The 68,210-nt window shown below is 42.6% G+C and overlaps 1 protein-coding gene across 12 annotated transcripts; it reads right to left on the bottom strand.

The window, feature by feature from the left end:
- Window positions 1-11,788: 11,788 nt before the first annotated feature.
- Window positions 11,789-48,923, bottom strand: LOC120395501 (chondroitin proteoglycan 3-like). Of its 12 annotated transcripts, XM_039519954.1 has the most exons (10): window positions 43,509-43,687; window positions 35,559-35,648; window positions 32,401-32,472; window positions 21,523-21,637; window positions 19,692-20,383; window positions 14,048-14,240; window positions 13,494-13,517; window positions 12,924-13,043; window positions 12,278-12,325; window positions 11,789-11,998 (listed from the first exon to the last, which is right to left on the bottom strand). In XM_039519954.1, the coding sequence occupies exons 6-10, from the start codon at window positions 14,112-14,114 to the stop codon at window positions 11,982-11,984; spliced, it is 276 nt and encodes a 91-aa protein (XP_039375888.1). In that variant the 5' UTR covers window positions 14,115-14,240; window positions 19,692-20,383; window positions 21,523-21,637; window positions 32,401-32,472; window positions 35,559-35,648; window positions 43,509-43,687; the 3' UTR covers window positions 11,789-11,981. The 12 variants fall into 12 exon arrangements, with proteins under 12 accessions (XP_039375888.1, XP_039375891.1, XP_039375887.1 ...); XM_039519957.1 differs by lacking the exon at window positions 21,523-21,637; XM_039519953.1 differs by lacking the exon at window positions 35,559-35,648.
- Between the last annotated feature and the right edge of the window lie 19,287 nt (window positions 48,924-68,210).

Below are 68,210 nucleotides of genomic sequence, written 5' to 3'. Positions count from 1 at the left end.
AGGAGTCTATATACCTTTGAGGATCTGAGGCCTGGAGCCTATTCCTTCCTGTGCATCATCTACACTGTAGTTTGCTACGTTCCTGTGCAAAGTTATAGGCTGTGTCTACACCAGGGAATTTTACTAGGGTTACCATTCTTGCTAATATTGTTTCTAACTTTGACAAAACCTGTATTTCTTGTATGCCTGTTCTCAGGATAAACCATGCATCTCATATCTGGTGGGTAACCAATGTGTAGACACTGCAGGGCAATTTGTATCTGTTTTGCAGGAAGCAGAGTGGGAACACAGAACTTGTTAATCACAGGCACAAAAGTCCCACAATCCTCCTTCAAAGTTTGAAAAAGTTATGTTTGTTTGGGGTTGTCAGGCCAAAACTAGGAGGGAAGGGGGCATAAGTCAATACTTATTATGTCCAAACCACTTACAAAATATTGGACTGGTTTAAACATGAAGGAAGGTGTGGAACTATTTAGGGTGCCAGAAAGGGGCTATAAATAGGAATGAATGGGTTGAATGTGAAAAAAGGGGAACATGTAAGTCTAGATAATCAGGAAACATTTCCTAATAGTGTGGATCTTTTACACTGTGCTCTAATCTCCCAAGGAGAGTGGTGAACACTTGAATCATTTTGATCTGGTCCGGTAAGAGTGTTGAAGAACAGGCTGTAATGAATAAAAGTTGTCCATGTGTATTATACAATTCTATGCTGCAGTGAATAATTTTGAAGAAACAAAAGCTTAATTAACTGAAGATTTATAGTTATAATGATCCACTTTACAGGTGTATTCATTTCATTATTAGAATTTATTTTATTTAAACTGAGAGAGTTACAAAAAAGGCATGTAGAGACACTGACACGAAGAACATCGAGTAGGACCATTCTCATTTAAGTTCACAATATAGAACAACGTATGATACTGCTATGAAATGATCTGTCCAGTCCAAGCCCAATTCCATGTTTGAAACTGACCAAAGGTGGATCTCAGCAATCCTGGATTTACCTAGTTTCAGAAGAGGACAGTAACCAATTCCAGATCTTGGTGACTGTAACCAAGGAGTAACAACCAGTGGCTGCAGGGGAGGGAGATAAAGAGAGAGACACAGCAAGGGGGGGAGGGTCCTCATAAAATATTTCCATTTTCACTTTGCTTTCACTCAGCTGTGTCTTTTGTTATGGCATCCTGGATGTTCTCTGATCACATGGATGCTATGTCCAGTGCACTCTTGCATATACTTGAAGTTTTGTCATCATATTTGGTTTCAGTGCTCTATGCATGTATAGAGGGTGAGATTTTTACTTCTTGCCCTTAGTTGTAGTGGACTGAGAAAAATAGTTTTTCCTGCCTAGAACAATACAAAAGATTCGTTCATCATTGCATTGTCACTCCAGTCTTACTTCCTCTTGGGGAATCTTCTTAAGTAGTGAATTAGTGGCCTGATCCACCAGCCCTTACTAATGTGAGTAGCCCTATTGAAGTCAATGCAGTTACTCATATGGTTAAGAATTGCAGGATTGGGTTCTATGGTTGCAATCATCTTTAGATCCATCTTAAGTATAAACTCAAAGGGTGGCAAATCAGGGTTTCAATACAGATAGGAAGCCATCATCTCCCTGCTCAGATGACATTTAGACACAAGAAATGGTTTTGTATCAGTTGTTTACTCCATGAAATGATTGTTGATAATAACACTTTGCATCTCTCTAGTGTCTTTCTTCAGAGGATGCAAGAACATTACAGACATTTATTATGTTTCACAACACCCTTTATGATGTCACTGTAATATAGTCGTTCTGCAGATGGGCTGAACTGAGACATGGTGCAGTATTGCCAACCCCAAATGTTAAAAAATCATGAGTCAGACTCACTACAAACCATGAGATTGGCTTTAAAATCATGGGATTGTGTAAAAATAATAGATGTGGTGTACTTTTTATCTGCCTTCGGCTTTTTGAGTCTGTAGGGTACACTGGAGTCGCACTTTGACGCTTTCTCCACAGCCATTAGAAACTTACTCTACAGGGCTAGAAACTTACTTTTTCTTTAAGAATGAAGGCTGAAATGATCACATATCCACTTGACTCCAGGAATTGGGACTTTAAGGAAAGTAAGAATTATCATGAGACTCATGACAAAACCATGAGAGTTGGCAACACTGATACCCAACAATTCAGAGGCAAAGCTGGGAATAGGAAAATATGTTGGATTTGATTGCGTTTTGCTCTGCGGTGTATGTGGTGTCCTGGGAAGATCCTTTTTGTACTCCTGGGCAGGTCTTTGGGGCAACTGAAAACAAGCCTGCCTCCACATAATTTACACAGGTTTTACAATGGGCCCAGAGTATACCTCTACAGGACTCTAGGGCCCAGATTTCTGGTCCAGTTGTGCGCAGCATAGGGGCAGGACGGCTGGGGGTGGGGAGCAGGAGTTTCAGCAGCAACGCTGCCTTAATGCCATTTGTTCATTCCTCTGACCCTGGCCCCAGCCTCAGCATAAATAAGACTTGATCTACTGGGAAAATTAGTTGTGTTAGAAAACGTTTTAATTGACACATTGTAATTAATAAGCTAACGTGCTATGTGGTGATTAAAACTGTGCTAATTAAAACATGTTAGACACTAACATATTAAGCAAACATTCTTGTCTTAAACAGTTTAAACAGTGCCATAGTGAGGAACAACCTAGCTACGGTCACTCTGGGCTGTGAAAAATTTCACCCAAACTCTCAGCCAAGCCAGTCATCTGGGAGGATCTTTCTTTATTCAAACCAATTTGCCCAACCCTTCTGAAAACCTGCAGATGGATGAACGACAAACAACTAACAAAGAGCTCCAGCAGGAATTGATACTCCTGGAGGGTAACAGATACCATTCTCACGGAGCATAACATCACAGCTGCAGAGGCCTGAGATAAAAGGCACCACCTGAAGAGCAGACAGTTGAGATGGGGAATTAATGGTTACTTTGTGGGCAATTTACATCAGCAGAAAATAAACCCAACATAAGGGGCCTTCCCCACACATGGATTGCCACTCCCTCATTCCAGTCCTAGACAGTCCCCGCCCATCCCCCTGTAAGGGAGAGTGCTGGGGCAGGCCACAGGAGGGGCATTTTACAGTCTGGCTAATAATCTGTAATGTATTTATCTCACAACACCACCCCTGCAAGGTGGGGAAGTGCTATGTTTTTTTTACAGATGGGGAACTAAGGCCCAGACCATCAGGAATCAAAGCCACTGAACTGAGACCAAGGAAAAAGCAAGGACAATCTAAGCAGTCAGAGGATTCCAGATAAAAGGAAACGTGTGAGAAGCAAAAGAGAGAGAAGTTACTAGAATGCTGTAACACCAGCTTTGACCAGCCTAATTAATTTTAATAACTATTTATTTTGATTTCTAATATACAACGTTTTTTTAGAGACTCTCTCTCCTCTTTGGAGACAATTCCACAGTCTCAACAGATTTGACTCAATACTTTGAATTTCTAAAGCATCTTCCATCCAAAGTTCTGCAGATTTTACAAACATTCATGAATTAATCTTAGCACCCAGTTGAGCATTATTATTTGCATTTTACAGATGGGAAAACCGAGACAAACAACAGATGGGGAACTCAAAGGCATTTAGACTTCCATTTCACTGGCTGTTAGGAGCCTAAATACCTTTGGGTGGGTCTGGGCCTCAGTGACTTGCCCAAAGTCACACAGCAAGTTTGTGGCAACCTGAGTCTGCCAAGTCCCAAGCTAACACCCTAACCACTGGGCCGTGCTTCCTGTCTTTAGCCTTAGGCCTGCTCTAACCAGTGCCAGGAGGCAACCCAACCCCCCCAGCAGCCCCAGGACATGAGGGAAGCAAGCTGCCCCTTCAGCTGTCTTGCCAGGCTCAGCATCAGCAGAGAGATTAATTGAAAGGAGTGTGGGGGCGGGGGGTTAGGTGAGGAGTGCCTATGTGCCAGGCCCAGTGCCAATGTGAACATTGCAAATAACCCTACTGTGCGGTAGCCCAGAAAAGGAAGATCCTAGTGGTCTCAGCAGAATTAAGAAGACAGTATAATACAGAACAACTGAACTGCGGAGGGGGGAATAGGAGCACATGAGTAGGGTGAATCTGTGGACAAGAAGGGAAAATGGGGAGTGGAGAAAAAACAGAATCAACCTTCATTGCCTCTTTCTACTACTTTATTCAGAATCAGTATCACTGGAATTCTCTGTAACAACAATACAGAAGAGTTAAACCCCTGGGATTTATTTTCCCAGCTACAGTTGCACCTATAAATAAGGCTATGACTATACTAGCACTTATGTCAGTATAACTTATGTCACTCAAAGGTGTGAATATTCTACCCCCCTGAGTGACCTATGTTACACTGACATAAGTACTAGTGTGTATAGTGCTATGTCAGTGTAGCTTATGCCACTCATGGGGGTGAAATTTTAAGCCAACGGGAGAGCTCTCTTCTGTCAGCATAGAGCATCTTCACCAGACTCAAGGCAGCGGCACAACTGTATTGGTACAGCTACGGCTCTGCAGCGCTGTATGTGTAGACATGGCCCAATAGGAAACAGCTAGGATATCATGCAAGAGACATGCACAGCTGAGACATTTGTTATACCTAACCACCTAATATCCTGCTTCCCATGTAATCAATGGGAGTCTTGCCATTGGCTTCAATGGATGCAGAATCAGACCCACATAATCTAAATCCATAACAAGGAGTCAGTTAGATTTCAGGGCTGGTCACATACAGTACAGTGAACATTAAGCTGTCACTAAATTAAATCTGAAAAGCTTTTCTTGTCCTGTCTGTTCCTGAGAGTTGAACTGCTCATGCTGTGGGAAGCAGGTCTCTTGGAGCACTGTGGAGCATTCCTTGAGGCTGGACTAGAGACTACTTTATGCATGTCAGACCCCTGCCTTTGCATGAATAACTACAAATGTCCTCTCCACAATAATGGAGCTATAGTAAAGTCCAGACATCTGTTTCTGGACAACAATCACCAATGGCTAAAACCAGAAGCGGAAAAGAGTTTGGGTCCTTCTCATTGATGTATATTGTGCATAGCTATTACAGTGAAAGAAGCAGTAGAAGCATATGTAGTTTGCTGTGTAATCTAATCTAATTTAACATTGAACCAGATTTTCACTACAAGTGGAGACCTTAGTGAAACCAAATTACACTGCACAAGAGTCTTATCTTTGAATTAGAAACCTATCATTTTAGAAGAAACAATGAAATCAGCTCCAAAGAAGGGGCACAAAGTGATCCTACCAGTGTCCATCGGTTTGCAAGGAGAATGAACCTGAACAGAATCCTCCTTGATCTGTTTTCTGTATCTGACCAAGACAGACTTGGAGAGAAATGGGCTCTGGGGGGATTTGTTCAGAACTAGAAATTATAGATATAATGTATGTGTGCACGTACACAGGCATACACCTTTGCCCTCCACTGGATGGAATCAAAACAATACAACTGTATGTCATTGGCCTTATTCTGCAGATACCAGAAAACTTGGGGCAGTAGTAAATAATGAAGAGGACAGGTCACTTGAGACGGAATGATCTGGATCACTTGGTAAGCTGGTCTGAAGCAAACAATATGTGTTTTAACATGGCTAAATGTTAAGGTATAAACCTAGAAACAAAGAATGTAGGCGATATCATCCCCCATGAGCATTCCTGGAGGCTAGACTAGAGACTGCTTTATGCATGTCAGACCCCTGTCTTTGCATGAATGTCCTGAGCCCTGATTTTCCTTATCCCTTTCTATTTCCAGTTCTTACTGTCCCTTGAGGATTGCCATTTCTACTGGAGGTTAGGTGGTTCAGTGATTTTGATCAATGTTCATTAGGGACAAATCCACCCAAAGGGAGAATTGGAACCTAGATCTTCAGAATTATTGTGTGAATCTACTGCTATTAAATCTCATGCTGGGCAGCTGGAAATGTGCCTTTCAGATCAGCATCACCACAAGTAACATCACTGTTATACCCACTATGCTCAAGTGAAAAGGTGAATAAATTCACCTGCAGGATGACACCTAATCTATGGGTGTGATGGCATTGGGCTACCTTCTGTTGGAGCAGCCAGAAGCACAGCCAGCAGAGTGAGAGAATCAGCACCTTCTTTGGCATGGTTGGTAGGGAAAGGTGTCAGGAGAGGAAGAGAAGCAAGGACTGCAGTGTCTGAATGAGTGAAGCTTGAACCATAGTTACATAATACATGCATCCAACAAAGTGGGTATTCACCCATGAAAGCTCATGCTCCAATATATCTGTTAGTCTATAAGGTGCCACAGGACTCTTTGCTGCTTTTACATAGTTAAACAAACTCCCATACAGCTCAGATGCTCAGCAGAGCGAGAAGTATTGTGGCACTTTGAAGTTTTGCATAAGGGGATACACGTGACACTAGGGAATAACTGCTGTGCCTGATCCATGATGTTACTGATGGTCAAAAAGTTACCCTGAGGCTGTTCTGTCTCAACTTCCTCCTGAATCCTTTCTGAGACTGAGGCCCGGTCTACTAAATATTTAGGTCATCATTGATATAGTGCTGAGGGAAGTGAAAAATCCACACACCTGAGCACCGTAGTTATGCTGACCTAAACCCTAGCATAGATGCAGCTAGGTCAATGGACAAGTGCTACTGTCACTCAAGGAGGTGGTGTTTCTACAGTGGCCATGTCTACATATACAGCGCTGCAGTAGCACTGCTATACCAATCAGGGCCGCCCAGAGGGGGGGGGCAAGAGGGGCAATTTGCCCCAGGCCCCGAGCCCCACAGGGGCCCCCACCAGAGTTTTTCAGGGCCCCTGGAGCGGGGTCCTTCACTCGCTCCGGGGGTCCCAGAAAACTCTTGCGGGCCGGGCGCAGGAGCTTCTTCTGCTCCCGGTCTTCACCGGCGGGGGGTCCTTCCGATCTGGGGCGGAAGGACCCCCCGCTAGCGAATTACCGCCGAAGACAGAGCGGGACCCGCCGCCGAACTGCAGCCCGGTCTTCGGCGGTAATTCGGCGGCGGGGGGCCCTTCCGTTCCGGGACCCGCCGCCGAAGTGCCCCGAAGACCCGCAGCGGGGGCCCCCCACCGCCGAATTACCGCCGAAGACCGGCAGCGGGTCCGGCTTCGGCGGTAATTCGGCGGCGGGGTGGGCCCCGCCGCGGGTCTTCGGGGCACTTCGGCGGCGGGTCCCGGAACGGAAGGGCCCCCCGCCGCTGAAGACCCCGGGTCCCCGGAATCCTCTGGGCGGCCCTGATACCAATACATATGCACCACTGCAGCACGTGTGGTGTAACTTATGTTGCTCAGAGGGGTGGAATATTCACACCCCTGAGCGACATAAGTTTTGCCGACATAAGTGGAGGTGTAGACATAGCCAGTGATGGAAAAAGTCCTCTTGTTGCTGTAGGCTGAGGCTATGTCTACACTACCATGTATGGGGATATAACTTATATCGCTCAAGGGTATGATTATTCCACCCCCTTGAGTGACATAAATTACACCGACATAAGCACCGGTGTGAAGTTATTCTAGATTTACCTTAGTGTAAAGGAGTACAGAATTTGGCCCAAAGTTCTCTTACTCATGCAGCCCAGATCTTAAACACTAGGCCTAGGGATAAGAAGTTATGGGGATGACTATAGTGGTTCCAATTCAGATATTTCTTGAGGGGTAGGGCAAATTATAGTCCTTGCCCCCAGCAGGGACCACATTCCGATTCCCCCCACTAAAAAAAAAAAAAATTGAATGGCATTGTAACCCTGTGGCATTGGTGAGGGACATTTGTTTCAGTCAGTGTGGGACCTTGGAACCATGAATTAAAAAGTGAGCAAACCAGAGTTTCCAGCTGTGATGAGAAACTGACAAGCTGACCTCATCCTGCTTGACTGGTTCTGTTACATAGCTGTTAATGGCCCCAGGGATAAGACAATGGGAGAAAGGAGAGGAAATTTTGTTCCTCTTGCAGTGAAAAGGGATGGGAATGGAGAATTGTGCAAGCACTACAGGGTAGATTCTCACTAAACTAGTGTATGTCTGCCCAGTGTGGCTATGGCTGGGCTACCTGAGATAGCTTGAATCCAGCTAGTGCAGGTACAAATAGCAGTGAATATAGTGCAGTGTAGGCTTCAGAGTGGGCTAGCGAGCTGAGTATGTACTCAGGGTGTCGCATGCTTATACTACCTGTGCTGAAGCCTGCACTGCACTGTCTTCACAGCTATTGGTACCTGCACTAGCTGGATTCAAGCAGGCTCAGGTAGGCTATCTCATGCACAGCTTTTGCTGTGTAGATATGTCCTAATCACTTTCCTGAACTTGCACTCAGCTGCCCTCTCTGCCTGCTGAATGCCTCACTTCAATCCTCCCATTGCCCTTGCTGGTGCCCTGGGGTCACCCTCTTTGTATTGTTCTGTCTCCCTGCTAATGGCTCCATATTATCCCATGTTGCCATGTCCCCCTGCTGACTGGCAGTGTTACACTCCAGTTGCCCTCTCCCATTTGCTGACTGCCTGGTGTTGTGTGCTTCTCTCATGGTGTCACATTTTCTCATTGGGTAAATCCCATTTCTTGAAGCGAGCAGGAATGCTATAAGGCTGAAATAAAAGGAGGGTAAATAACAGAATCCATGAGCCTTGTGACGGACTTCCTTCTCCACAACCCAGAAAGATCAGGCAGACTGAGGTTGCTTCTCTTAGCCCCACAAACTATTACTTCTATTTATATAGATTTGGTAATTGTAACTTATGGATGGATTCCTCACCCCATCCTATTCTTATCCCCTGACTGTCTGCAGGTCTGGAGAGAAAAGCACCCCATTGCCTCATTTCTCCCCCAGTCACAAGTTCTTGCCCTGCAGATCATAAGGTTTCTGGGGTAGAAAGAAGTGCCATCTCTAAGAGTGAAAGAACTAAAAGGTACTTTTGTTAGCTGCTGGTGCCACTCTGTGGGCCTTACCTGCATCACATTTCATGCAGCTTCACAATATTTGTTCACCTCCTGTGTTGCTGTTTAAATGTCTTATCCCCCAATAACCATGAATTAAAACAGGCAAGGCGATGGTGAGAGGAGTTAAGAAAGGGATCTTACTGACTGCAAATAGCTTCAATGCTTGAGTCCCGGTGCACATGTGGTGCCCAGCACAAGGCTTTTCCTTGTGTTATCCTTTGGACATTTTTCCAGTGTTATTTACTGAGGCAAATGCATTTGCTGAAGAGTGAAATGGTGGCAAATAAGAGGAAGTTCAAAGGAGAGACTGTGGAGCTAGATATCTGGGGGGTTAGATTAGATGACCCCTGCAGTCCCTTCTAATACTCATCTTCTGAGTCTGGAGCTGAAATCTACCAGTTATTCAGGGTTTGTCTGACCTACAGCAAAGGCTTACCAGAGCAGTGAGTTCAATCCTTGAGGGGGCCACTTAGGGATCTGGGGCAAAAATTGGTCCTGCTCGTGAAGGCAGGGGGCTGGACTTGATGATCTTTCAAGGTCCCTTCCAGTTCTAGGAGATTGGTATATCTCCTATTATTATTTGTTCCCTAACAATCGTGCAGTATATTTATAAGGGACACTGAGTTTTGAATATTCATAGATACACAATTTTGTTAAGATCGCACAGATATAAACAGATATTGTCCATCACCATGACTTGAAAATGAAAAATGAACGAACAAAAGTAAAGCCTTCCTGAGCGAGCCCTGTGTGTGTGTGTGTGTGTGTGTGTGTGTGAGTGTGTGAGTGAGAAAGAGCGAATTGCTGCCTCTCTCTACAGACAGCAGAGTTCTTAGGGATTTAAAGGCACATTACACAGAAAACAAAGGTATAACAGTCACGTAGCCAAATGAACCACAGTTGTAAATACATCTCAATTAATTTAAATCAGTATTATTGGAAAGTTGCCATTACCAAACCTTGTGGAAGAAAAGAAAAAGAAATAGACAATTTAAACTGAAATTGGACTAATTTGAATTTAGTATTTTGAAAAGGGTAAAGAACTTGAATGCCAAGTATTGTTGAAAGATTAATGGAGAATTCTTCTTAAGCTGTGTGAATGTTTAAAAACGTACAATCTGAGTGCTAGGTATTAGGCCATGATTTCTTATGGTATCATTTAATTTCTCAGTGTCTGTGCTTTGTTATTTGAAATTATGATTTACCATTTAAACTCCACTTGACAAACACTGGGCCTGATCCTGCACCATTAAAGCCAATAATCGTTTACTAATGGGAACAGGATCCAGGCTGTGAAGCAGCTTGTCCATTGCTATGATAAAATAAGAATTGGGAATCCAGAACTAATTCCCCAGTTGAATGTATCATGGAGATGTGTTTGATTAGGCTGATTGGTGTAAGACCTATAGGTAGGAGTTCAATAAAAAAAGGACATTAAAATGTTTCAGGACCGTGTTTAATTTTTAAAAATAGATTCATAGATCTGTAGATTCATAGAATTTAAGGCCAGAAGGGGTCCTTAGATGATCAAGTCTGACTTCCTGTATAACACAGGCCATTAAATTTTACCTAGTGACCAGTTTTCATTGAAGTATATAAATAAAAACCATTTGAAAGGCAGGAAATGTGGACTCAAAATTCCACAAACATCTTTAGCGCTGACTCTGGATCAGCTCCAACGGTGATATTGGTATAACGTGTATTACCTATGAACACATATATGCCTAAATCTAAGGCCTGGTCTAGCTCAGCCTCGACCTGAAGTATGGACAGTGGGTGGGATGACAGAGAACTGTGTGACCCCGCAGTTGCAGAGGGTTTTGGGAGCTCAGGATGTAGAAGGAAGGCAGGACAAGTTCCCAGCAGCAGAAGTTAATGGGCTGGAGGGACTGTCTTATGAAATAAGGATAAAAAGCCATTTTAGGTTGGCCGTCTGGAAAAGCTTCCTGATGGTGAGATGTATTAGGCTGTGGTATGGACTCCCAAGGCAAGTGGATCAAGAAAATTGTTCACCAATCATTAATAGGGTTGACTAGCATCACATGTACATTACTTGTGTCCCAACTATGAGCTTTATTTGTTGTTAGATTGTAATATGCAGTACTGTTGCTAGTGTGTAAGATCATGAAGTGAAAGAGTTTAAAAAACATTATGCAGGCAAGGAGAGGATGTGATCTGCTGCTGCAATAGAGAGCCACACTATCAGCATTTTAATATCATTTTTTATTTACAGTGATTGTTATATTAGCAAGGGATAGATCTTAGTTGAGAGAATGGCAGAATGTTTACCTGCTTGAAGAATTCTCAGAGGTCACAGTTTAATTATTGCACATCACCTCTCAACAGATCCCTCCAATTCATCACAGCTTGGAGGATGGTCATATTTTGAAAAGTGGCTGTATAAATGGCATTGTGGGGCTCCATGCATATAATCTTTCTGGGACTCCAGATCAAATTAATAAAAATAAAAATGTTTTTTTCTAGCTGCTGACTCTGCAAACTCAGCCTGAGCTCCAAGAATCAAGCAGGGTTCTTTTTTCCCCATACATCTCCACCAATAATAAAAGCACTCCAGGACAAATTCTGCCCTCGGTAACACTTGTGCAGTCCCATTCCCATCAATGGCTTTGCACAGGTGTAACCAGACTTCAGTAAATAAGTCTGTGGATGATGCAGAAGAAGGCTTAGACTCCAGCTTCTGAATTGTGATGGCTCTTCAGAATGAACACACATAAAAAACATATTTTAGTCACTAAAGTCAGTCACTAAAGTCAGTCATAGCACACATTGATACATGCACACAGAAGAGCTACTGAATGAAAAGTCACCATTTTTACAGTCACTTTTCAGAATATAATGCACCCTAAATAGTTTATTAAGAGAATAATCACAAATATTAGAAATTTAACAGACTCATCAGCACTCTTGCTAATGCTCTACACACTCATTTCTCAAGGGTGATGTTGTGCTTCTCATTTTGAGGCTTGAATTTTCCTTCAATGCAGCTGATGATGTGAAGGGAGCAGGGGGGACGTTTCATCCACCTCAATCTATTTCATATGCTAAAAGGAAAGAAAGGGTATGATGCATGGGTAAAAATTGAATTGAATTCTTTGGTCTGGAGCCAGCATGCCTTCACCATCCAAAACAGAGATAGGTTGGATAGAGACCTACAATATGGAACACCTCAGTGACAATTCATTCTGGATTCTTTAGCCTTCAAGGCCACCACTGATTAACACGGAAGAGAGGAGTCAAATGGTGCATGCAGAAATGGCAGGACTGTGATCTTTTTGGAGAAGGGGAATGACAACAGAATAGACAGAGCAAAATCCACTTACAGGGGTCAAATCCACTTCCACTGCTTTCCTCGGGGAGGCTGGATTGACCTACAATGAACAAAAATCAGAGGCTTATTCCTGGAAACTCTACATAGTTAGAATAATTAAGTGCTTTGAGAGCTACTGATGAAAAGTGCTACATCAGAGCTAGGCATTATCATTATTATGTTAGTCAGAACTAAACCTGCAGTGGTGTAACCCACTGGTCAGTGAGTGTTATATGTCTCTTTCTCAGCCCGACCCACAGAGAATGTGAGTCTGCTTGCACTCTGAGCCTGTCTTTTTAGTTCAATCTGTAATGACTCATGTTTAGCTGTGGAGGTCCCTGGTTCAATCCCTGGTGTTGGCCCAGATGACACTCATTACAGTGGGAAGTCCCTTTAATCCATGGATATCAGGATAGATCATATACACCTGAGGAGAGCATTTATATGGCACTGGACCCAGCCTGTCCTTTCCTGAGGGCCAAATCAGGGAGCTGCTTAGGTTGTGGGTGCGTAGGAGGCTAAAATTCAGTGCATTGTGGAGGATTCAGGTGCAAGGAGTGGACTAGGGGCTTCTTTCACCTTGTCAGTCTCTCTTGGCAGATAAGTAGAGAAATGTAAAAGCAGTAACAAAGTAACAGAAAGAAACAGAATTAACTTACCCATAGATTGCCCACTGGGCTCCCAGCCTAGCTCTCCACTGACTTGTCCACTAGGTTCACCACTTGCTTCTCCGCTAAGCTCCTCACTTGCTTGCCCAGATTCAAAGGCATCAGATTCCTCTTGGAGAAACAAAAGAGAATAATATATAAATATGTATCACAATTAGGTAACAACTCTCCCTCAGTAATGTTATCCTTATGCTTTGGGCTCTAGTCCCATGGGATCAGGGAACAAAATATACACAGTGTATGATGCTCTCATTTGCTTCTATTTTTTGCCTCCCTTCCAATAGGGCCTGGGGTGCTTTATTATACACCTTTACCTCGATATAACACTGTCCTTGAGAGCCAAAAAATCTTACCGCGTTATAGGTGAAACCGTGTTATATCGAACTTGCTTTGATCCACCGGAGTGCTCAGCCCCGCCCCCACAGAGCACTGCTTTACCACGTTATATCAGAATTTGTGTTATATTGGGTCGCGTTATATCGGGGTAGAGGTGTAATTAGGCTGATTGCTTAGGAGGTAAATCAAATGGACCAGAATATAGTAAAGGATGGATACACTTACCAGATTTGTCCCCACTTAGATCCTCTGTAAAAATAAAAGAGAAGTTCATCAGAATAGACAAGAACTTGTCCAGCTCAGAAACATTCCCACATATTCAGGGCTCATTTCCCATCCTGATCACATGCATCTGAGTGTGTGTACAGGTCAAACACAAGGAGAAGGTTACTGAGGTTAACCAGAATGTGCAGGAAACAGAACAGACCTAGACATGTTTGGAGACTTGCCAAAGAGGAGGTTTAAATGCCAGTAATTTAAACCAGCAGATCATTCCAAAAGAAATCAAAACAAAAATTGTCCTACACCAAAATCTTGATCTGCAGACAGCCCATATTTAGGGGAATAGCGACTAACTGTGCCTTTTTCTCCAATTCTTGTACAGCAGTGAGCACATTGTCAGAGGGGTAACAAATAATAACAATATTGAAATAACTGGATTTATTGGATAAGAAGCACAGAAGAGAGGATTGTGAGAGCCTTAAGCTGGAGAAAGAAAGAGAATGGATCAAATCCATCCCTGTGTGACGCCAGGGATGTTCATAATGTGTTCAGGTTACCTTGTGCTTGTATGAGAGGAGGCATAAGCAAAACAAGCAGCGCTGGGAGGATCAAGATCTTCGGCATAGTTGGTATCTTGTGTGAAGCCTGAGTGGCAGGTGAAGAAATAAAATGAAGGTTTCAGTGTCCAGCTGAAAGGAGCTAGGGGTGTATGTAAAGCAAATCCCCAGTCCTGCCCTCTCCACAATCTACCTGAGAACAAGAGGTTCAAGTTACACACATGTAGGATAATAAAAATAAGTTTAGTTAAGGAAATATATATATGTGTTGTAAATAAAGGCCTTGAAAATAATGAGTTATAATGTCAAAAGGAATGAAGTAGAGATTTCCAGACATCCAAATATCATAGAATCATAGAAGTGTAGGACTGGAAGGGACCTCAATAGGTCATCTAGTCCAGTCCCCTGCAATCAAGATAGTAATAGGCATTTCCCACATCTAACTTCTGTGATCTGGTTCCAGGCATATTATCAGGAACACTGCTCTGTTTCTTTCCCAATAAACAGACTTTGTTACACTTTATCCCAGGAATTGCCTTCCCAGGAAATGCTGAAGATTGCTAGGGATCTTGAATACTGAGTTTTCTGCTAATTGACAGAATTCATTCTCATAGGACAAGGTGTGAAATGTCACAAACTCCCATCTCTGCAGAATTAACCCTGACCTATATTAGACAACTTTACCCCGTTCCCTGATAAACTGTCTGTAAAGCAGCCTGTAGGAACAATGCACCCAATTCCCCCAAAAAAGGGTTTAAAATTTTCCATATTAAGAGATTTCAGATACTTGTCTAACACTTTACTAGTTACCTTTCTCAAGTCACTAAAATGTCTGTTTTAGGCTGTGTCTGCTGAACAAGGTCACTCCATCATGCTTGCATTCTTTTAATTATCTTGTTCAACCCTCACAGAGCTAATACTATGTGGATAATATGTCAAGGGAGGCAGCACTTATCAGGAAAGGCTAAGGGAGTGGGTAAAAGGGCAGAGAGAAACCCTGAGACAGAACCATCAGGAATCATAGCCACTGAACTGAGACCAAGGAAAAAGCAAGGACAATCTAAGCAGTCAGAGGATTCCAGATAAAAGGAAACGTGTGAGAAGCAAAAGAGAGAGAAGTTACTAGAATGCTGTAACACCAGCTTTGACCAGCCTAATTAATTTTAATAACTATTTATTTTGATTTCTAATATACAACGTTTTTTTAGAGACTCTCTCTCCTCTTTGGAGACAATTCCACAGTCTCAACAGATTTGACTCAATACTTTGAATTTCTAAAGCATCTTCCATCCAAAGTTCTGCAGATTTTACAAACATTCATGAATTAATCTTAACACCCAGTTGAGCATTATTATTTGCATTTTACAGATGGGAAAACCGAGACAAACAACAGAGGTGAAGTGACTTGCCACATTCAACTAGGAAGTCTATGGCAAAGCCAAGAACAGAGCCCAGGTTTCCTGATGCCGAGGTCTGTGATTTAACCATATGGCCATTTCCTCTTCTCAAATGTTTCTCAAATAGGCAACCTATTTTTCCTTCACTAAGTTTTTTTCCTATTTTCTTCTATTTATACCCTCATTGATCACTTACACAGTTCCTCCCCTCCTTGGCATTTCAACCCTTATTATTCAATCTTCTTCAGAAAGGTGACTTCCAAGTCTTCTCTAAAGTTTTATAATTAAGAAAGCCTGGACAGCCTAGCTTTAACACTTCAGAAAAAGAGATTGCCATATATCTCATCAGAGAGGAAAATGTCCTGAGTCAAAGGCTTTATATGTTTGTGTGTATGTGTGCGTGCGTGCATGTATGGGTAAGAGAGAGAGATTTTGTTTGCCAACTGCTGAAGGGCCAGAGATTCCATTATCCTGATGTGGAGCCTAAGAAGCCATGGTCCGTGAAGCAAGCTGTACCTGAGAATCACCAGACTGATGAATTAAAGACCTGATCAGCTGATCTTGCCACAACATCCAAAATGAAACCAGAGCTGAGCAGGTAATCAAAAGAACCCGCTAAACACCTGCCCATCTGTCATCCATTGATTTTTGTCTGCCAGCAACCATCAACATCCAGATATTTCTGGACAGAACCTAAGAAACACTAAGTAGAAACCAAACACTGACAACTGAAAACCACAAACTCAGCTAACAGTCCCACACATACAGTAATATCTTTCCTCTGCTGAGAATGAGAGAGAGATTAAACTTCTCAACTGAAGAGGTCTAAAACATTGTAATGGGCTGTGTGCCAAAGCCACATGGCAGCAGACAGGATATGGGAGCTCTGTATGCCAGTTTTGCAGTAACCAACCAAGATGACACCTTAAATCTTTTTAATTCACAATTCTCTTTTTTAGTCAAAAGATTATCCCCCCTTCAGTTTTAGTGAGCTACACACACACACACACACAGCTCTCTGCAGCATCATTCATAGTTACCTTTCGGAAGATTGACCTCTCCACTGAAGATCCTTCTGCAGCAACCTGACACCTGGTTATCTGCTTACATGTCTGTCTGGCTTACAGTCAGCGATGATTTCTAATTGGTTTGAAAATTGTTTCTCATCTCCATATTTGCATATATGCAATTTACTCTGGAGCTGCCCATTTCTGAACTGGTGACTTACTGTAAGGGCTAGGAGTTTATGTGGCTGGTATTGCAGGAGCTAACAATGAGATTTCCCAGTACATAGTTCTCCTACTGATTTTTACTTCTGGTTTCTGCTGTTTTATTGGACAAATGACCTAAAACCCCATATAGTTTTAGAATCAATAGATTCATGGCCTTCTCTTACTTTTAATGAAGGGACTAATTAATTCAGATTGGAGATATAATTTGTTAGTGTAAGGTTATTTGAGGTCCATAGGTTAAAGACAGGTATTACTAAAGAGACAACCTCAATTTGAAATCTAGTCAATTTATTATATATATTGCCAGTAGTCATTTCAGGTTCTTTAGCTGTCTACGAGGCCTCCTGCCAATTCTTATGGTTGTACAACTACATTTCCCTAATTAAAAAAAAATGTTTCTCTCTTCTGTTGCTGTGTCAGGTTATACTAGGCATGATTTTGGCCCAGTGCATGTATCTGCGGTGTGCAAAATGAAGTAGTAAGCATGCTATGCTCAGTACAAAAAATTAATATCTTTGCCTTATCAGTACTATTTTTTTCCAATCTCACTTCCATTTCCCTTAAGGGCAGCTACCAGCATGACAAGCTCAAGCTGTTTTTTAATAAAACTCTTTATTTTTTACAATAGGCTCATCAGAAATCAATACAGTACATTGAAAACAATAACATAAATGCAAATAGAGCTAAATGCCCAAATACAGGGGCCCAATCCTGCATGTGCTTTTCTTGCCGGACTTGCACTATAGGAGTGGGGCCTGTAAATTTTAGCCTACACAGAGAAGGTGGAAGCTCCACACTTCAGAACTGGTAGAACATAGGAAATCTTTTATTGGACCAACTTCTGTTTGTAAGCGAGACAAGCTTTCTTGTAATTTAATTAGGATGTAATTTAAGAACAAACACTAAGTAAAATTAAATACATCAGAATCTGAGCCTGATGAGCTCAGTTCATGCTGAGGATAGTGATTTCACTGAAGCTGCAGAAGTTGGACGATTAACACAAAGTAAAGCGTTGCAGTAAGATAGATGGACCAGGATGAGATACTTACCTGGACAAGTAGTAAGGAACAATTCAGGTTGAACTACGGGTAGCCTAAACAATGAGATGAACCTGAATAAGTCCCCACCCCACCCTAACCCTTTCCAAAGTTTGGAGAGGGGTTAGAAATTCAGGACCAGATCAGAAGTTGGCAGCTGGCTTTCATCTATAATTGTGGCAACTGGAGTAGCTTATTCCACAATAGCTTTTGTGACAAAATCAGGCTGGATAGCTGTCAGAGAGTGGTGGAAGGTGGTATAGCCTTGGAATAATAAAGGCCCTTTTCCGTATAAGCTGAGAAGGGTCAACTAGAGACATGTGAGTCCAGTTAGGGGATGTCTGAGACATTTAAAAATCCCTCCTCTGGTGAGGGAGGAGGAGGAGAAGAGAGAAGCTGCTGCCGAGCTAGTGGCAGCAGAGCAAGAGAGGCTTCTCCAGACTGGGTGAGAGGCTGATCTCCTCCCTACAGGGGAAACAACCAAACTCACTGCCTGTTTAGGGGAAGGACTGGCACTGCAGGGCCAGTAACAGGACAATACCCCACAGACAGGGGGCATGAATAGGTATCCCCCTTTATTTTGTGTTAGTGAATTTGTTTCTTTCGTTTAGTGAAGGAGCACTCCTTGGGCCTGCCCGGAGGCCTACCTTGAAAATAGTACTAAATAAACAAAGTGGGAAGACAAACACTGTCCAGTGTGAGGCTGATTTACCCCAAATCCCACCACTGCCAGAAGGGGAAGCACTAAGCCATGTGAGAGGGAGGAGATGCCTTTCCGCACTATGTCAAGCCAGTTCTCTGTGTAGACAAGCTCTAACTCCAGGTTTGAATTTTGCATCTTATCATTTGATAATTGCTGGCATTATGGAAATAAGCAATAAATTCAAATGGTTCAGTTTTCAAAGAAACTACATGGATGAGACGCAACTGCAGTGTGATTGTGATGTTCCCCTGGTGTTATCTGGACCGTTGATCTGCTAGGTCACTCCAATCCTCGAATCTGGGAGCCAGCCTTACCCTGCTCTGCTGTGAGACCCCACACTCCTGGGCTATTCACGCACAGCCTCTAGCATGTAAGCTGCTCCCAGCTACTTGGGTGAGCATTTTTGGCCAGCCACTGCTTGGATTGTGCAAACCAAAGGGGACACTAGCCAATATCTCCAGTCCCAGACACAACCCTGGGAACCTCCATCTTGCAGTGTCCAGTTATGCCCTCTGGACACTGCAAGCTTATATGAATTTGTCAATTTAACAAAGAAATTGATATGCACCAGGCTTGTTATCCCAAGGGGAGGATGTGACGAAGTGGGAATATTCTTACTGTTTTCTCAGAGTGCTGTGTGGGTGCCTCAGTTTCCCCTATGCATTTCTCGAGTGTCTAGGGGTGTGTGATTGTTGCAGAGCCATAGGGAGGCAGTGAGAATGGCCAACACCCTGTCTCCTGGCAACTGATGGCCTGGACCCCTCCTCTGTGAAGGGGACAAAGAGATCAGGTGACCTCCTGACCCGGGAAAGAGACAAAGGTGAGAGAGTTTTCAGTTTAGAGCTGGCTGGGAAGAGGGAGAGGAGCCCAGACAGGGCTCTGGCCTCCCTGCCCCCATCTCCCCCCCACAAGATGGACCTAACTGAGGGGGTCCTGTTGTCTGTACCTGCAAGACCTGTCTTGGACTGTGTTCCCGTCGTCTAAATAAACCTTCTGTTTTACTGGCTGGCTGAGAGTCATCGTGAATCACAGGAAGCCAGGGGTGCAGGCCTTTGTCTCCCCCAACTCCGTGACAGAATCTCTGACACACTTCAAACCAAATGCTCTGTTTCAGGTAGAATAAACAAACGAATTTATTCACTACAAAAGATAGATTTTAAGTGATTATAAGTCAAAACACAAGAAGTCAGAGTTGGTCAAATTAAATAAAAGCAAAACACATTCTGAGCTGATCTTAACACTTTCAATGCCCTTACAAACTTAGATGCTTCTCACCACAGGCTGGCTGGTTGCCCTTCATCAAGGCTCTCTCCTTTGATCAGTGCTTCAGTCGCTTGGTGGTGGTTTCTGTAGTTGGAGTTAGAAGAGAGAGCGCATTGCAAATGTCTCTCCTTTTTATTATGTTCTTTCTTCCCTCTTGGCTTTGTGCCCCACCCCTTCAGAGTCAGCTGAGCATTACCTCAATGTAGTCCCAAACTGACCAAGGAAAGGGGGGTGACTCACTCGAGAGTCCAACAGATCTTTTGTTGCTGCCTAGGCCGGTGTACTTTGTTCCTGTGAGGCTGGGCTGGGTTTGTCCCATACATGCCCTGACGAGGTGTGAACTGCCTCTCTGCTCTTGGAGAGTTTTGCCTGGGCTTGTTTTAAGCCATGGGGACATATTTTCAGCCTCACAACTATATACATGAAATTACAACCTATAATATTACTATAACAACAATACTCAGTGCATCATGAGCCTTCCAAAGACACCCAACATGACAAACGTTGCATTGGATACCACACAATCATATTATAAGGATGAACATGGGGGTGCAAGGTGTTCCCCCGAGGTACAGAGTGTCACAGTGATCAAACTGAAAGCCTATCTTTTATCAAAGTCATTTAAAAGAAAGAGCAATTTATGAGCACTTTCAACCAGCATTTGATGATCTTTCATTGAAGAGAGACTTGCTGAGTTGAGTTATCTGGAAAAGATTGAGACAAAAGGTATTAATTACAGACTTTTCTTTTGAATGCATAACCAGACTAGAGTACCCTCTCTTGGGCAGTAGGAGAGGAGTTGTGTCATTTTGGCCTTTGTCATAAATTTAAGCACCAAGAACTGGTGATCGTGAATATGAAGGGGGAGCCATTGCCACAACATGCCCTCTTTAGGCCTATTGCTTGTACCAGGTTCCTCCACCTTTCCCCATTCCCATGATACCCACACCACAACTGCCACAGAAGCTGCTGTTTTGTCTTCACTCTAACAATTTCCTGGGAGAACAGTCATGAGAGAGAATAAACACATTCTGCAGGTCTGTGGGAAATTATTCAGCTCCTGTCAGTAGTAGGGCTGCTTTCTATGCTCCATTCTTTGCAAAAGCCCAGTGTTCCAATGTCACTCCCATCCCCAGCATGATGTGCCCTCTGTCTGGACAGACACTGATCCCCACAAGACTTTTTTCCTATCTCCACAACTGGCTAAATGTCCCCATATGCCTGATATTGACAGCTGCAGTACTTTTCTGAAATTGCACCCTGCAATCCAGTGTGGCCCTGCTGTCATTACTATGAGGATTTTTTATTTGAAGCTCCTGGCAGAGTCTATTCTTCTTTGGGGTACACTAGGTCCAAGACTAACACACCTTGTGCTGGGGTGGCAGCACACAGGGTCTCCCTTAGTCCTGGCCTTGACTCAGCAGTTATGGAAGCAACTACAGGCTACACTAACAGTATGATGGTTAAGGTATATGGTGTATTTGTGGGGTTATCTCACATCCAACTTGAAAAATCTAAAATTAAGTTACCACTTCTAAAATGTGGCCTCAAATAAAAGGAGCAGAATCCTCGTAGTTAGCCTGATTGGTAATTCCACCAAAACGTGGATTGTGTCAGAATTTGCTTAGTAAAGTATAAAATGGCCCATTATACACAAAACCAGCAGGGGGAGCTAGATATTATCTGAGTGCAGCTGTGAAGTGGCTGGACAAGAGAATTGTAATGGGGATGTAGCTGAAGGGGGTCCTTCCACATCCTGGTCTGATGCCTGAGCATATTTTCATTAAAACAAATTATTGGATAAAAGTGACTTACTCTGTGTCAATTGGTCTGCAGCACTTACCATTACACGTTTACACAGCGCAGAGCTAAGAGGATCACAGTAACTAGCAGAATCAGTGTAATAATCCCAAGGACTGCAATAATATACAACCAGCCTGAGCACTGAGAGGTGGGACCTGCCCATAAGAAAAGGAAGAGGTGGTTTGCAATGGAATGAAGCTGCTGATGTTTAGCACTGTGTTGCCTGTTTTGCCTCCCAGAGAAATACCTTTTCCATCACTGGAGAAAACTCATACCCATAGTCTGACCAGCTCTAATTTCTAGCCTGAACATGTGAACTTCAAAGGCTGAAAACCCAGACAGCAAATAAAAAGAACCCCAAATGTACTATCTTTAAGGTCTCCAAATTGTTAAGCCAATCTCTAGATTTTGGAGGCCTGACCCATAACGTTGAATGCTTGTGGTTCTACTTTATAGAAGTGGTAAATAACCTGAGCCTTATGAAGAGATGGAAAGCAGGTGGGGCTTGAGAGTGAATCTCCAACACAATGGGAGAGAAGCAAAGGGGAGGACAAGGAAATGGTTTGATACAAAGAAGACAAAGAGCTGCTTATTGCCATTCCTTAGTGCTTATGCATAGCTCTGCCAATGCCCCTCAGTCCTGCCCTGCAGCCCCCTGCTATTCCTGTGCTGTAGTCTCCCTTGAGGAGAAACCTGCCATTCATGCCAACCTATGCTATTCTGGGGGGACCGTACCAAGATTTACAAGAGGACCACCAAACTCCTCTTAAGTTTTGAAGTAATCGGGATTTTAACACAAGCTTTCAGAGGTAAAAGGCAGTTTCTCTAATCTATTCTTCTGGATAGACCATCTATTGTATTTACATTTATGATGTAGGGGAAAAAAGTTTAATCCATTAATCCCCACCTCCATCATTTCTGCTCCCACTCATAATGTTTGTCTTAACATCCATTCATTTCTTCTTCCCATCTCCATTCCTCTACACTTACATTGTTTTCTTAGTGAAATTCCCTGTCTGTTGCTGGAGCTAGGCTGCTGCCTCCTGTGGTTTTTTAAAGGTATTTAAATAAGGAGAGGGAAGTGGTTGAGATCCTTTATGAGGCATTTCAGCCTGGAGGGTATTAGAACAAAACGTTAAAAACCTGAAACAGCTAGGTGTTTACAATGGAAAAGGCAATAAACACTTAGCAGGGCTAAGGAGGACACAGCCCTAGTAATATGTCAACACACCAGAGTCACAAACAAGATTTGTTAGGCCAGAGGCTAATCCCAGTTACATTGGTGTAAAATTAGGAGGAACTTCACTGAAGTCAACCAAGTTTTTCTATATTTACACCGTTGTAATTGAGATCAGATTCTGACCCACTCTGTCTTCAGATTGTCCACCACGCTTTACCAAGAAACACATACTGAGACATTTGGTCTGTCTTTTATTTGTGGTAAGAAATGCAGATTAATGGAAAAACATCCTGTGTGCTCGTTTAGCATTTTTCTGTGGTTAGCATTGCCTCTAAAAATATCTTAAAGGCTCCTGTTGTTTTCCGTTCATTCATGAAGTGTTTACTGGTGTTATTTAGAACATGCTTTATATTATCAGTAATGCTGAAAATTAAAAGGCACAAACAGAGTATTTATAGGGTGAATAAATAGCTCAGATTCATCCCTGGTACACTTCCTCTGATTTCAGTGGAGTATCACAAGGGATTAATTTGCTTTCTGGCTTAACCCTCTAGTTACTCTATAATAACTTTTCTTTCAGTGTCTCAATCTCATCTTTATTACTCTTCTTCTTCTTCTTCCTCGGTTTTCATTTAACATAGATAAGTAAGATTTAAAATGAACATCTTCACTACAATCATATTCACTTTTTAAAACTGTGTTTACTTTCAGAGCTGGTTTCAAAAATGGAAAAAAACATAATATATTTTAAGATAATTTCCCCTCAAAATAACTTTTTAAAAATTTATTAGAATTTACTAAAAATGTAATCAAATTTTATTACCCTTTTTTGTTTATCATTTATCATTTCCACAATAGGAAATTTTCTAAAATGTTTCTAAATTTTGAAAGTTTTTAAAATCTCACCGTGTGAGTAAGCTGACCAAGATATTTTAAAAGCATTTAGAAAATCCCCAAAATGAAGGATTTTGATAAAAATATCAATTATATTTAAAAACCTATAACCCCCAATGAAATATAATTTATTTGTAAAATTCTTTGCATTTTTAAATTGTTAGACTAGCTATGCTTACTTTCTATTTTCCCCTAAATAACAAAAACAATCTACAACTGTAATGGTGGGATTTTAAAATACGTTCATTGTTGTCCTAACTGCTTCAACTGAAGTCATTGAGTTCAGTGCAAATAGGGTTAAGCCAGTGCTGAGCACTCTTGAAAATTCCAGTCAAAATGTTTTTTTCTTAGAGTTTTTTATTTACTGTTTGGTCATAGAGTGAAGTTTCTTTAGCCTTTTCTAATTTGCACTTTCTGAAAAGATGTATGTTATTGTATGTTGTTATATTTATGATAAACTACATACAACTTTTTCAACAGTAATGTGAATATATGTAAATATATCTGTGTACAGATACATAAAGAGAATGTGGTGATAGTTGTGATGGATGTAGCTACAAAACTGGTAAGTTTTCTGTATTCTACAATTACATTTCTATACTCCAATCCTGCAAATACACACATGCTTAACTTTATTATTGGGAACCTTACTATCAGACAGCTGACTCCCATTTAAACCAAATGAGAGTTAGGCTTCTAAGCAGGTTAGGCATCTATCTGCATCTTTAGTTATCTAAATACCTTTGAAAATATGGCCTAAATCACTTAGCCTGGTCTACACTACAGGGTTGGGTCGAATTTAGCTATGTTAGGTCGATTTAAAAATGACTGTGTTCCGTCGACCTAAAGGGCTCTTAAAATTGACTTCTGTACTCCCCCCGACAAGGGGAGTAGCGCTAAAATTGACCTTGCTGAGTTGAATTTGGGGTAGTGCAGACGCAAATCGATGGTATTGGCCTCCAGGACCTATCCCAGAGTGCTCCATTGTGACCACTCTGGACAGCACTTTGAAGTCCAATGCACTAGCCAGATACACAGGAAAAGCCCCTGGAACTTTTAAATTTCATTTCCTGTTTGGTCAGCATGGCGAACTCAGCAGCACTCAGCAGCACAGGTGACCATGCAGTCCCCCCAGAATCGTAGACAGTAGAATGTTTCTATGCTCCCCCATCATCTCCGTCCCTGAGGTTATCGCAGATTAGAAGGCGAAAAAAACTCACGATGACATGTTTTCCGAGCTCATGCAGTCCTCCCACACTGATAGGGCACAGCTTAATGCATGGAAGCATTCAGTGGCAGAGGCCAGGAAAGAATTAAGTAAGCACGAAGAGCAGAGGCAGGACACGATGCTTAGGCTAATGGGGGAGCAAACGGACATGATGAAGCGCCTGTTGGAGCTGCAGGAAAGCCAACGAGAGTACAGACCCCCGCTGCATCCACTGTATAACCGCCTACCCTCCTCCCCATATTCCATAGCCTCCTCACCCAGACTCCCAAGAATGCGGGGGGGGGGGGGGAAGGGGAAGGCTCCGGGCACCCAGCCACTCCACTCCAGAGGATGGCCCAAGCAACAGAAAGCTGTAATTCAAACAGTTAGATTTTTATTGTGGCTACAATAAGCAATGTGGCCTTGTCCTTCCCTCCTCCTCCATCCCACTCGGGCTACCATTATCTCTTTTTTTTTAATTAATAAAGAAAAAATGCATGTTTTCAAAACAATAGTTACATTATTTCAAAGGGAGAGGGTGGTTGGATTACAGGGAATTAAAATCAACAAAGGGGGTGGGTTTGCATTAAGGAGAAACACACACAAATGTCACATCGAAGCCTGACCAGTCATGAAGCTGGTTTTCAAAGGCTCTCTGATGCGCAGTGCGCCTTGCTGTGCTCTTCTAATCACTCTGGTGTCTGGTTGCTCAAAACTGGATGCCTGTCTATTTGCCTCAACCTCCCACCCCACCATAAATGTCTCCTCCTTACTCTCACAGATATTATGCAGCACACAGCAAGCAGGATGGGAATTTTGGTTGCAGTGAGGTCTGACCAACAGCGCCAGCAAGCTTTTAAACATCAAAAGGCACATTCTACCACCATTCTGCACTTGCTCGGCCTATAGTTGAACTGCTCCTTACTACTGTCCAGGCTTCATGAGCCATGGAAGCAAGGGGTAGGCTGGAGTAGGTGCGACCACACAGTGCTGCCAGCTGGGAGAGCAGCCTGAGGAAGAAATCTTCAGCTCACATGATAGAATCATAGAATCACGGAATCATAGACTTTAAGGTCAGAAGGGACTATTATGATCAGCTAGTCTGACCTCCTGCACAATGCAGGCCACAGAATCTCACCCTGTATCAAACCTGTGTCTGAGCAATTGAAGTCCTCAAATCATGGTTTAAAGACTTCAAGGTGCAGAAAATCTTCCAGCAAGTGACCCGTACCCCACGCTGCAGAGGAAGGTGAAAAACCCCCAGGGCTTCTGCCAATCTGCTCTGGAGGAAAATTTCTTCGCGACCCTAAATATGGCGATCAGCTAAACCCTGAGCATGTGGACAAGACTCACCAGCCAGACACTCAGGAAAGAATTCTCTGTAGTAACTCAGATCCCATCGTATCTAACATCCCATCACAGACCAGTGGGCATATTTACCACTAGTAGTCAAAGACGAATTAATTGCCAAAATTAGGCTATCCCACTATACCATCCCCTGCATAAACTTATCAAGCTTAGTCTTGAAGCCAGATATGTCTTTTGTCCCCACTACTCCCCTTGGAAGGCTGTTCCAGAACTTCACTCCTCTGATGGTTAGAAACCTTCATCTAATTTCAAGTCTAAACTTCCTGATAGCCAGTTTATATCCATTTGTTCTTGTGTCCACATTGGTACTGAGCTGAAATAATTCCTCTCCCTCCCTGGTATTTATTCCTCTGATATATTTATAGAGAGCAATCATATCCCCCCTCAACCTTCTTTTGGTTAGGCTAAACAAACCAAGTTCTTTCAGTCTCCTTTCATAAGACAGGTTTTCCATTCCTCAGATCATCCTAGTAGCCCGTCTCTGAACCTGTTCCAGTTTGAATTCATCCTTCTTAAACATTGGAGATCAGAACTGCACACAGTATTCCAGATGAGGTCTCACCAGTGCCTTGTATAACGGTACTAACACCTCCTTATCTTTGCTGGAAATACCTCGCCTGATGCATTCCAAGACCGCATTAGCTTTTTTCATGGCCATAATACATTGGCGGCTCATAGTCATCCTGTGATCAACCAATACTCCGAGGTCCTTCTCCTCTGTTACTTCCAACTGATGCCTCCCCTTCTTATAACAATAGTTCTTGTTATTAATCCCTAAATGCATGACCTTGCACTTTTCACTATTAAATTTCATCCTATTACTATTACTCCAGTTTACAAGGTCATCCAGATCTTCCTGTATGATATCATGGTCCTTCTCTGTATTGGCAATACCTCCCAGCTTTGTGTCATCCGCAAACTTTATTAGCACATTCCCACATTTTGTGCCAAGGTCAGCAATAAAAAGATTAAATAAGATTGGTCCCAAAATCGATCCCTGAGGAACTCCACTAGTAACTTCCCTCCAGCCTGACAATTCACCTTTCAGTACGACCCGTTGTAGTCTCCCCTTTAACCAGTTCCTTATCAGCCTTTCAATTTTCATATTGATCCCCATCTTTTCCAATTTAACTAATAATTCCCCATGTGGAACTGTATCAAATGCCTTACTGAAATAGAGGTAAATTAGATCCACTGCATTTCCTTTGTCTAAAAAATCTGTTACCTTCTCAAAGAAGGAGATCAGGTTGGTTTGGCATGATCTACCTTTTTCAAAACCATGTTCTATTTTGTCCCAATTACCATTGACCTCAATGTTCTTGACTACTTTTTCCTTCAAATTTTTTTCCCAAGACCTTGCATACTACAGATGTCAAACTCAGGAGGAGGGATAGTTCAGTGGTTTGAGCATTGGCCTGTTAAACCCAAGGTTGTGAGTTCAATCCTTGAGGGAGGGATTTGGGGATTGGTCCTGCTTTGAGCAGGGGGTTGGACCAGATGACCTCCTGAGGTCCCTTCCAACCCTAATAATCTGTGATTCTATAACAGGCATGTAGTTGCCCAGATCACTTTTCCCCCCTTTCTTAAAGATAGAACCATGTTAGCAATTCTCCAGTCATACAGTACAACCCCTGAGTTTACAGATTCATTAAAAATTCTTGCTAATGAGCTTGCAATTTCATGTGCCAATTCCTTTAATATTCTTGGATGAAGATTATCTGAGCCCCCTGATTTCATCCCATTAAGCTGTTCGAGTTTGGCTTCTACCTCGGATGTGGTAATATCTACCTCCATATCCTCATTCCTATTTGTCATCCTTCCATTATCCCTAAGCTCCTCATTAGACTCATTAAAGACTGAGGCAAAGTATTTGTTTAGATATTGGGCCATGCCTAGATTATCCTTAACCTCCACTCCATCCTCAGTGTTTAGCGGTCCCACTTCTTCTTTCTTTGTTTTCTTCTTATTTATATGGCTATAGAACCTTTTACTATTGGTTTTAATTGCCTTTGCAAGGTCCAACTCTACATGGCTTTTGGCCTTTCTAACTTTATCCCTACATGTTCTGACCTCAATAAGGTAGCTTTCCTTGCTGATCACTCCCATCTTCCATTCCTTGTAGGCTTTCTACTTTTTCTTAATCACCTCTCTGAGATGCTTGCTAATCCAGCTTGGTCTACAACTCCTGCCTATGATTTTTTTCCCCTTTCTTGGGATGCAGACTTCTGATAGTTTCTGCAACTTTGACTTGAAGTAATTCCAGGCTTCATCCACCTTTAGATCCACAAGTTCTTCAGTCCAATCCACTTCCCTAACTAATTTCCTTAATTCTTTAAAGTTAGCCCTTTTGAAATAAAAAACCCTAGTCCCAGATCTATTTTTGTTTATCCTTCCATTTAGTTTAAACTGAATTAGCTCATGATCGCTCGAACCAAGGTTGTCCCCTACAACCATTTCTTCTATGAGGTCCTCACTACTCACCAAAACCAAATCTAAAATGGCATCCCCTCTTGTTGGCTCAGCAACTACTTGGTGAAGGAATCCATCAGCTATCGCATCTAGGAAAATCTGAGCCCTATTATTACTACTAGCACTTGTCCTCCAGTCTATTCCGGGCAGGACTGAATCTCCATGAGCAGCAGTACCACATCTGCCAGCAGCACCCAAGAGGACCTGAGCTCATCGCTGGGGAGCAGGAGAGCAGAGTTGCAGGGGAAGTGGTGGAGCCACACACCATGCCCTGCAGGTTGCTAGGAGCCAGGAAGGGAAGATGTTCCCAGAACCCCTGGCCAAGCTACATATCCAATGAGGATGGTTAGCAGTCCTACTGCACTGTCTGCTGAGAAGGCAAGGAGCTGCTGCTGTGTAGCAATGCCATCTGCTGCAGGTGCTTCTGTGTCAAATGCTTGGAGGTCCTGGTAGGACAAAGTACCTCAGCCAAGGCAAAAGAGCAAGAGCCCTGGAGCTGTTAGAATTGTAAGCAGAGTCAGAATGAAATCTACCCTGACATCTGGTGGTACATTATGAGGAGTGGGCAAAGGAATTTTAGGAATGTGCATTTGCATTGGTAAACCCACTCCACTTAGCATAACACACAGCAGCATGGGATGGTTATTTTCACACTGTGGAATCCCCAATTTCTTTGTTATTGGGGCAGGAAGGAAAAAAAGGGGCTGTTACCTTAATTATGTGAATGAGGAACTATGAGACTGCTTTATGACAGAAATGACTCAACCTACATTAAATAGTACTTGCTAGACAAGGGACAGGGGTTCCAAAACCCAGTGAAGGGAGAGAGGCTGGGGACTGGTGTGTGTACCTGAAGGTATGGGCCCCTTTTGAGGGCCTGGAACACCAATTGCACTTCCTCCTCTCTCCACTGTTAAAGAGCAGAGCTAATTTTGAATCCTTTAGGAGTCCATCTAGAGGTTGCTGACCTGAATTCACGTTGGGCCATGTGGCAGTGGGGCTCTCCTACTACAAGTTGAAATCACTAAGAGCTGAAATCACTAAAAGAGCTAAGCTTACTAAGCTGGGATCACTGAGTGCTGTGTTAAGTAGTGGGAGAGCCTGAAGATCTATCACCAAGCAGCTGGCAGAGCGGAGCAGTCTGCAGCACGTTGGAGCAGCCCATGGAACAGTGAGCAGTGTGGAGCGGTTTGTGGGGGACGGCTGACATGGTTCACGGGTCTGCTGGAGGAGCGGCACAGCTGGTGGAGTGGAGCCAGTCGTGGTGAAGGCTGCAGCAGAACTCCACGGAGAAGCGGGGCATCGGCCCTGGCCCACGTAAGGTGTCCCTAGCACCCTGTGTGTGCGACCCCCCCCCATTTCCACCCAGGCTGGGGGGGGTTAAAACTCTGCAGATAAACTTTTGAACTCTGGGGTGGCACTGACCGGAGACTGAGACTTTTGGGTTGTTGGACTTTGGGGTGATTGGACTTAAGACCCTAAGGACAGTGCCAAATGTACTTGGAGGTGGGTTTTTGCTTATGGTTTGTGTATAGTCCTGTTTGTGGTGTCTCTCCAACGTGATGCCACATTGTTTCCCTCCTTTATTAAAAGGATTTTGCTACACTCAGACTTCGTGCTTGCGAGTGGGAAAGTATTGCCTCCTAGAGGTGCCTGGGGGGGGTGGTAGGTCACTGGGTGGGGGCTCAAGCTGGCTTTGCATTGTGTTATTGAAACGGAACGCCTGGATACTGAACCTGGCCCTTGTTGCTGCCAACTCAGAGGGGCAGAAGGGTTACAGAATCATAGATTATTAGGGTTGGAAGGGACCTCAAGAGATCATCTAGTCCAACCCCCTGTTCAAAGCAGGACCAATCCCCAAATGGCCCCCTCAAGGATTGAACTCACAACCCTGGGTTTAGCAGGCCAATGCTCAAACCACTGAGCTATCCCTCCCGCCCAAAGAAGTGCTATGGGGTGTTACAGTACCAACTGGACTGGAATGTATGGCTGCAAGACTTCTTCACCAGTGACAAAGGACAGGAATATGATGCACCTAAAATCTAAAAAGGTCTGCACATTTCCCAGAGTCACTACCCTTGATAACAGAACATCAGTGATTGCATTGGCTACTTGGATCACAGCAGGCCCCACAGTCGACTTGCCCACAACAGCAGCAGTGACAGTGAGTTGAGCGGGCTCCATGCTTGCTGTGTATGGCATCTGCATGGGTAACCCAGGAAAAAAGGCACGAAATGATTGTCTGCCATTACTTTCATGGAGGGAGGAGCAACTGACGACATGTACCCAAAACCACCTGCGACAATGTTTTTGCCCCATCAGGCATTGGGAGTTTAACTTTGCTCCATAAGTCAATGCTAGTCACCAATTTAATGTGCTTAGTGGGGATATACGCAATAGACTGTATAAAATCGATTTCTAAAAATCAACTTCTATAAAATCAATCTAATTTCGTAGTGTAGACATAACCTTAGATGCTTTTGAAAATTTTACCTTCAGTCTATTGGGTCTTCATGTGACCTCTCTTTTTTTTTTTTTGCTTTATACCTAGCGTCTTCTAGTCTTCCAGCCACATTTAGGTTTATTACCAATTCCATAAAATAAAGTGAGGGTGAAGGTAATGAAATGAAGGTAACTATTTACATAAATACTCTGTTACACCTGACACACTTATGGACAAATAGGGTTGGACATAAATCAGGAAAAGACAAAAAGGTTTTGATTGGAGCTGGCCAGAAAATGAGGATTTTCCCCCCCCTCCCCCGATGGAAAAGCTATATGAAAACATTTTTTTTACTTAACCTTAATTTGATTTTTTTTAAATGTTCATCAAAACCTCAAAAACCTGAAAACTGAAAATTTGGGCTGAGAAGAGCCAACCTGCCCCCACCCCCCAAAAAAAATTATCAAAAAAACCTAGACACTTCCTTCAAAATATTTCAGTTTGTCATAAACACAGAAGAGAATTTTTGACCAGCCCTAGTTTTGATGTAAGGTTCCCTCAATAAAGACTCGATCCTACAAGTTCTGATTGGAGTCAATGGGAGTTTGAGGTGCTCAGAACCTCACAGGATTGGGCACCAAAACCGCTAATAGCTGTCACTATATGTAAGCCATTGAGAAACACAATATAGCCACTGTGTTTCCTTGCAGGAGCACAGCAGTCCCTGTGTCTGATTCATTGTTTTTACAATTAGTTTCAGATACTGCAACTGGCAAATAAAAAGTGTTCAATATCCCTTCCCCAAGGAATTTTGAATGCCAATCTAATAAATAACCCTGGTTAAAAAAAACAGTTACAACTATTTTCCTCCCTTTGTGTAGAAGACATTTACCACAGAAAACAATCAAAATCTTTCCACAACCCTCATAGTTACAAGGTTTTCCTAATATCTAACCTATATCTCCCTTACTGCAGATTAAACCCATTACTGCTCGTCCTACCTTCAGTGGACCTGGAGAATAATTGATCCCCATCCTCTTTATAAAAGCATATGTGAAGACTGTTTTCAAGTCCTCCTTCAGTCTTCTTGTCTCAAAACTAAACATGTCTAGTTTAGTTTGAACCTTTCCTAATGGTTCAGGTTTTCTAAACCTTTTATCATTTTTGTTGCTCTCCTCTGGACTCTCTCTCCAATTTGTCCACATCTTTCTTAAAATGTGGTGCCCAGAATTGGACACAGTACTGCAGCTATTAAATGAATCCTAGACTACATGCAATATGATTATTTTAATGGAGTACAAACATGATAAAACACAAAAGAAGATGGATTTTCATATTTCCCAAGATACTGTAATACCTGAACGGGTAGCCTCTGATGTGCTGTCAGATTTCCAATGTACTTTCACCTCAGCATAGGTACTCCTCTCTCCTGTAAGGAGACACAAAATGCTGTCAACAGTAGACCTTTGGATTATCAAGGCCCAGTCCTGCATGGTGCTGAACTCCTGCATTTCCCATTTACTCCAACACCTTACAGAGACAAACCTTTGTGAGAAAATAAAAAACAAGAATACGTTTAATTCTTCACTGAAAGGAAACATCTGCCTCCTCCCTAATAGGCCAGAACAACATCACTACCAGTACTAGAGGATATTATCAGGATATTATAATCCATACTGTTCCACTATGTAACTTTTCAGACAAATGGAAAGAATTACTGATTTATTTAATAAAATCCAGAAATTGTCTGAATTTCCAGAGGAAAAAAAATATGAGCCTGGAGTTAAACTGAGAATAAATATCCGTAGTTTATTAGGAAAAAACATTACAGGAATGTTGGAACTATCCCATAGAAAGCATTATGAACCCAGAAAATTCAGAGTTAAGGTTAAACTTAAAATAAATCTAAACATGATAATGTATGGAAAGGCATAGATAAGACACTCAAGCAATCATAACTCTGCCCTTTAGTGATGCTATGAGAGAAAACAAATAAAAGCTAATCTATATGTAAAAACCAGTTTACTCTAATCTCAGACTACATACACTAAAATGGTTTAGTTATAATTGTCTGGCTATTGCACAGTGTCATATGTAGTTACTTCCAGTGCAACCCTGATTTTATAGAAGTACCTGGAGACACCCAAACCTTTTTTAAAATCAAGGGTTCCTAAAGTCAAGAGAGGTCAAACAATCTGCAAAGAATAATTAGTGCAGTATTTTGTGTGTGTGTATGGGTATGTATAAAACGGAGCATTTTATTATGGTTGGGAGTGCAAATGCATACAAAAGGTACTAAGTTGAGGCTTCAAATAAAGCGAAGGAGGCCATGCTGAGATATAAAACACAAATTTTGTCTGGAAATGTTAAACTAAGAAGGTATCCAAATATCCTGCAGAGATACTCCTATTTCAGTTTGAGAGTGACATTTTTGTTTTGTTTAGATTGAGAAGGAACTGACTTAAATTGAATCAACATAAGCCACTAGTAAATTGAAATAAGAGAATTTATACAGCGTTTTTCATTGGTTTAGTGAAATTGGTCTAAAAACATACCTTCACTTAAACCAGTGCAAGTTTGTGGGTAGATTTACATGTGAGGCACACCCTGTGTCTTTTTGGTGTATTTAGACAATATTGCCTCATTGTTTCCTTGCTATCCCTCATCTGTCTGTATCCAGCCATTGTTTCTTGTCTTATACTTAGGTTGTAAGCTCTTTGGGGCAGGGACTGTCTTTTTCTCCTGTGTTTGTACAGTGCCTAGCACAATGGGGTCCTGGTCCATGGCTGGGGCTCCTAAGCACTACAGTAATACAAATAAAAAGTTATTATTAATTATTATTATGTGCTATGTAAACTTAGTTAATTCAATTCAATGACTCAGTTACACGTGGCAGATTTCTCTTGTGTCTTTTGTATGTTGTCTTGCATAGTCAAAGTACAAGAATTCAGATTTCTTTGGAATATGTAAGGTTTATTGATTAAAATAGAGTTTAAATGGGAAATTATATAAAAAAGCAAAGATGGCTATAATATAGTTACAAAGTTTGAAAGAATGAATTTAACATAGTGTTGAAACTTATCAAGAAGTAAAAGTCCAAGATATAATCACATAGTGGTAAACTTATCACAAAGCATAATGATATTGTTAGTAACTTATCCTAAGTATATATCCTCTTGGTACGTGATTTTGGTACCAACAGGACATTATGGACCTTTGATATAGATATTTTAAACTGACAGTCAAGTTAAACACAGGTTCAGTTAAAAAACAATAAATATATGCATACACCAGTCAAGGATTGATCATGCTAGTACAATCAACAGTAATTCTAAAATTACAATTTGGAAATTTAGACAATTAATTACAGAAAAATGACAATTTAATTCAAATTGCCTTCCTAGGTCATATGAGTCATAGCCAGAATCTTCATCCTAAATATACTAATATCACACTCTCATATCACACATTTAACTTACTCTATGCAGGTAATAGTTTAAAATTATTTCTAATTTCTCTTGATATTCCCCGTTGTTAGTGCTACAGAGTTGTTAATGCTGCTAATGCTACTGTTCTGGGAGCTCTGGTGTTAGCTGCATGAGCAGAGAGTGCAGCTTTCTGATTCAGCTGACCTTCATGTTATTCATCGAAAGAGACCACAGGCTTGGTTCAGTGGCAAAGGTGCTTGGCCAGTTTATTGTCAGCAAAGCATGGTTGTAGTGCCCTATATGAGCTACATGTTCACTAACACATGTATGCCTGTGACAAGTTATCAGTTCAATCAGCACACCAGGATGCTGTCCCCTACAGCAGCACAAAGATACTCCTCCTATGACTATTCCTTTTATACATTTATACATTTTAAACAGATTATGTATTACACTCCAGATGTTGTTAAAAGAACGGGAGTACTTGTTGCGCCTTAGAGACCAACAAATTTATTTGAGCATAAGCTTTCGTGGTCTACAGCCCACTTCTTCGGATGCTGAACCTGTGTTTACTTGACTGTCAATTTAAAAGATCTATATCAAAGGTCCATAATGTCCTGTTGGTACCAAAATCACATACCAAGAGGATATATACTTAGGATAAGTTACTAACAATATCATTATGCTTTGTGAAAAGTTTACCACTATGTGATTATATCTTGGATCTTTACTTCTTGATAAGTTTCAACAGTCTATGTTAAATTCATTTTTCAAACTTTGTAACTATATTATAGCCATGTTTGATTTTTTTATATAATTTCCCATTTAAACTCTATTTTGATCAATAAACCTTATACATTCCAAAGAAATCTGAACTCTTGTACTACACATGTTGTTAGTTACCACCCTTATCCTTGTACTTGCTAGTTCAAACAAAACATCCTCATCTATTATCCTGTCATCCCCTCTATCTTTACAAGGGCTCAGTATGTTCCTGTACCATCTCTTAGGAATGCTTTTACATAAGTACTTGAGAGATCTGTATGGTTTTGTACCATCTTCTCTCATTGGGAATGTGCTTACTTACCGAGTGTGTTACTGTTCTGCGAAGGCCAGGCCTAATCTGGGTCACAGCCTTTGGTTCACACTGTTAGTTATGCCTATGGTCCAGCAAGGCCTACATTCCACATTTAGATAGAAAAGTGTAAGGACATCCTGCAATCTTAATGTTTATTACCTCAATTTTCTTACATTACTCTAAGTAAAGGTTAAGCAATAGTAACTCTGTTGCTTTAAAAATCACATAAGATCTCTGTATTTTGTTTAAGAAACTTGTCTGTTCCTGGTGACTTATTGTGTCTAGGCTCTGATTGCTCCAGGACAGACATGGACACTGTCATAGGTTTCACCCCCACTCTGAACCTTAGAGTATAGATGTGAGGACCTGCATGAGAAGCCCTAAGCTTAATTACCAGCTTAGATCAATATGCAGCCACCATCCAAATATGAGTCATTTGGAAAACTCTGTCTTCCCCAAAAAACCTTCCTCTCCCTGGGTAGCCTTGAGAGACTCCTCCACCAGTTCCCTGGTGAACACCGATCCAAACTCCTTGGATCTTAACACAAGAAAGAATTACTCCTCCCCCCCTCTTTTTCCTCCCACCAATCCCTGGTGAGTCCAGATCCAATCCCCTTGGATCTAAAAACAAGGAAAAATCAATCAGGTTCTTTAAAAAGAAGGCTTTTAATTAAAGAAAAGAAAGGTAAAAAAAAGAAAAACCCTCTGCAAGATAGCATACAAGCTGATCTCACGGACAACAGATCAAAACACAGAGGATGTTCTCCTGGGCAAAACTTAGTACACAAAAGAATTCCCAATCTGATTATTCCTCTAATGCCAAGACAAGTTACAAAAAGAAAATAAACATAAGCCTATTTATTTCCTTCCTTAATACTCACTACTCTGATAAGAGGCTGATTCCTTGATCTTTTCCAATCCGGCCAAAACTGAAACTGACTCTAAACAAAGGAAACTTCCCTCCTTCCTTTTGAAACATCTTGTTCCCCCATTGGTTCCTCTGGTCAGGTGTCAGCTAGGCTAGGTGAACTTTTTAACCCTTTACAGGTAAAAGAGGCATTAACCCTTAATTATCTGTTTATGACAGATACTTACAATATAAAGGTAACTGAAAGAATGTAAACACAGTTCCTATTGGAATAATGTAATGCTATGCAGGACTTAGAATCATAGAATCATAGAATCTCAGGGTTGGAAGGGACCTCAGGAGGTCATCTAGTCCAACCCCCTGCTCAAAGCAGGACCAAACCCAACTAAATCATCCCAGCCAGGGCTTTGTCAAGCCTGACCTTAAAAACCTCTAAGGAAGGAGATTCCACCACCTCCCTAGGTAACCCATTCCAGTGCTTCACCACCCTACTAGTGAAAAAGTTTTTCCTAATATCCAACCTAAACCTCCCCCTCTGCAACTTGAGACCATTACTCCTTGTTCTGTCATCTTCTACCACTGAGAACAGTCTAGATCCATCCTCTTTGGAACCCCCTTTCAGGTAGTTGAAAGCAGCTATCAAATCCCCCCTCATTCTTCTCTTCTGCAGACTAAACAATCCCAGTTCCCTCAGCCTCTCCTCATAAGTCACGTGCTCCAGCCCCCTAATCATTTTTGTTGCCCTCCGCTGGACTCTCTCCAATTTATCCACATCCTTCTTGTAGTGTGGGGCCCAAAATTGGACACAGTACTCCAAATGAGGCCTCACCAGTGCTGAGTAGAGGGGAATGATCACATCCCTCGATCTGCTGGAAATGCCCCTACTTATACAACCCAAAATGCCATTAGCCTTCTTGGCAACAAGGGCACACTGTTGACTCATATTCAGCTTTTCGTCCACCGTAACCCCTAGGTCCTTTTCTGCAGAACTGCTACCCAGCCATTCGGTCCCTAGTCTGTAACAGTGCATGGGATTCTTCCGTCCTAAGTGAAGGACTCTGCACTTGTCCTTGTTGAACCTCATCAGATTTATTTTGGCCCAATCCTCTAATTTGTCTAGGTCCCTCTGTATCCTATCCCTACCCTCCAGCGTATCAACCACTCCTCCCAGTTTAGTGTCATCTGCAAACTTGCTACGGGTGCAGTCCACACCATCCTCCAGATCGTTAATGAAGATATTGAATAAAACCGGCCCCAGCACCGACCCTTGGGGCACTCCACTTGATACCGGCTGCCAACTAGACATGGAACCATTGATCACTACCCGTTGAGCCCGACCATCTAGCCAGTTTTCTATCCACCTTACCGTCCATTCATCCAGCCCAGACTTCTTTAACTTGCTGGCAAGAATACTGTGGGAGACTGTATCAAAAGCTTTGCTAAAATCCAGAAATAGTACATCCACTGCTTTCCCCTCATCCACAGAGCCGGTTATCTCATCATAGAAGGCAATTAGGTTAGTCAGGCATGACTTGCCCTTGGTGAATCCATGCTGACTGTTCCTGATCACTTTCCCCTCCTTTAAGTGGTTCAGGATTGATTCCTTGAGGACCTGTTCCATGATTTTTCCGGGGACTGAGGTGAGACTGACTGGCCTGTAGTTCCCTGGATCTTCCTTCTTCCCTTTTTTAAAGATGGGCACTACATTAGCTTTTTTCCAGTCATCCGGGACCTCCCCCGATAGCCATGATTTTTCAAAGATAATGGCCAATGGCTCTGCAATCTCATCGGCCAACTCCTTTAGCACCCTCGGATGCAGCGCATCCGGCCCCATGGACTTGTGTAACAAGCTATCCAATCTCAGTATTCTTTGTTCACTTAGGCTCAGATCTTCAAAGGTATTTAGGACCTACCTCCTCTTGAATCAATGGGAGTTAGGTGCCTTATTGACTTGGTCTTTTCTAGACATTCAAGATAAAACATTGCTAGCAAAATACAAACACAGTAGTATATTTTAAGTCATCAACAGACTTTATAACTCAAGTACATACTTTTCAAATATTTCATTTAATACAGTCATTGAATCATTGATTGATTATTAGGGTTGGAAAGGACCTAAAGAGATCATCTAGTCCAACCCCCTGCTCAAAGCAGGGCCAATCCCCAAATGGCCCCCTCAAGGATTGAACTCACAACCCTGGGACAGAAGGGAAATATATGCATAGCAGATGCCTTTTGTTAATTGATAATGAGCACAGCTGTAGAGGAAGGATTACAGCTTCTTTTATCAAGTCTTTGAAGGCATTTCTAATGGAATTTTTTCATATTTGCAAAACTGGCCTGATCATTCAAGATGCAGCATTCATCTCTGATGAGAAATTGTGATTGTCCAACCAGAGTCTCCTTTGACTTGGAAGTCATTATCCACACTCCAAAGAAACAAAGGAATGTGTCTTTCTTGTAGTTTTATGTTTTATAATTGTTTACCATTAACACAGGGAACGGAGCTGGGAATAACTGAAGCATCATCTTTACCTGTTACCCGGGGTGGTGATACAGCAAGAAGCCGAGGTTTTCCTCTAGCCCCTCCCTGTTTTTCTTGTCCTTTCAGGGGGTTCATTTTGTCACTCCTCCCCCATTTTTTAATATATGTGGGATCCTCAGGTATGCCAGGGACTCAGGCAATCATCTTCTATGAGGCCTGAAAGGTATTTCCCCACCAAAGGAGAATTGGTGCACCACTTTTAGCATTTTTCACTTTACTTTTTGCATTCAGGAGGTTTGGTTTGGAGATTCCTTGATGAGAGAGCTAAATTGTCACAACTTTGAATGGGTTTCCAGTGTGGAATGCAGGTTAGCAATGGTCAGTCAAAGGCTATTATATTCCCAGTTGGTGCACTGCTTAGGAACTAGAGCTAGGCATTGGCACAGCATGTAGGAGAAAAATTTCCATGTCTGGCCCAACTTGAGGCTTCCCTCCTCTCAGTTCTCCACCCTTCTGTGTGGAGAGAAGAAGGCTGGCATTCAGGTGTCCAGGCTAGCTGAATGTAAGTGATAGGCAGATGATTGATCTCCCCACAGCTTCTGGTGTGATACATCCCAATTATTGTGGGCAGTTCTCAAACCACAGGTAGCTGGCAGGTAGCTGAGCAGTGCTGTTAACTTCAGTTAACAAAGTTGTAGCCTCAACATTTAACCACACTCTTGTGTGCGTCTCACTGTCTCCATGTTCATATCTACAGGTATCTGTTGCTTTTGGGCTAATTTTCAGAGCATGAGAGCCCATGCATCTTTTACATGCAAACATGACTTTCCCCAGATATTATTTTCAGAACTTAGTAGTTGAGGCCAGGATGAGCACCTGCCAAAAGCATCCGGTTTTTCTGTATGTGTTTTTTGTAAAAAGCCCCTTGAGGGATTCCCTTACCCCCCTCCCCCATCACTCTGTCTTTGGCCAACTATCATGGTAAAGGCTCTGTCGGCTACTTGTCCCCTTACAGACATGGCCAGTCTCCACTCTCTGAACTTTATAGTCTTTCCATATTCCTTGCTGACTTTAAGTCATTGGTATAGTTTATAGGGACTGAGTATAATAATTTTTTCTTAATTGGGGACAGTACCAGCAGGAGACAGCTAATGAAATGGTAGAACGTAATCCCGCTATAACTCTTTACCTTTACTCTTTATCTTTAACATCTCTGACTTTTCTCTTCTGTAATTCAGTTAAAATCATGAATGGTGCTACATTTTTGAGCTGCTCTGCTCTGTGTTACATTTTCAACAATGTAACAGATCTGTGTGACTACTCAAGCAGTTAGCAGCCTTGTGGGCAAACAGCTAGTCCTTATTACATGCATCAATAGCATCTGTCTTAGGACTTTCACTTGGCTTTTCAACTTCTCAGTTATATGCCAGGTTTCACTCATTTTAATATCTCTATTCTCTAACGATTTGTCCATTTTATTACCCATTCTTCTTATTTCATCCAAAGAGACATTTGGCTGTTTAATCACATGAAGCTGGTCTATGTCTTTTTATATCAGTGATCTATTTAAAACATACATAGCATAAAACAGTAACTTCCTCATTTGACCTTTGTCGAGCAGGTATGTTAAGTAATGTATTTACTTTTAACTTAAAATGTATTGTAGTGTAACTGTCACCAGCTTTTGCTGAAAGAAAAACAGTTTGTATTAACTACCACAGAAATCCTGTATGATTTCTCAGGCCTGTGCAGAAAGTTATGCCTAAACAACAACATTAGTAAATTAACAGGAGTTAATAAGTTTAGGTATCAGTCCTGTTGTCCCTTTTTGATCTAAGTGGCTAGATAAAGTTTGGGACTGTGGGAATGTTCCAATTGGAAGTATAAATTGATGGAGTCTGGTATTTTCTTTGGTGCAATCTTCTTTATTTACAAGGAATGTACAAAGTCCTGCTTCTCCAAATGCAGGAGGAACCAAAAACAAAAGGAGCAGTTTCTTAGCTTACATCTCCAAGCCTCTCTAGCCAAAATCAGACCCAAAAGGTCTCCCTCTATCTCAGTGGTTTTCAAGATGGGGTAGGCATACCCTGAGCTGGGATCAGGGGACACGTGAGAAAAATCCTGTAATGGTGGAAAACATATCATGTTATTCCTTCCAGACCTCCCCACAGACCCCTGTTTTCAAAGATATATTGTGACCCTATCTCAGGTGGGGATATGTAGTAACTACATTATTTGGAAAGGGGTATGCAACCTAAAAAGTTTGAAAACCACTGCTTTAGCTTCTTACATAGTCACACTATGCTTATAGGCTCCTGCTTGGCTTTCTTGCCTCTGCCTCTGTTCTTGTCTGTTCAGTTTCTGTGTGAACTCTCGTTCAACACACAAAAACACACCCCTGCCACCAAAACAATACTCATCCATAAGCTACTTGGAGGATTCACATACACTTTTGTCTTAGCTGGGGTCTTGTGCTTACAGTGAGGTCACACCCATCAATCTCAATGAAGTTTAACCCAACCCATAACAAGATTTCACCCAGCTCATAACAATATTAATCAAATCCATATGTTATTGCAAATATCTATATTTTGTACTGTTATCCTCACCCAGAAAACAAGGAGTCAGAATAAAGGGTCAATTTTCATGCCAGCAAAAATATTAACATTGTTATGTCACCAGGTTGTGGAGCAGAGTTCCAATTTAGCAAAGCACCTATGCCCATGTTTAAAGTTAAGAAACAGGTGACAAGAATAATTAGAGGGATGGGGAAAATTTCATCTGATCACATAGATTAGGAACTTCTTTTCACTCTAAAACTAGAGTCCATTCAATGCAAATTCAAAATAAAGATAAAAAGGAAATACTTGTTCATACAATGCTCTAGTAGACTGTAGAATTAATTGCCACAAGAGAGTTTAGCAAAATTCAAAAAGGGATTAGACATTTATATGGATGGCAGAACAGCCACAGTTATAGTAATATATTTTTTTTAAAGAGTTTTGGAAGGAATATGAACTCTCATGCTTCAGAGCATAAGCCAAACTCTAACTATTGGGATTTAGGTGGGAATTTTGCCTGGAGTTTGGTTATTCCATGACTGTTTTCTTGCACTTTCATCTAAAATATCTTGTGCTGGCAACGGGCAGGGTCAGGGCACTGGATTAGATGGACTATTGATCTAATCCAGAATGGCAATTCTGAGTTCAGTTCATTCAAATTAAAGAGAATCTTAAAAGCAATTAAACTCTAAAAACTAATTAATTGAAGAATAGTCTATCAGACATAACAGGACACAGAGGCATTTCAAATAAAAACAGAGTTTCACGCATTCAGATATCACAACACTAGGTTCTACTAATTCACTCATTGTGTGCACATGAGAGCATTGCATCTGCCCAGCTGATCCTGGCATCCCCACTGACTTTAGTGGGGCTACATGGAGACACAAAAGTCCTTCTGTGCTGATCCAATTTCAGTATCAGTACCAAACCACACACAGTGGATTAAAGAACAAAAACATTTTGTACAGTCATCTTGTTCAGTCTCTGTGTCCCAGTGAGGGTTTGTAGAAGTTGTTTTCATAGAGAAAACACTGTTCTGATGGCACATTCAGAAGGACATATTTTACTTTGATAAATAGTATTATTTCGACAAATCTCGCACACAATTGTCCTATAACCAGCAGAAACTATTCTGTGATATGAATGAAAAAAACATGCATGGTTACTCGATGCTTTTGTTGATATAATACAGACGTGAGGCATTGTTGTAAGCAATTAATTAAAAACATGAGCTATTTCCTAGTTATATCTTCTAATTTATATCTGATGCACTTTACATAAAAAACCTGTTTTTCAAGAAATAGCTTTATATTGAGGTCTTATCAATAGATCAGATACAAATCATACAGTTAAACATTTTTAGAATGATCACAAACATATCCATTGATTTTGGACTGCTATTTTTCTCTTTTCAACATGTCAGCCCTATAACTGTTAGTTGAAAAAGGAAAGATTAAAATTAATACATTTTGCAAAAGATGGGGTTATTTATAAGTATATTTTGTATTTTTAAAAGTACTGTGATTACTATTCTTAGGAAAGTTTTATCAGCATCAGTCACTCTCTGCCAAAGAATGAATGTTGTCTTTAATTTAAAAGGCGAATTAAATGTAGACAGACCTGAAAATATTTTATGGTGACTACAGAAATTCACTGCTTTAAAATGTAAAAGAACTAAAAGTAAAGGGCTTCCAGTTAGGGCTGTCTTTACAATGAAGGTAACCACAGATTTCTAATAGTTCCTTTTAGTGACTTTTGTTAACTTTTAACCATTTGCAAACATAGCATGTTTCAGATACACTACTGGGAATCAGAAGACCATAGTTTACTTTTCCTAGAATTCATAATTCAGTGTCCTCATATTAATAAGTTAGCTATCATTCTAGTCCTAGTGCTCTAAAAGTGATTTTGGTCAGAATTTAATACTTCTTCCTACCAAATTTTTATTTAAAATATTTATTTAAATATTTATTATTTGAAAGTTTTAAGATTGTAATTTAAAATGCAAAAAAAATTAATAAAATAAGCTCTTTTTTTTTTACCTGGATCCAAAGTTTGTGAAGTAAAACACACTCTTTCTTCTGGTAGTATCTGTATATCTGCATAAGAGACTTCACTCGCCATTTTGACAAAGTGTCTTGAGATTTGAAAGTAAACTGGTTACACAGAAGATACGCATTCTGCATTACATCCTTTCCACTCCTTACCACACCCCTCTTACTGCCTTGGGTCAAGAGAAGGACTAGAGGCATTTAAAAAGGAAGGAAACAAGCTACTGTATTTCTTTCAAATGCAATTTCACAGTTTTTAGCCCTCTTAAAAATTATTCTTCAGTCTCCCAATGATAACGTATTTTATCAGTGTTTTGTCTCTGTATACTGTACATACACAATACAACTATTATTTTTACTATCTTGTTTACAACTTGTGGCCCATATCCTGCTTAACTTACTTTATTTATTAGGGCCTGATTTGCAAAGTTCTAAGTACTATCACCTCCTACTGAAGCCAATGGGAATTTAGTAGAGCTGGTGTCAGCTGACCGGGTTGAGGATGGTGTAACTTAGTGGTCGGAGCAGGAATCAGGACCCAAGGTCTAGGGTCAGAGCTGTAGTCAGTAGTTAGAATCCAGAGCAAGGGTCAAACCGGAGGGCAGGAACTGGAGCAAGCAGGGTAGCAGGCAAGGCTGGGTGCAAAGTAGTAGCAACAGGAATTAGGTAACACAGGAGCAGGCATAGTGGCGGGTATGAGCACTGAGCAGCCAGCAAGCTGGCCTGCAGCCAATCAGGTCTGCTGCAGGCCAGATGTACTAAACATTAAAAAGGTTGTAGAGCAGTTTTTAAACTAGGAGATGGGGGGAAGTCAACTGCTGCAGAGGAGCATGTGGATCGGACACAGACTTCTCTTAGGGGAGAGTCTAATGATAGAGAATCTCCAGGTTATAGTCAGGAGCAGAGGGTGGAAGAGGATAATGTAAGGGTCAGATCAGATGATAAACAGTCACATAAAAAAGAATCTGACACATCAGAAAATGTCAGACAAATAAACAGGGACAAGTTTTTAAAGTGCTTGTATACAAATGCTAGAAGTCTAAATAATAAGATGGGTGAACTAGAGTGCCTTGTGATAAAGGAGGATATTGATATAATAGACATCACAGAAACCTGGTGGACTGAGAGCAATCAATGGAACACAATCATTCCCGGGTACAAAATATATCGGAAGGACAGAACAGGTCGTGCGGGGGGGGGGGGGGTAGTGGCACTATATGTGAAAGAAAATGTAGATTCAAATGAAGTAAAAATCTTAAGCGAATCCACATGTTCCATAGAGTCTCCATGGATAGAAATTTCATGCTCTAATAAAAATATAACATTAGGGATCTATTATCGACCACCTGACCAGGACAGTAATAGTGATGATGAAATGCTAAGAGAAATGAGAGAGGCTATCAAAATTAAGAACCCAATAATAGTGAGAGATTTCAATTATCCCCATATTGACTGGGAACATTTCACTTCAGGACGAAATGCAGAGATAAAATTTCTCGATACTTTAAATGACTGCTTCATGGAGCAGCTGGTACGGGAACCCACAAGGGGAGAGGGAACTCTAGATTTAATCCTGAGTGGAGCGCAGGAGCTGGTCCAAGAAGTAACTATAACAGGACCGCTTGGAAATAGTGACCATAGTACAATAGCATTCAACATCCCTGTGGTGGGAAGAACATCTCAACAGCGCAACACTGTGGCATTTAATTTCAAAAGGGGGAACTATGCAAAAATGTGGGGGTTAGATAAACAGAAGTTAAAAGGTACAGTGGCTAAAGTGAAATCCCTGCAAGCTGCATGGGCACTTTTTAAAGACACCATAATAGAGGCCCAACTTCAATGTACCCCAAATTAAGAAACACAGTAAAAGAACTAAAAAAGAGCCACCGTGGCTTAACAACCATGTAAAAGAAGCAGTGAGAGATAAAAAGACTTCCTTTAAAAAGTGGAAGTCAAATCCTAGTGAGGCAAATAGAAAGGAGCACAAACACTGCCAACTTAAGTGCAAGGCAATAAGAAAAGCCAAAGAGGAGTTTGAAGAACGGCTAGCCAAAAACTCCAAAGGTAATAACAAAATGTTTTTTAAGTACATCAGAAGCAGGAAGCCTGCTAAACAACCAGTGGGGCCCCTTGATGATCGAGATACAAAAGGAGCGCTTAAAGATGATAAAGTCATTGCAGAGAAACTAAATGGATTCCTTGCTTCAGTCTTCACGGCTGAGGATGTTAGGGAGATTCCCAAACCTGAGCTGGCTTTTGGCACTGACCAAAAGGACCAATAAAGGGAGAAGATACTTTCAAATCTGTGGGGAAAGGTTTTTGTTTTGTGCTCTGTGTGGTGTTCTCTCTGAGACAAAGAGAGAGACCAAGCAAGTAATCCAGTTCCTACTGAAATGATACATCTAATATTACAGAATAGTAAGTAATAGCAAGAAATGTGTTAGATTATCTTTTTTTTTAGCTTGTGAAGGGCGGTTTATTCCTGTGGGTTTTTTTGTTTGTTTGTTTGTTTGTTTGTAATTTTAAAGTTTTGCCTAGAGGGGAATCCTCTGTGTTTTAAATCTTATTACCCTGTAAAATTACCTTCCATCCTGATTTTACAGAGGTGCTTCTTTTACTTTTTTTCTTTATAATAAAGTTCTGTTTTTAAGAATCTGATTGGGGTTTTAGTGTCCTAAAAACCCAAGGGTCTGGTCTGTGCTCACTTTGGTTACCTATTTGGTTGGTATATTATTCTCAAGCCTCCCCAGGAAAGGGGGTGAAGGGGCTTGGGGGGATATTTTGGTGAAACAGGAACTCCAAGTGGTCCTTTTCCTGAATCTTTGTCTAACTCACTTGGTGGTGGCAGCAATACCATCCCAGGGCAAGGGATTTGTGCCTTGGGAAAGTTTTTAACCTAAGCTGGTGGAATATAAGATTAAGGGATCTTTCATGCTGGTCCTCACATCTGTACCCCAGAGTTCAGAGTGGGGAGGGAACCCTGACAATTATCTTCTAGTATGAGATACAGATATTACAAGTAACGTTAATGCATGCAGCAACTTACAAGCATTTTATAGACTATAAACATATCCTTACAAGCGGAACACCTATCTGGAACAATATTAACACACAGGTGAGCTGGTCTGGTTTCCAGGTATGAATTTGTTGGCACAAGCTGGCACCTGGTCTACCAGCATTACAGTCCCAACAGCACCTCAAGACTTTCTTGCCTTTGCACTGGCCATTACTGGCTTGTGTAGTAATAGTTGTAACTAGGGCCCCAATGCTGACAATTGCTCTCGATAGGTGGACAGCTGCACCAGTTGGGCTGGGCAGGGAAAAGGTCCCCAATGGCTCAGAGCGAGTTTGTTTCCCCCTGGCTTTCGGTCACTCAGTAACCTAAGTCCATTAATACAATAGGGATAAACTGAGAACAGGAACCAGGTAAATTATGGGGAACAGTAATCTCGTTATACAATAGTACAGAGTTGGTGCTAGATAGTTTTCCAAACATTGGAGATGTGGGAAGAGGGAGTTCAGGGTCAAAAAAGAGCAACCAGAAGACCTTAAGAGAGAAAGATATGAGCCTATTAGACCAGTATGGTGGAGCAATTCAACCACTTCTTCTCAGCTGTTGCCATGCTAGTTGAAATAAGAGTATTTTATTTAGGCTTTAGGTGGGAGAAGTGCATTTCAATCCCTAATGAATCTGAATCTCCTGTGAACTGAGAATATTGCAACATCAGTGACGGAGTGAATAGCATCACCTCTTTATTTTCATATGAGAGCTGAAGACCCAGTTATCACTGTCTTTTTGTTCTGTGTTCATACAGCACCTACAACAGTGGGGTCCTGGTTCATGACTAGAGAACCCAGGTGCTCCGATAATACAAATACTAAATACTAATACACATTGTCTCTGAACAGATCCATCCAGTTCATTGCAGTCTGATACATTATAAAGGGAAATAACACTATTGGAAATATAATAGAATCCAACCATCAGCTATTGCTGACATTTTACAAACCGTTCTGGGATGGGAGAGAACTTATGCTCTTTTCTATAAGGTTAATTTTCCATCACTGAATCTGAAGTCTTGGAAACAAGTCATTTCCTTCCACCTGGATTTACTTGTGCTTCACATTCTAAAAGGAAAGGCAAGTATGGACTAGGGGAAAGAGAAGAGAGTTCAACTCAGTTATTAAGAATAGTGATGGACCTGTATTGTTGAACCAAAGCCCTGCATTCAAATAACTCCAAAGCTTCAGGGCCTATAAAGACAATGGAGTTACCCCAGTGTATAACCAGTTCCACCCAAAGCCTGTTGAAATCAGTGGCAGTTTTTGCATTGTCACCGTGCATTCTAAAGCTATGCTGCAGTGGTTTACTATTGTAAATAGGAGGGTCTCACATTACCTAGCGAATAATCAACACCTCCTGCAACATGCAAGTTTTTCTGAGAGGTCTCCCACCCAATTACTAAATATAACCCTGCTTAGCTTACAAGGTCAGAAAATATCAGGTGGTATGTTTACAAAAGCAAGGCACTTCTGAATTCAGTAGGAATTTTGGATGTGCACATAACACAGGACTGGTACCTGCATGGCTACAGAACTGCAATAAAGTGGAACAATTTTCAGTTTGTGTGATTGGAGGATATCTGGATCCATACTGTAGGCCTGTCCCACATAATGAGGAAAAGTTAAGGTACCTTTGCTATTCTTCTGTTCCACTCTTAGTTTCTGTGGAGAACTTGTCAATGCAATATTACTGTCATATTTTTATGGGAAACAAAACTAAAAACAAAACAAAACAAAACAAAAAAAATGGTAAGGGTTGTTGAAAATAGCAATTAAGGTCCTAGTTAGAATTGGGAAGATGCCAGCATTTGTAGCTCAATTTTATCCTACTTTTTCTACAGAAAATTACAGTGGATCAGTATTTGACTTGGGAGAAATGAAGTAACAGAGAGTGAACTTCAGCACTCCTGAACTTTGAGGGTGTTCAAATCTGGAAGGCAGGTGCTAGATTCCCTTTCTGAATATTAGATAAATCTGGAAAGGAAAAGCCAATTTGTGCTTCCATGGCTCAGAAATGGAAATTGAATCACAGCCTCCTGCATGTCTGTTATCTAAAGCTGTCCAGGTCTTCTACTAGAGCCTTTCCTTCCTTACTTATAATTTTAACTTCTCCCAGTGGAGTCCACATACATCTGACCCTTGCTAGGCTTCAGATAGAGGCACAATGTCCATTCATTCCATGCAATTCCTTCTTTGGGGGCTGCCAGCCAAGGCCACTACCATCCTTAATCCAATCTGGGGAAGCCTTTTACTCCTTGTGCATGTTCCCCATTCACAGCACTACTCTCTTCAAGCAGCCAGCTCCCCATTCACAGCAAGCTCCATGCATCGGGTCTTGCCAGCCCTGGCAGCTTCCCCACTCCCTCCCCTTCCCTTTCCAGTTGATAGCAGCCAAAGGAATGCTGGGAGATGTAGTTCCTTTCCTGCTCCAGGGCCAGTTTTCCAGGCAGGGAGCTGGCCAAGGAACTACAGCTCCCAAGGTACCTTGGGGGCTCAGCTCCCAGGCTGGATCCCTGCAGGCAGAGGATGAGAGAGCTGCTCTGGAGCATTGTTTTTTGTCTCCGATTGTGGTGGTGGGGATACAATGTATCAGGGCCATGGTACAGTGTATCATATCCTGGGGATTGCGGTGGCTGTCGGTCTACCCGCCCCAGGGGCTGGCCGAGCCTGTGGGGAGTGGGGGTAGGTGTTTTCTGGGACTGGACTGGGCTGGGCGCCATGATAACCAGGGTGCTGCTGCTCCACGCTCTCGGGTCCTCTCACGGTGCTGTGAGGAAGCAGGAGCCCCTCATCCCCGGCTCCACCCCAGAGCCTGCACCCCATAGCTCTCACACCCCTGCATCACAACCCTCCGCCCCATCCCAGAGCCTGCCCCCCCAGCCGGAGCCCTGAGCCCCCTCCCAGACTCCAAAACCCTCAACCCCACCCCCACCATGTGAATTTTGTTATGTGCACCAATGTGGAGGTGATGTGTCACACACGTTTCTCGTGAGAGAACATGTGAAAGAGAGGGATAAGGGGTGAAGAGAAGATGCAAGAGAGAGGAAAAAGGTGTTTTTTGCATGCCGTTCCAACTCAGTGCAAGAAAGCAGGGGCTGTGAATTACCAAGAGCTAAGGGGAAATGTTTGGAAGGAGGGGAAAAGGGAGATAGATGCAGATTTAATGCACCAGCTGGTTCCCCTCTTTGTTCTCCACAGGCTTCCTCAGTGTGTGCCCCATTAACTCCAGGGCTTTGTTCACCAAGTGCTTGCCCTTTTTGCCCCAGGTTAGGTTCACTTGTTTCTCAACAATATTCTTCCCTAGCTTCCCCAGGCTGATCCAGTTTAACTTGCCCACTTTGATCCCCACTAGCTTCACTTTTGTCTACTTCAATCCCCATTAACTTCACCTCTTTGCCCACTTTGATCCTTACTAGCTTCCCTATTTTTTTCCACTTCTGCTTTTCCACTTGCTTTCTCTATTTGTTTCCCCACATTTTTCCATACTTTGTTCCCCAATAGTTTCCTCACTGGCTTCTATACTTAGATCCCTGCTAGCTTTCCCAATAGCTTCCACACCCTGTCCCCAACCTCCTTCCATCTTCCAGTCCCTACCTACTTCCCCACTCTGAGCCCCACCAGTTTGCTCTCTTTCTTCTCCACTAACTTCTCTACTGTGTTCTCATCTTGCTTCCGTGCTTAATTCCCCACAAGCTTCCACTCTCAGTTCCCCAGATTCAGGGACATTGGTTTCTCCTGGAGAAAGAAAAGAATAGAAAATATGAGAAAAATAATTTTACTTCCCAATAATGCAATTTCCATTGTCAGCACTACCACTGAGATCCCATGCCAGTTTTGTGGGATCAATTTATCTGGAGTGATGATGATGATAATGAAGGAAATATCTGTATATAATCCTATTCACTTTGCACATCAGTCTCTAAGATGCTACTTGCTAAAGATGCTTCAGTCTTACTCAGAGCTTTCTCCCTCCATCCCTCTGTTGAGTACTGGAGGCCAAAACTGAAAGGGTGAAATCCAACAATCAAATAACATCAGAAGCAGCTGCTGCAGCAGTGGCCCTGGACCCCAGCTGTGGCACACGCTTCTGATGGCCTGCTGGGGAGATTAGCTAGTGGTTTCTCCATGAAGTAGTAAGCACAAGGATGTTCTGGTGTGGTTCACAAACTCCTCTTTTGGGGTGTGAGGGAGACCCTGGCAGGCACACCTCCATGTAGAGTGATTCAGGTTGCAGCCCCTCTTCCAGATCCTCCTGAACCTTTCACTGAAGCTCCAGTTTCACTTTTCTACACACTTTATTCATGCACATCCCATTCTTGGCTCCACAAAGCCATGGGACCTTCTTATCAACTTCCTCCTGCAACTGTTCAAGATGGCCATCCATCACTTCAAGAGGAGGAAGCTGGACAGAGATGCTTTGCGACTGTGGGGCCTATTTCTGGTCTCTTGTCCGATCACATCTCCAAGCAGTGTTTCTCTGGGTGATGTTAATTGACTCCTAAAACATCTTTGGGGAGTGGTGGGCACTGCCAGGGTTCTCTGCTTGGTGTCCCCTTCTGGTTCACTAACTTTCAACCTTTGACCCTCACTCTTGTTCCTGTTTTCATTTGTTGTCCCAAGTATTCAGTTGTGGCCTGTGGATCCTTCCCCTTAGTTGAAGGGGCAGGCCTTTAGTGTTGGGTGGACCTAGTCCTGCCTATCTCAGTACCTGCTGACAGTATACACACTTCTGCCTCTTAGTTTTCTAAACACAAAGACTACAACTCTCAGCGTGCAATACTAGGTCTAGTAACACTACACCCTCCCAGCCCATTTTCTCTTCAGATCAGTCCTGGAAAATTATGATGTTGCTATGATCCTGTTTACATTGCTGTCTGTTGCAATAGAAATGTTGCATTCCATTCCAGGAGGAGAAGATGGGCCATGAGAATTGTTAACAAACAAAAAAGCTTTATAACTAACCAGAAAGAAGGGGGAAATTATAGTAAAAATAAAATACTGTAATAAATATGTGATCCCCTAGACTGTCATGGTTGTCACCATGCTGCACTCCATGCTCACTTGGAAATTCAAAGCAACAGCAAGGCTGCACATCTTCCTGCTCCAACAATCTAGGCCCCAATTGCAGATCTGAAGTAGAATCACCATTAGCAGTACATGGCTTCTGACAAATAGGTGAGCAGTTCTGAATCCATCCAGTATAGTGCCATGCACAACTAGGCTGCTAAGTGCAAATTCTGAATAATAGTAATAGTAATAAATATCACTTTAATAAAGAACAACAAAAGCTGTTGTAAAACCCACAGTTTCTGTCTGCAAACTTGACTGATCTTCACCAGTGGCTGGGTCTATTGTGCAAAGTTTCTGAGGAAACAGTAATGAGAGAATGAGAATCTTCAGCGAGAGCAAGAAAGAGATTGTACTAAAAAAACAAATTGGATCATGTTCACAATGAGGTTGAATCGCCTTGTAATGAAGCAGGCACAAACTGAGCCAGCAACACTGAGAAGACCAGTGTCTTCTTCAGCATATCCAACATGTTGTATGAAGTCCAAGTGTCAGGAGGGGAAAAGAGGGAAGGTCCAGCTGAGAGGAGCTGTGGCTGTTGTAAGCATGAAAGGCAGTCAATTTTTTTGAATTTGCCAAGGTGCCAATGGGATTTTAAAGCTGAAATCTAACAAAGTAGACTTGGCCATATATAATAGAATTCAGTGGGATAACCCCTTTGTATTGAGTCCAGGAAATGTTAGCTTAGTAATTGAATGCTGGGTTTTTTTCAGGTCAACTTTTAACCCGAACAGTATTTCTCAGATGAGGACACTTGCTTTTTCTTAACCAGTCAACAATTTGTTAATTCACCTAGAACCACATTAATATATAATCAACAGTTCACCTCTCAAATGTAAACACAACCAGTTGAGGGTCATCAGTTATGTCAAAGAACAATGCAAATTACCAAGATTTCTTTTTACCACCAATTCTCAGTTCTTTAGTATCTAACACATTTATTGCACTTCCAAGGGTACACTTGTCTTTTAGGCACTTTGAAGAGTGTGGTTATTTCTCTGTGACTAGATTAGTCCAAAAGGGACACGTTTAGAATATTAAAAGCAATTGCTTAAAACAATTCCTTTCAATCTCTTACTTGGCCAATTTGCTTGGATTTATAAAAGAGTTAAAATTTAAAATATGGTTATTTGAACTCTCACTAGAGAGTGTAGACTCAGGAAGATAAACTACAGCTATTAAAGAATAGAAGGGGAAATACAATCTTTGAGATGAAATCTCATCACTTCTTATCCTCTAAACCCTGGGACGGGGAAGAATCCTTCCACATAGCTGGTCTGGGTGTTGGTCATATTTGGGATTCTACAGCTTTTTTTGTTGAGTTCAGTCAACTCTGCTGAGCGCATGGAGAGCATAGTTTATGTATGCGAGTTTCAGGGCTATTGAACACACGTGTGTGAAGTGGGTCCTCAACTTTCAGCTCTCTTAGTTACTCTGCTGCTTCCATTGCTATCCAGTAAATAGCCTTGGCATATAACAAACTTCCTTAAACTTTTTCGTCTCAGAAGCTTTTAAAGTTTGATTCATTTGAAGGATTGTATTTAATTATTTAGCCCTACCGTCAATTGGGATTCCTCTTTTAACCAATTTCTCTTAATATCCCAAAGTTATACCCAATCACAGTATATATCTTTCAACATTTCTCCTTCCTTGTGCTGGATAATTCCTATTGCTTTTAGAGTGCAACAATTATTTACAATGAAAACCGACAAAATTCGTATAGTTTAAATTTGGAGGACATTCGCCGTACATTCTTTGATTATACTAAGTATTTCACATTACTTAGGACTTAAAACAGAACAAGACACTTTTCGACATATAGAAGGTATATAGATCTAGCTCACAAGGCAAATGAATGTGTAGATTTTAATTTGGGGTAATATACAGATTATTCATGGTATATTTGATTTACAAGGAAACAATGTATACTTTATAATTTGGGGTGAAAACAAGTGGCTTGAATTTCTTGGAGTAAGTCTGCCCAGTTTGATCTTCAATCGTACAGTCACATTTCTTGTTTTTTTTATACTTGCAGCTTCCCTACCCATCTCTTCTTGATCCACTCAACATGCAATGAACCACTTTGCAAAGAAAAGCAGGGTGTAACTATTTTTTGGTAACTTGGAAATTTTTTGCTAGATTGGGAGGGAGAAAGATGTATATATGTGCAAATAATGAGATATTCTTGCCTAGGTGATTAACAATACTCTCCATTTAGCCATTTTAATTACTGCAGTTGGGGAAAGGAATTCCTGACCTTGGCTGATGTGAGTCCTTAGACAAAATGTCTCACATCATGTGAAGCATTTTCTTGTTGTCTTCATAGGTGGATCTTATCTTGGGATAAACAGAGATGGGATAGCTTTTCTAATTTTTGAGGGCCAGAAGGAATCATGAGTTATTAATTTTTCAAGGCATATCATTCCCATATATCCTTTACACTGTATTTAAACTAGAAAAGGGTGAACTTTTAAAAAATAAATAAACTTATCAAAACATACATTTTTCAAGACACCAAAACAATTTGTAATTTTGGTGAATAATTTTGGCCAAAAAAAATGAAAAAATATTTTTGAAAAGTCATAAAAAGTCATTTTTGATTCATTTGAAAATGAAACATTTCAACTTTTGATCTGGAAACAATGATTCATTTAGAATGTTGCTAAATTTATTTAAACAAACAAAAAAGGTAAAAAACAGCCAAAAATTTAACGAAATGAAAATCTAATTTTTTTTAAATCAAATGAAATGTTTCATTTGATCAGAAACATTTTTTTCTCAGATATTTTGGTTCGACCTTTGAATGGAACAATCAATTATTCGTTCAGCTCTTAATTCAAAATTAATTTGCAGGTCTGCCTCTGAAACCTTTCTGAAAAAGAGATTAGTTGGCATCTACATTATAAATGCTTTGCTGATATATCAGTAGAGCCCCCTAGTGTAGACATAGTATATTCTGACAGAAGGAGTGTCACGGAGTGTGGGGGAGTCAGGGTCCTGCACCTCCGGCTTCCTGCGATTCACCAGGACTCTCAGCCAGCCAGTAAAGCAGAAGGTTTATTTAGATGCCAGGAACACAGTCCAACACAGGTCTTGCAGGCACAGACAACAGGATCCCCCCTGTTAGGACCATCTTGGGGCCCCAGGAGCCCCACAGCCCCATTGGGGGATCAGAGCCCTGTCTGTCCTTCCCTTCCTCCCCCAGCCAGCTCCAGACTCCCCAAGACCCTCCAGTCCCTCCTCTCTGCTCAGCCCCTTTCCCGGGCCAGGAGGTCACCTGATCCCTTTGTCTCCAACACCTTCAGCCGGCACCTTTGCAGAGGAGGGCCCAGGCCATCAGTTGCTAGGAGACAGAGTGTCAGGCATTTAGGTGCACTGGCCTTTTGCTTTGCTAGATACTTAAGAACTGCATAGGGGACACTGAGGCACCAACACAGCATTCACAGACCACAGTAAGAACAGTCCCCCTTCATCACAAGGAGTTTTTCTGCTGGAACAAGAGTACTACCTCCCCAAATGACATTATTCTGCTAGAAGCATTGTTCTGTTGGCATAGCTGCATCTACACTGGGGACTTTACTGCCATAACTATGTGAGCTAGTGGGTGTGGTTTTTCCACACTCCTGACAAACATAACTATGCTGGTAAAATTGTGTAGTGTCTACCTGGCCTCAGTACTGAGAGAGAACCATGATGAAAGGGAGCAGTGGGAAGTTACAGGTTAGCACCAGTGGAATGGTGGTCCCAGAAAGGGCAATAGTACACAGCAATGAATACACAATGCTCCAAAGTGTGCTGGATGTTTGACCCAATTTTTCAGAATTCATTATCAGCGTGGGTAGCTAAAAAGCTGACAGGTAAAAGCTAATGGGTTATTAGGAAATTGCTGTACATGTTGTAGCTCTTTGGATTTAATTTAATGCTTGGCCATTATGATTTTACTTAACCTCTTCTGAGGCAATGGATTAGCAATCTAAAGATCCTGCAAGGTGATCTGAGAGCATGCATCTCCTAATACTTCAGTGGGAGATGAGGGTGCTCAGCATCTCACAGAATTGGGCCCTGTGTTTGGAAAACCTTCAATAGACTTCCTGGAGCAGAAAGCTCAATGCCTAACATGGAAGACATAGTCCCCTGCTCTTCAGAGGTGTCTGAAATGAGCACCATGTTGTTTTCCAAACAGGTGTTAAAAGTGAGCTCCTGTGTATTTCACTCTATAACAGGCAGTCTGCTGGGATGCTGTCACAGTCACTGTCTCAGGAAATGGTCTTTGCTGCAATCCACCCCAGGATCTTTCTTACTGTTGGACTCTGGAAATTGTTGCATATAGTGAATGTCTGTACTGTGCTTGCTGGTAATACACAGGGTTCCCTGTGCCAGGGCAGGAGTAATGATTCCCACAGAATCTGCTCTCTGCGGAATTAACCAGTATAGATTTTAAGCCTCTGGTTTTATAGTTATCTCCTATACATACCATAATCTATCCTTTAAAGAACACAAAGTGGCAGAATTAGAGAATTTACACCCAAGGGATGACTTCCCATTTCCAGAACATGAGAATATCTGATTGAAAACCCCTCTGTAATCCCAATGGACAGTGACATTATTTTGTATCCATGGGGTGTTCAAGTAGATTCCCATTCTGCACAACTGCATCAGGAAACGAGTTTATATTAGGCAACTGGGTCCAAATTCTGCTCTCATTCCCAGTGACCAAAATTTAGAGTAACTTCATTAATGTCAATGGAGTTGCTCCAGATTCACACTAGTGCAACTGAGAACAAAATTCAAGGCTTTGTGGGGTGCTCTGGGTAAAAGCAGTAAAGAGCCTGCGGAGGCATAAGAACCATGTGCATTTGACCTCTGTTTTCAGTCCTGTTCATTACCATGTTCCACAGTACAAGCACTGATTAGACAGGATGAATACACTCTAAGCTTTGGAAAAGTATGCAAAAAGGATGATATAAATCCTGGCCCCTATGTACCATCATTGATTTCAATGGAGCCAGGGTTTCATCCCTGAAAGTCATCAGAGCAGAAATCAGAACCATCATCTTAGAAGTAAGAACCACTTTTCAAAGGAAAAATTATAGGATAATGTAATAATTCAGACAAAAAGGGCCAGATCAGTTACGCACTGGAAGTTTTGCCTGAGTAAGGACTTCAGGGAATGGCCCATATGAGAACAATATATGTAGCTAGAATCTCCTGTACTGAGAATGGTAAAGTTAGTAACAATTAGAGGTGACTGGAAAAATAAAATAAATATGCACAGATTTTGAAAATATTTTTGTTCTAATGATTTGCAAAACTAACCAATTTTTCATTTTAAATTTTTTTCCATAGAACTATTTTTTACTTTCTCCCCATTGTTGAGAATCATAATCTTTGAAAACAAAAATGTTCAGTTTTGAAAAAAAATACCACTATGTGACTTTACTAGCAATCAAAACCGAAACAGAAAAGCCACACCAAAACCTGAAAAACAAAATCCTGCAAATGAAAATAATGAAAGCTATGCTGAAGAACAAACAACAGGCTAACTTTTGTTCTCTAAAGGTTTGATCAAAAACGTACAAAAGCCCAACATAGTTTAATTTAAAAAAAAAATGAAAAAGTGGCATTTATTTAAACTTTTTTTTGCTCAAAAAATGTCAACCAGCTTTAGCAACAATTAGGTTTTTGATGTTGACTGGCATAAAAGGAGTATCAGGATCACTGTGCATAAAACAGAGTCAGACCTTCTCTTAGGGTGACCAGGTTTCCAGGTTGGAGGAGAACACCCGGTCAAAAAGGGATCCTGGTGGCTCCGGTCAGCACCACTGACCAGGCTGTTGACTATCCAGTTGGCGGTGTCTGGAAGCAGCTGGCATGTCTGGCTCCTAGTCTTAGGGGCAGCCAGGGGGGTCCATGTGTTGCCCCACTCCCCGCCTGCAGGCGCAGCTCCCATTGGCTGGGTCAGGGCAGGGGAGTAACTAGCGTGAGCATGACTCGTGAGTGCTCAGCAGGCAGCTGTTGAGAGGTTGAGTGGTGCACACCTCTCCCGCTGCTGCCTGGCCCTCTTCTCCTCATGTGGCTGGGTTCGAGCTGTGACACGTGTCCTGTGGCAAATCGTGGTCTGTCTGTTGCCCCATCGCCAGCACCCAGGAATTCCAGGTATGTGTATCCCCGTCTTCGAGAGCTGGGAATGGGGCTGCACCCCATCCCCCGTCACCGCATCCTTTCCCCATCCCATCCTGTCCTGCCCTGCACATCTACCCATCCCAGTCCTGTACCCCTTACAGCACTCTCCCACCCATCCTCTCCACCTTCCAGAGCTGCCACCCCATGTCCCTCACCCTCCACAGCTCTGCATCCCATTCACCTCCATACATTGTGCACTCCCATTTTGTCCCTATACACTCCTGTGCCCCCAAAATCCTCATGCACCCATAGCCTTCTGCTTCCCTCTGCATCCCCATCCACCCCACATACCCCCATACCCCCTCCTCTCTCCTTCACTTCCCCCTCTCATCCCCACCCTACTCTTGTCCTTGGCTTCTTTCCCTCCTCATCCTTTCTCCTCTACCCCCACCCATCTTTTCCCCTCCAGCCCATCCTTCTCCATTCCTGGCTGGGTGATTTAGGCAACCCCTGGAAAAGAGTATGAAAAGTATCTCTGTGTAGGTAAGTGTGTGCATGCATGCATTCATAGAATCATAGAATATTAGGGTTGGAAGAGACCTCAGGAGGTCATCTAGTCCAATCCCCTGCTCAAAGCAGGACCAAACCCAACTAAATCATCCCAGCCAAAGCTTTGTCAAGCTGAGCCCTAAAAACCTCTAAAGATGGAGATTCCACCCCCTCCCCAGGTAACCTATTCCAGTGCTTTACCACCCTCCTAGTGAAATAATGTTTCCTAATATCCAGCCTAGACCTCTCCCACTGCAACTTGAGATCATTGCTTCTTCTTCTGTCATCTGCTACCACTGAGAACAGCTTAGCTCCAGCCTCACTCTTCTGCAGACTAAATAACCCCAGTTCCCTCAGCCTCTCCTCATAAGTCATGTGCCCCAGCTCCCTAATCATTTTCATTGCCCTCTGCTGGACTCTCTCCAATTTGTTCACATCCCTTCTGTAGTGGGGAGACCAAAACTGGATGCAATACTCCAGATGTGGCCTCACCAGTGTCGAATAGAGGGGAATAATCACTTTCTTCGATCTGCTGGTAATGCTTCTACTAATACAGCCCAATATGCTATTGGCCTTCTTGGCAACGAGGGCACACTGCTGACTCATATCCAGTTTCTCATCCACTGTAATCCCCAGGTCCTTTTCTGCAGAACTGCTGTTTAGCCAGTGGGTCCCCAGCCTGTAGCGGTGCATGGGATTCTGCCTTCCTAAGTGCAGGACTCTGCACTTGTCCTTATTGAACCTCATCAGATTTCTTTTGGCTCAATCCTCCAATTTGTCTAGGTCAATCTGGATCCTATCCCTACCCTCCATCTTAGTGTCATCTGCGAACTTCCTGAGGGTGCAATTAATCCCATCATCCAGATCATTAATAAAGATGTTGAATAAACTGGCCCCAGGACCGACCCCTGGGGTACTCCCCTTGATACCAGCTGATATTGAGCCGCTGATCACTACCCGTTGAGCCTGATAATCTAGCCAGCTTTCTACCCATCTTACTGTATGTGTGTCTTTGTGTAGGGAGGTGTGTGTATTGCCGCATGTGTGCATAACTGTGTGAATAAAATTTGCAGCCTAACTCTTTGATTTTTATTCCTTTTGCTGTCTTGCACACAAAAAAATTGATGACATAAAATCTATGTGTATTCATTTCGTAAGTTTTTAAAAGAGAAGGGAACTCTAAAAGAAATGTATTATATCGTAAAAAGTGAATGTTGTTGACTAGTAATTGCAGAAGAGCCAACGTATCATACATTTCTCCCCACCTTTGTCTAGCTACATTATAAACTGTTTGTTGCAGTCAGACTCTCTCTCAGTGCATGCTAGATGTGTACACATGAATATGTGTGTATCTGCATGTAGGTATGGGAGTCAGTTTCTACAGATTTATATATATATATATATATATATACACCTATATATATATAGGTATCTGAACAGGTGTGCATTTCTGTGGTTGCGCTCTATGGCTTTGTATTTGGGCTTCAGGAGTGGACCCATTGCAGCTGTGATAATGTGTGGTTACGAAAAATGGGAAGAGGGGAATCATGAAAACCTTTGTGAAATTTAATTTTTTTTTAAATTACCCTTTTTGACTATTTTTCTGCCAGCTCTAGCGTCTTGTAACAAATAAAACCTGAACTTAGCATAGTACATCTGTCAAAACTATAAATATGCCTGTTTGAGCCTTGCAGTGAAAATGAGCATGTGAGAGAAGGTCGGGGAGAGCAAGAAATGGGGGAAGGGGTGATCGAGTGAGCAGGGGACCCTCAGGAAGGGGTGGGGCAGAGGCGTGGCCTCAGGGAGGTGAGGGGAGGGGCAGTGGGGGGGCAAGGGCATTTGTTTTTCTGGAATTAGAAAGTTGGCAACCCTATATTGTCTATATTAATAAAATTTGCCGTGGTGTAACTAAAATCATTGTAGTTACACTAGTTCAAATGCTCTTGATATAGACAAAATCTAAGAGGAAATAGACCAAGAGGAAACATCCAGTGAGTCTGAGAGTTTGTCTATACATAAAACACTGCAGCTGTGCCACTCTAGCGCTTCAATGAAGACACTACCTATGCCGATGGAAGAGAGTATCCCATTGGCATAGGTACTCCACCTCCCTGGGAGGCGGTAGATAGGTCAGTGAGAGAATTCTCCCATCAACCTAGCTCTGTTCTCACCCTGAGCAATGTAGTTATACTGAACTAATTTCCTGGTGTAGACCAGGCCTTCATATCACCAGTTTCTCTCCCAATGAGGTATTCACTGTAAGGTCCCAAAGACCACTTACCACTCAGCAGAAGGGCCAACAATCATAGAGTCATAGAATATCAGGGTTGGAAGAGACCTCAGCAGGTCATCTAGTCCTCAAAGCAGGACCAATTCCCAACTAAATCATCCCAGTCAGGGCTTTGTCAAGCCTGACCTTAAAAACCTCTAAGGAAGGAGATTCTACCACCTCCCTAGATAACCCATTCCAGTGCTTCACCACCCTCCTAGTGAAAAAGCTTTTCCTAATATCCAACCTAAACCTCTCCCACTGCAACTTGAGACCATTACTCCTTGTTCTGTCATCTGCTACCACTGAGAACAGTCTAGATCCATCCTCTTTGGAATCCCCTTTCAGATAGTTGAAAGCAGCTATCAATTCCCCCCTCATTCTTCTTTTCTGCAGAATAACCAATCCAAGTTCCCTCAGCCTCTCCTCATAAATCATGTGCTCCAGATCCTTAATCATTTTTGTTGCTCTCTGCTGGACTCTTTCCAATTTTTCCACATCCTTCTTGTAGTATGGGGCCCAAAACTGGACACAGTACTCCAGATGAGGCCTCATCAATGTCGAATAGAGGGGAATGATCATGTCCCTCGATCTGCTGGCAGTCCCTACTTATACGTCCCAAAATGCTGTTAGCCTTCTTGGCAACAAGAGCACACTCTTGACTCATATCCAGCTTCTTGTTCACTGTAACCCCTAGGTCCTTTTCTGCAGAACTGCTGCCTAGCCATTCGGTCCCTAGTCAAGCAATTGCTTGGCAGCATTCTCCATCCAGCAGGCTGCATAAGTGATTTTGGTAGGAGGCAGGCAGCTGTGACTGGTCCATGTCTACCACTGAAGGACATTGGTTTTTGCATATCTGATCTATGGGTTACTTGTGCAAAGCTAGAGGAAGTTGTGTCTTTTGGATGGTCAATTACTGCGATTCCACTGAAGAAAATTCAGTTTAGTAGTTGCAATCCTAAAAAGAGGCAAAAGACTCTAGTTGTAAACTACTAGTTACACTAGGTAGAAAATTCCTTTGCAACACAAAACTTATCCTAAAGGATCAGTAATGACTGCAAAGAAATTGTGCACTTTATTTGAATAATTTCTCAGGAGATCCATAGCAATAATTTTTCCAGCCTGCTTATTTTATTTCCATCAGTGTCATAGTTAATTACAATATGTTTTAATAATTTTGTTTTATTTGTGTAGGTTGGTGAGACGAGAGACACAGCTAAAGCTGCACATTCAATTTTTGGAGCATTTGTCTTTAGATTTTATATGCTACCTTGTCATGGCCCAAGTTAGCCAGCAGGTGTCCCTGTTACATCACCAACTACAACTGAAAATATCCTTAATCAGACTGAAGTTTTATGTGCCCTCATAAAAATCCTTTTCAAAACAAATGAAGCTGTTCAAAACTAGCTTCTAAAGCCATGAATGAGAAAATGCAAGAGACATGGAAAAAGGAAGAAGCAGGATGAGTTGTTACTGGCTGCAAATTCCAGACAAGGGGTTCATGGAGGGCAGGGGAATCCAGAAATGAGCAGGAAAATCACGTGCAAACCAGCCCAATCCAATTACCACAATGTTAACAGTTGTAGAGAAGATGGACTCTAACTGTGTCCCCTTAATGGGCTAAACCTGTAGGCTGTCCTAACCAATCTGGTTATAGGAGCACAATTGGATTTTGTATTATGGACATGTGTGCAGTAGCTAGGTCTCATGAGCTGGTTACAATGAGTTGTAGTACAGATGGGGCCAAAGTGTACAATCTAAAGCCCATAAAGGAACACCTGGGCTAAATATCCCATCAGGGTGGCAGCAGTTGGTAGCAGTTGGAGTGTGACTGAAAATCAGAGCAGGAAACTCCCTATGCAGAGATAAGCAGCATTATTGCTGCAGAGTCACAACAGAAGGGAAATCCCAGAGATGATCCCCATTTCTTGCAAAGGAAAGAATCAATATGTCAACTACACAGGAGCCTAAGACCACCCTGCTTGATTTCATGAGCTATGAGGGACATGGATCCGGGCTGGAGAGGGCAGACCTAGCCTCTCCCAGAATCATTTGCTCTAACATTTGTTCTGCTCAAAGGGACACTGTCAACTTGTCAAAATAGCACATTCAAAATATCTACATTCTGATTGAAGCCCTTTTAAATAGCATATGCAGCAAGAAACTGTAACATGTCCCAGGGTGGGGGGAATCTATCTTAGCCAGGGGAAAGGGGACCTTTAAAAACATGGGAAGAGGGGGAAACTGTGCTACCAGATGCACCTGAAGTTTTTGGGATAAAATAACAGGGAGGAATATTACCTGGGAAGGAGAAATCTGAAATGCACTAACTTAAGGGGCACCTGCAACAGAAAACAAAACTGGGCTTGTGGGATAGCTCAGTGGTTTGAGCATTAGCCTCCTAAACCCAGAATTATGAGCTCAATCCTTGAGGGGGCCATTTAGAGAACTGGGGTACAAATCTGTCTGGGGATTGGCCTTGCTCTGAGCAGGGGGTTGGACTAGATGACTTCCTGAGGTCCCTTCCAACCCTGATATTCTATGAGGAAAAGAAAAGCATTGGCCTGCTAAACCCAGGGTTGTGAGTTCAATCCCTGGAGGCAGCCACTTAGGGATCTGGGGCAAAATCAGTACTTGGTCCTGCTAGTGAAGGCAGGGGGCTGGACTTGATGACCTTTCAGGGTCCCTTCCAGCTCTGTGAGATAGCTATATCTCCATATATAATGCCTGAGAGGATTTTTCTTTAACCTTAAAAATGTCAAGACTTGTCTTCTGTTTTTGCTGTTTGTGATAGATATGACAGTGTTCTGCAATATCCTTGGCAAACCTTATGGAAGTATGTTTACCAGCTTTGGGGTCCATTGTATTGAAAATGCAAATGTTTGTGTACTATTGTGTGGAATTTCTTTAGGAGAAGGAAGGATTAATGTAATTTTAGGAATGTCAAAGGACTTTTGGGGAACACTACATGTGAAGTGGATTTCCTAGAAAATACTTGGGGGTGAGTAGAATGCAAGTAACGCACTTTGAATCCATCTTTTTGAAGCTGAACAGTGAGAATATTAAGGCTGGAAGGGACCTCAGAAGGTCATTTAGTCCAACCCCCTGCTCAAAGGAGGACTAATCCCCAGACAGATTTTTGCCCCAGATCCCTCAAGGATCCCTCAAGCTCACAACCCGGGGTTTAGCAGGTGAATGGTCAAACTACTGAGCTAGCCCTCCTTGCCCTGAGGAGAGAAACAGATTGCCTGCCCCCCAAAATGCCAGTTCAAAGATTGCCAAACTGTATAAAGGAGGGACTAAACTTTTCATGAGTGTGTTACTTATGAGCTGAAGCTGATATGAACTTGTGACTATAAAAAAAAGACCATTTTGGCAGTTTGAAGGACTCACCTGCCAGATCCCATATTGGTGACAGTTGGGGGGATTTGTGGTAAGCTTTAGTGTGTGTGTAAGTTCTATTATTGTTTTTAACATGTTTTCTCTGTAATGCTTAGGCCCTAAGAAAAATAGGCGTGCATAGGAAGTGCTGTGTGGTAACTCATAACTGTGGTAACTGCACTGTTAACTGTCTCTGGGGAGAAAGGCAAAGCAGACCTGCTGAGGCAGGCTGACTTTGCTTGTGAATTCACAGTATCAACAGGGAGCAGTGCAGCTTGGAACTATCCTGGTCAGCATGGAGTGATATGTATGTCTCCACGCAAGAGAGGTGATGACCAGGGAAGCCCGAAGTCTAAGAGTGGGGTGCCTTTGCTGAAGTATAGAGGATGAAATACAGCTGCAGATGTTTTTCTAGGAATGCCAGAAAACTGGAGAGGGTGATTGCTCAGCCCTCAGTTGAAGGGGCAGGGGAGGTGTTGAATGTTTAACAAAGATATCTTCCCTCTCAACTGTTTCAAAGGAGTTTGAGTTAAATAGAGAACAAACCAATACTCACCGTGTATTAAATAGAAATAAATAAAACAGAATTTTCTTCCCCCTCCTGTGTGAGTGACAGGAGAATCAGGCCCCTATTTGTATTAACGTTGGTATCCTCTCACATCAGAGACAACAGTACAATGTTTTTTTAACTGCTTTACTCCTAGTGGCATTACAGAGATAGACCACAATGGGACAATGAGATGGTTCTGTTCCACATTGTGCATCAGCAGCAGAACTGTCATTTTGTTCTCAAAATGGAGTCCTCCACAAAGCATGACCTCACACGCACCAGATGTGCTAGGTCACACTGGTCAGGCTTTTCCAGTAGATGCCCATTCAGGATTACACCACTAAGGAAAATATTTATTTTTAGCTTTTTTTCAAACTGTGGGTAGCGGAATGTAAGGCGCTGTGTCGCGGTGGCTCTGGTCAGCACTGCTGACCAGGCTGTTAAAAGTCCCATTGGCGGTGCTGCCCGACTAAGGCAGGCTAGTCCCTACCTGTTCCGACACGATGCTGCGCCCCGGATGCAGCCAGCAGAAGGTCCGGCTCCTGGGTGCGGAACTGGCCAATGGGAAATGGGAGGGTGGTGCCTGCAGGCGAGAGCCACGTAGAGCTGCTTGTACACCTCTGCCCAGGAGCCGGACCTGCTGCTAGGGCACAGCGAGGTCCAAGGCACAGCGTGGTCCACAGTGCCAGGACAGGCAGGAAACCTGCCTCTGCACCCTAGCTGCACTGCTGACTGGGAGCCGCCAGAGGTAAGCCCACATCCCAATCCCCTGCCTGGAGCACCCCTCAAACCCGGAACCCTCTTCTGCACCCCAAACCTCTCATCTCTGGCCCCACTCCAGAGCCTGTACCCCGAACCCAGAGCCCTGACCCCCTCCTGCACCACAACCCCTTGCCCCAGCCCAGAGCCTCCTTCCACACCCTGAACCCCTCATTCCCGGCCCCACTCTGAAGCCCTCACCCCTGCACCCCAACTCTCTGCCCCAGTCCTGAGCCCCTCCCAAACCCCTCATCTCCAGCTCCAGTGGGTCACGGGCAGCAACAATTTTCTTCAACTGAGTTGCTAGAAAAAAAAGTTTAAAAACCACTGGTCTATAGAGTGGCTCTACAGCTTCTCTGACTAGCACCCTGCCCTGCCACTGGCACTTGGATCATGTTACACACTTTTATGGCTATACCCTGGCAACTCCACAGTTCAGGTTGCATTGAGCATTGCATTCAAAGCAACATTAGATCCCACTGTTTCACTCTTAATATTTCATTTTCAAATTTAAACACATTTATCCTTCATAGGCCAATTGCATTTTCCATATTGTTTATTGATATATTTACTAACTTTGGCAGAGAAAATGGATAAACATTAGCCCTGTTTGATTCCTCCCCCCACGCCCCTCCGAGTCCTGTTTTTCCAGACTCTGCAATCTAAAGAGACACCCTCCTCCCCTTGCTCCCCACTTCCCTACTACATTTATTTTTTCAACACTGAAGTGCTAAGGTCAAAGGTGGGCATGGTCAGCAGTGGGAATAGGAGAAGAGCATGATGAGAAGCTCTGAGGGCCATCCGGGAGAGCAGGGCTGCGTAGGGAGCGTAGCACACCACTCTAAGCAGTGCTCAAAGGACATGGAGGAATGCAGGCTCCACAGTATCCATGAGGGAGGAGTGAAACTGTAGAGGGGGTTCAATGGGGGAAGCAGGACTCAGCAGGTGTCATAGGGGACACTGCAGCCCAGTGGGGCCAAAAGGGGTATAAGTGGATTGCTGTTCAGTGTTTAGATTTAAGACTGCTCTAGTGCCACCACAATCAGTAAAAATCTACAAAATCACCAGTTACATTCTTCCTCCCATTTCCTATGGTCTTATATAGCCCTGTAAGGTTGTGTACTCATCACCCATAGAGCCCCCTGTGTCAGGTGCAATGCTGCAAGGGTTTGTCTCCAGCACCTTTTGTAGGCCATCTGCTTCTCACCAGGTCTTCCATGGTTCAGTCCTCCAGCCAAATCACATAAAGTTCAGTCCTTTTCCAGGATAACAAAAGGTCCAACTGAAAGGCCAAGCTAAGCATCCAAATAACAATTCTTCCCTACCTCTCAGGCACCACTGAATTGTTCTTAGTGGCCCTTCCTGAGAGCCTCCCTCCCCAGAGGGTAATTGGCTCAGACAGTTGGGCTTGTATTCCCTTTCCTTAGGGACTGGTGGGGGAACCCAGGCCCACCCTCAACTCTGGGTTGTAGCCCAGGGACCCTGTATTAAGCAACCTAGTCAACTTCTTCAAACACACTGCTGTTTCCCTGGGCCACTTCCTACCTCTAAGCTCCCTTATGCTGCTTCCCCACAGCCTGTGCTTAACACAACCTCCCTTTGTTTCTCAGGCACCTGCTGAACTACTAAATCTGCCATCCCCCACAGGGGCCACTGAAGTGCCTTTACTGACCCTACCTGAGGCCTGGTCTACACTAGGAGGTTATGTCGAATTTAGCAGCGTTAAATCGAATTAACCCTGCACCTGTCCACACAACGAAGCTATTTAGTTCAACATACAGGTCTCTTTAGTTCGATTTCTGTACTCCTCCCCAACGAGGGGAGTAGCGCTAAATTCGACATGGCCATGTCGAATTAGGGTAGGTGTGGATGGAATTCAACACTAATAGCTCCGGGAGCTATCCCACAGTGCACCACTCTGTTGACGCTCTGGACAGCAGTCCGAGCTCGGATGCTCTGACCAGCCACACAGGAAAAGCCCCGGGAAAATTTGAATTCCTTTTCCTGTCTGGCCAGTTTGAATCGCATTTCCTGTTTGGACATTGTGGCGAGCTCAGCAGCACCGGCAGCAATGCAGAGCTCTCCAGCAGAGGGGTCCATGCAATCTCAGAATAGAAAGAGGGCCCCAGCATGGACTGACCAGGAAGTCTTGGATCTGATCGCTGTGTGGGGCGATGAGTCTGTGCTTTCGGAGCTGCGCTCCAAAAAACGGAATGCGAAGATCTACGAGAAGCTCTCCAAAGCCATGACAGAGAGAGGATACAGCTGGGATGCAACGCAGTGCTGCGTGAAAATCAAGGACCTGAGACAAGGCTACCAGAAGACCAAAGCGGCAAACAGACGCTCCGGATCCCAGCCCCAGACATGCCGTTTCTACGAGGCACTGCATGCCATTCTAGGTGCGGCTGCCACCACTACCCCACCAGTGACCGTGGACTCTGATGATGGGATAGTGTCGACGGCCGGTTCCTCGGAGATGTTTGCGGATGGGGAAGATGAGGAAGGAGATGAGGAGGACGAGGCAGTCGACAGCGCTTACAACGCTGATTTCCCCAACAGCCAGGATCTCTTCATCACCCTCACGGAGATCCCCTACCAACCCTCCCCAGCCGTTAACCCGGACCCTGAATCAGGGGAAGGATCAGTCGGTAAGTGCTTTAAACATGTAAACATTTATTTTTAACAGAACAGGAATATTAACTATGTGAAAAGAAGGTCAATATGTACGGGGATAGAATAGAAATCCTCATGGGAGATCTCCACGAAGCTCTCCTGGAGGTAATTGAAAAGCCTCTGCATGAGGTTCCTGGGGAGAGCGGACTTATTGCGTCCTCCATGGTAGCACACTTTTCTGCGCCAGGCTATCATCAGGTACCATTGCCTCGACGAGCATGGTGGCATAGGGCCCTGGTTTTTGCCAGCTTTCACGCAG

Source organism: Mauremys reevesii, linkage group 1, assembly GCF_016161935.1.
Source record: "Mauremys reevesii isolate NIE-2019 linkage group 1, ASM1616193v1, whole genome shotgun sequence".
Lineage (NCBI taxonomy): Eukaryota > Metazoa > Chordata > Testudines > Geoemydidae > Mauremys > Mauremys reevesii.
Note: the sequence above shows the minus strand (reverse complement) of the source record. Positions and strands in the feature narration are given on the sequence as shown.

Bases quoted from the DNA above. Each gene is read 5' to 3' on its own strand.
- LOC120395501 (XM_039519952.1), bottom strand. From the start codon at position 16,017: ATGTTGTGGCAAGATCAGCTGATCAGGTCTTTAATTCATCAGTCTGGT. The intron at 14,136-15,960 runs GTACAGCTTGCT...CCTGCCACTCAG, and splicing joins ATCAGTCTGGTGATTCTCAG to GCTTCACACAAGATACCAAC. The intron at 13,044-13,493 runs GTAAGTGTATCC...TGTTTCTCCAAG, and splicing joins TCTAAGTGGGGACAAATCTG to AGGAATCTGATGCCTTTGAA.